The 61,196-nt window shown below is 40.1% G+C and overlaps 6 protein-coding genes across 7 annotated transcripts in view; 3 read left to right on the top strand and 3 right to left on the bottom strand.

Annotated features, from left to right (window-relative positions):
- Nucleotides 1–603: 603 nt before the first annotated feature.
- On the bottom strand, nucleotides 604–2,904 carry eif1ad (eukaryotic translation initiation factor 1A domain containing). Its single transcript, XM_086018206.1, has 5 exons — nucleotides 2,408–2,904; nucleotides 1,830–1,941; nucleotides 1,339–1,447; nucleotides 1,132–1,240; nucleotides 604–1,039 (listed from the first exon to the last, which is right to left on the bottom strand). Exons 2-5 carry the CDS (start codon nucleotides 1,914–1,916, stop codon nucleotides 829–831), a joined length of 516 nt encoding a protein of 171 aa, XP_085874332.1. The 5' UTR covers nucleotides 1,917–1,941; nucleotides 2,408–2,904; the 3' UTR covers nucleotides 604–828.
- A 938-nt stretch (nucleotides 2,905–3,842) lies between these two features.
- On the bottom strand, nucleotides 3,843–10,569 carry ctsf (cathepsin F). Its single transcript, XM_086018177.1, has 14 exons — nucleotides 10,179–10,569; nucleotides 8,850–8,960; nucleotides 8,518–8,599; nucleotides 7,738–7,793; nucleotides 7,523–7,595; nucleotides 6,940–7,053; nucleotides 6,657–6,805; nucleotides 6,425–6,521; nucleotides 6,233–6,313; nucleotides 6,026–6,145; nucleotides 5,224–5,288; nucleotides 5,050–5,140; nucleotides 4,453–4,511; nucleotides 3,843–4,336 (listed from the first exon to the last, which is right to left on the bottom strand). The coding sequence occupies exons 1-14, from the start codon at nucleotides 10,416–10,418 to the stop codon at nucleotides 4,262–4,264; spliced, it is 1,413 nt and encodes a 470-aa protein (XP_085874303.1). The 5' UTR covers nucleotides 10,419–10,569; the 3' UTR covers nucleotides 3,843–4,261.
- Nucleotides 10,570–11,254: 685 nt separating this feature from the next.
- On the top strand, nucleotides 11,255–17,264 carry aup1 (AUP1 lipid droplet regulating VLDL assembly factor). The gene is made up of 12 exons (XM_086018191.1): nucleotides 11,255–11,606; nucleotides 12,053–12,190; nucleotides 12,464–12,614; nucleotides 12,965–13,152; nucleotides 13,538–13,610; nucleotides 13,980–14,053; nucleotides 14,453–14,519; nucleotides 14,685–14,787; nucleotides 14,872–15,009; nucleotides 15,973–16,112; nucleotides 16,265–16,353; nucleotides 16,915–17,264. The coding sequence occupies exons 1-12, from the start codon at nucleotides 11,566–11,568 to the stop codon at nucleotides 16,958–16,960; spliced, it is 1,248 nt and encodes a 415-aa protein (XP_085874317.1). The 5' UTR covers nucleotides 11,255–11,565; the 3' UTR covers nucleotides 16,961–17,264.
- Nucleotides 17,265–17,696: 432 nt separating this feature from the next.
- fnta (farnesyltransferase, CAAX box, subunit alpha) lies at nucleotides 17,697–22,371 on the top strand. Its single transcript, XM_086024595.1, has 9 exons — nucleotides 17,697–17,936; nucleotides 18,117–18,202; nucleotides 18,562–18,676; nucleotides 18,962–19,066; nucleotides 19,248–19,374; nucleotides 20,097–20,245; nucleotides 20,403–20,465; nucleotides 20,701–20,890; nucleotides 21,324–22,371. The coding sequence occupies exons 1-9, from the start codon at nucleotides 17,815–17,817 to the stop codon at nucleotides 21,471–21,473; spliced, it is 1,107 nt and encodes a 368-aa protein (XP_085880721.1). The 5' UTR covers nucleotides 17,697–17,814; the 3' UTR covers nucleotides 21,474–22,371.
- A 5,336-nt stretch (nucleotides 22,372–27,707) lies between these two features.
- Nucleotides 27,708–29,333, top strand: tmem271 (transmembrane protein 271). The gene has a single exon (XM_086023459.1). It carries the CDS (start codon nucleotides 27,970–27,972, stop codon nucleotides 28,759–28,761), a length of 792 nt encoding a protein of 263 aa, XP_085879585.1. The 5' UTR covers nucleotides 27,708–27,969; the 3' UTR covers nucleotides 28,762–29,333.
- Nucleotides 29,334–36,444: 7,111 nt separating this feature from the next.
- pigg (phosphatidylinositol glycan anchor biosynthesis class G (EMM blood group)) overlaps nucleotides 36,445–61,196 on the bottom strand; it is a 41,351-nt gene continuing 16,599 nt past the window's right edge. The window contains exons 9-13 of one of the 2 annotated variants that reach the window (XM_086013242.1): nucleotides 60,666–61,057; nucleotides 58,329–58,520; nucleotides 47,482–47,791; nucleotides 43,925–44,088; nucleotides 36,445–40,156 (exon numbers count right to left, since the gene is read on the bottom strand). In XM_086013242.1, the coding sequence (XP_085869368.1) occupies nucleotides 39,934–40,156; nucleotides 43,925–44,088; nucleotides 47,482–47,791; nucleotides 58,329–58,520; nucleotides 60,666–61,057 (1,281 nt within the window). In that variant the 3' untranslated portion in view covers nucleotides 36,445–39,933. Of the gene's footprint in view, nucleotides 40,157–40,184; nucleotides 43,756–43,924; nucleotides 44,089–47,481; nucleotides 47,792–58,328; nucleotides 58,521–60,665; nucleotides 61,058–61,196 lie in introns of those variants that run through there. The other variant, XM_086013252.1, reaches the window with a different exon arrangement.

Here is a 61,196-nt window from a genome sequence, read left to right as displayed (position 1 = left end):
ATAATGTTTACATACATCATGCATGTCATTTCAGTGACATGCAATTATGTTCATGTTAACCCTTGTCACACATTTCTAAGAATGTTAAGTTGAAGGGAAGTCAACCCAAACATTTTTTTTCAAGAATATGTTTTATGCAGGCCCACTAGTTGACACAAGGCATTCTGATAAATATTGCGTTTGTGGAATAAGAGTATTTTAATCCACCCGTTTTTATGGCGGCGGCCATTTTGTCACTTCTGTCGACTGAAAATGACATCACAACTACTCAGGGCTCAGGTAACGGCCAATCACAGCTGACCTGTTTTTTGAAGCTGAGCCGTGATTGGTCATTACCTCAGCCCTGAGCAGCTGTGATGTCATTTTCAGTCAACAAAAGTGACAAAATGGCCACCCTCGAGGCAGCAAAAACTGTTGGATTTTGCTGCTTAACTCATATGCCACAAACGCAATATTAATCAGAATGCCGTGTTTCAACAAGTGGGTTCTTCTGGGAACATTCTTGAAAGAAATGTGTTTGGGTTGATTTCCACTTTAAAATGTGTTTTTATGAAATACTGAAACAGTCCAAACTGGACTAGAAAGAATAATCTTGACACAACGTAGGGTCAAAATATAAACTTTAAAAGCACAAAAAAAAATAACATACAATCATATGATTTGTCAATAATTTCAGCAAGACGTAAAACAAAAACAAAAAAAGTTTAATGAGATTCAAATGTGGGCGCCCCTGCACCGCCAATTACATGCAAGAATGAGCCCAGCCGTTAAAGCGTCCAGCTGGAAAGCTGGAGAATTGTCCCAACATGAGTCTCAGCGCTCCCGCTATCACTTTGTGTCCTCTTTATCCTGAGCATCACTGTCCTCGTCATCTTCACTCTCACTGTACTGGTAAGTACAGCGGTTGGTGTTCACAAACAAATCATCCTCATTGTCGTCAGAGTCGCTAGCGCTGGCCTCCTCTTGGTCATTATCATCGGCGTCGATTCCCTCCTCTTTCTGTTGGTTGGTCTTGTTTTCATTCACAAAACCTTCGGGCCTGGGAAGAAACAATTGGGACACATTCATTAAGCCACTCCGAGGCGAATAGAAACACCAATGAGTGTGTGTTGCGGTTGACTTGCTACACACCAGAGATGATGTTCTTGTAGGTACACGATGTGATCTTTGTAAAGAATGGAGCTGATTTCCGCTTTTACCTTCTCTCCCTCCTCAATGGGATCCACAATCACGTAGTCACCTTAATGTGAAGAAACAAATACAAATGACTACTTTTTACCACTTGGAATGTGTCACACATGTTGCGCAGGACCGCTAACTGCCTGTCCCCCAACTCACCTCTTTTGATCCAAATGTTCTTGCGGAACTTCGTGGGCATGCTCACCAGGAACATCTCGCCCTGAGCTGTGATGGTTTCATGCAGGTTGTTACCACGGCTACCAGTCACCTGAAAGAGACAGAGAGGGGGGACATTTGAGACAGAAAATGACTTCCTGTCTAATATGACAACATTTATGCATGGGCCAATATCAGAATCTGACAGTATGATAACTAACCATGATTAAAAATACTGTGGTTTCTCAGTATCCCAGTATTTCAATTATAGTTCTAAAATGATTTTGTTTGTTTGGGTATAAAAAAAATAACTTTTTTTTTTCATTGAATTTATCGCAGGTACAGTAGCTCAGTACAGTAAAAACAAATTAAAATCAAAATGCAATATAACAGTTAAAGTATTTCTCAGAAAACTACTCGCTGCTCCGCTGCTTTGTTAAGTAACCTCAGAGCAGAAAAGAATTTATGTTCGCCATGTAATATATCTTGCAAACCTTCACAATCTGCTGGTTCTCCTTTGGCACTACAAAGTCTCCAAGAACCTCCTTCACAACGTGTTTGCGTTTGGTGGCCTGTGACATTATCGGTGTTCACTTTTCGAGCCAGCTGAGAAGAAAAAAAACAAACACAACACTTACAGGTAATGTGATGAGGTATTTTTAAAAAATCGCTTTTAACTGACCGTTGTAAGAAAAAAAACAAAAAAAACACGCGCCTTTTAAGTAATTTCCGTATTTCCCCAAAACATCAGTTTCCAGTAACAATTACTTGAGACGATGTGAAGCTATTTAAAGTTTAGCCTAATCATTATTTGATATTTTAATGTGAATTGTGTAAACTTTGATTATATCGACCACGAAAGAAATTGAACAGTCAGCAATAACACACTCAGCAATTAAACATCAAATTATGCCTCATAAATAGGTAAACATCTCAACATGTAGGAATTATAAAATCATCGATAAGCAAAATCAGTAATCATATTGATGACAAATTAAAACCACAGTTTAGCTGACGTTAGCCGTCTCCACCACCAAGCTTGGCCGAGTTACCGATAAAGTTACAAAAGTACCTTGAGATAATGGCAGTCTTTTCGGTAGCCAATGTGTGCCCCTTATCTTGCCAGGGCCCAAAATGAAACTTAAAAACAATGCAAAAGCTGTTTTATTGAAAGTTAAAATGAACCACATGCGTTCCTGTAACCAGTCCTCTTCACTTCCGGGACAACACTCGAGGCTCGAGGTCTTTCTAGGCCCAATCCGAATACCCACACTTGCACTCTACGGTCTTCGGATAAGTGCACACGTAGTCTAAATACTGCACGACGGTTCGAGGACAAGTATTACAAGTGTACAAATATTGAAGAATTGGGACACTGTTTGTGACGTAATCGATTTATGCCCATGCGAGCATGGCGGCGCCGGTTGTTGTTTTAGCAATTTTGCTGTTTAAAATTATATTAAAACTTAAGTAAAGTAGTAGTAAAATAAAACGCGGGCTCGGCCTTCCAGTCGATGGGAGGTATGGCCATATTATTTGGACTATTTACGGCTCCGGCACGATATCCGGCGCATGCGCAGAAGGTTGCTAAGTACGGCAGCTAAACTAGAACAAAATACGTAGGTAAATGGTAGTGGGTAAATGGTGACCCAAAAACAGCGATTGAAATTAAACCTATGCAAATGATAACCTTTGTAATAATCAGATATTTACATTTGAAGAGGATTTTTTTTCGGCGCAGGTACAGGAATTCCACCGAATGGCGCCAGTTTCCCGCTATTGTGATCAAATCCGCAATGAATTGTGGCTAAATATCATATGCTTCGGATTAGGGCAATGGATGCGTGGGGTCATACGAAGCGTGGAAGAAATGCGCAAAGGGGGAAGGGCGCCAGAGCACTGAGCAGAATTTGGACACCCCACACACTCGTACCCTCGGTGGGAACGTGCAAGTGTGTGCACAGTATTGGGATTGGGCCTTCATCGTTGTGGTATTCTTCTTCGGTTTTATGATAGTGGACAACTAACGATAAGGTGCATTACCGCCACCTACCACGTTGGAGTTTAACCACAGGTCTATATTTATTTTAAAGGAAAAATAAACGAAATCATTTTTTGATGACTTTTTACTTTTACTACCTACAATTATATTGCTTTGTCAAAGTAACTTAACTTCTTTCAACCACCGCAGATGATGACACCACATCAGGGAAGGCGCTACACTGAGGCTAGCAGTGGGTCTGGTGGGTTGGGCAGGGGGCTACATAACCCCGTCAGAAATATTTGTAGCTCCAGTTAAGCCCCTCCAGCATTTTATTCGATTTTCTAAACTACATTTACCAATTGTTTTCTTAGCCTCATCCCCCCTACCCCGTGTATCGGTCACGTCCCCCTTTAGCACTGGGATAGAAAAAAAAATTGCTGGAGCTGTCCCTGCACTGCATAAACACGTTCTATTTACTTGGTTAAAACAAATAAAGAGAGGTTAAATAAAGGGGATCCATTCATTTGTATTCCACTTCAATTTATTTCTTACCAGTTTCCAACAAATAACAAACCACCCAGTTCAAAGTTAACATTAACTCAGCCAATGGTAACACAATAGAGGGTAAAATTTACAGCACACCCATGACAATTGCCTCACATGGAAATTTATTGTGAGACAAGATGACTCAAAACCTATCCTTGACATGAAAGAAATGAAAAGTGCACATAAAATCTACCATAAAATTTCAAATTTCAATCTATTATTTTTAAGTTAGAAACAGTAGCTCTGGCATGCATTTTAAGGAACACTAGTCTGGTTAACAGTAACATCATGACCATGTGAGTGTGGGAATGTTGTGCAGTCTAGCTCAAATGTGTGTGATCACATTTTGGCATTATCTGTGGGCAGGAGAGAGCAAGCAAATGCAATTTTATTTATTTAGTGGACAACAGCAGATGAAGCCATCCTGTTGATTCCGCACTCATTGGAGCCCCTGTATAGGTAGTAGTAACCCTGTGTGAGAGAAAAGCATTATCAGACAACACATCAAATTTGATTGTGCTCAATTGTCATTTTATCACCCAGAAAGACTAAAAGACTTTTCCCCTCTGCCTCGGCTTTGTCTTTACCTGCTCGCCGTAGTCTTCCCCCCAGCTGTTTTTGATGGCCCAGAATGGAATTCCCTTACCTGAAAAGAAACAACACTCAATTAGTTGAGTTCAATACTGTTTACTGAGAACATAATAAGAATACAATTTGGACAGTGCCAATTTCCTTCCAGAATTCCTCACATCACTGTGAGATTTTTGTGCTGTTGTGAATGTGATACCTTATTTCTTTTTTATGAGGGATACTTGTACATTACAACTGAGGCCACTCAATCGTGTTCATGTAGATAAGATGCGTGTAAATATAGGACACATCATTCAACACCCTTTCATGTAGATTAATAATGTAACCATTTTGTGCATCGCATTAGATTGTACTCGTGTACCTAATGTCGTGCCCAGTGAATGTATAATATATCATTATTTTAACAAAGGGCATTCAAACTTAACACATGACTGATGTGCGTATTATTATTCTCTTATGTTGACAACTCCCTAAAAAACGTCAAGACTTCTTTCTATGTCACTTACCCTGTTAAAGTTGTAGTCAGTCGTTTGAACAACTAAACGACCATTGGCCAAAAAGAGAATTCGAGAAGTGAGTAGAAAATCACTTACGGTCTCCATATCCCACCAGAAGCACCGCATGGTCAATCATCCAAGGGTTACAGAAGATCTTAAAAGGGTGGGACACACCTTTCTTGTAAAACTGCACAAGAGGTCAAATGAAAGGAATTAGACATCCTAATCATGTCTTCTTCTCAGTGAAGTAAAAACTAATGGTTACTTTACCTGCATGGCAAAAGCATTCAGAGCTACAGAGATGGGGCCATTCTCAGCCAACCAAGCTGCAATTTCTGAGAGGAAACAAATTGGAATGAATCCAACACACATAACATTTGCTTTTCTAACATATATTCAAATTCCTAAGCCCTTACAACCATGATGCTGCCTTCTTACAATCTTACATGGTCAGGTGACACCTTTGTTTATATATTGTTTATTTATATTTCTTGATGAATTACAAACCTCAATATAAGTTTTCCATGACAAGCGGGAGGAAATGGGAAAAAATACCAGAAAAAAGGGAAAAATCCAAATTATGAAAAAATATTCCACCAAAATTGTGTGAATACGCGAATCCGTCAGTGCCGAACTGCAAATATGTTGGAGTCGACAGCAGTTTTAAATTGTAATATCACAAATCGTCACTAGATGGCACACATGTCCTAGTTGCGCTCATACTGGGTCTTATCCTGCCCTATACCACAACGTGATTAGGCTTAATATTTATTTGTGGATTTGAAATGCTATGCAGGACATAGTACCTCTATAATATTAAAATTCCGAGTGAGTTTTTTTGTGAAAAAAATGCACAAAATGCATTCTTGCACTTAATGTTGGTTTCTTGTGCTGCTGTTTTGTGCTTTCCTTGAATGGTCATTTTTATGCTAGAGAGCCCTTTGCCCTATTTTGTCCATATTTAAAATAGCATTTTTGTCAGACATCTGGTTAGGAAATGCGTGGTTCTATGCGGCCCCGTGTAACTTCAGACTTTTGTCATTTTGTTTACTCGTTCCTCTTGTGACCTCACCATTCTCATCTTTGGACAGCTCCACAGAGCTGTTGATGTAGGCGGCCACCTTCCTGCTGGTGAAGTCGCACCTCTGCTTATGGCCGGTATAGGAATAGTCGCTCTCCAACTCCAGACCGCCTTAGCCACACATGCAGGAGGACCACAATCAGATACACTTGCAACAAGATGCATTGTTCCAGCACAAAGCTCAGCTACGGGAATTACCAAGATTCTCAATTGCTTCGTAAGCATTTGATGGCAACCCGCCACTGCACGCCTGGTCCAGCCCATCGCAGTCAACCAGCTCTAAAACACCAAAGTAAAAAAAACAATCCAACAACAATTTTTTTTTTTTTAATGATCAACTCATGCTTATAATTAATTTAAAGTAAACACCTTTCAGTGGCTGAATATTACCTTGTTCAGACAAAGACTGCAAAGTTCCGTTCCTCAGAAACCACTGCCCCTCAATGTTACCTGTGACAGAAAATGCCCAGCAAGATCCACACATACCCTAGAAGACAAACACACACACACACACACACACACACATCAACAGAAAGTATGGAACGTATGTTTTGATACTAGTGAACAACAGTTTATTTATTTGACATGCTCTTTAGTGCAGCTCCTTCAACTGCGGTGGTACCTGGTTCTTAACAGGACTAACAGCGCCATGTTCCCTCCAATCCCAGCTGGCAGGGGCGGGGCTTCTTGCAGAGCGGGCCAATTTCATTGGTCGCTGAAGAGTCCACTGGCTCAGCAGCGGGTTCAGGTAGGTGGAGCGAAACTCTTCCTCTGCGAGCAAAGAGAAAGAAAGCAGTTCCCCGATGACTATCTTTTGAAGGACAGACTAGATCAACAAACAAAACCTGAGATTATTTGGTGCCAACAAACAATGAGGAAGTGTGCACCAACGTATGTATACACACCAGTTAGGTCACTGAACTTGGTGATGCCATACTCTGCAGATCCTTGATCCAAAGACTGGATTTTTGCCGCGGTCTTAACATTCTCATGAAAGATCTGCAAGCGGCGGTGGGCCTCTACAGAGACAAATAAATAATACAAATATGATAAGCGCGTTGCGTATAGTTAAAAAAAAAAAAACGGAATTAGTTACATGAAATCCCAATGAGTACACGGGCAAATGAAGTTGACTTTGTTTTACTTGTACAGTATGTATAAAATAAATAAATAAAAAAATAAAAATAAAAAAATCACAAGATACTCTCTAGAAAAAAAATGTTAAAAGTGAAATGCAAATTTACTGTGTTTGTTGATCGTCTGGATTGTCATGTCCACTAGAAGCTCACGTGACAATTTATAAACACGATTTTACATTTTCGTTATTGCATATCATCTGACTGATGGTATCATTATTATTACTCAACGCTGCAGGAAAAACAGATGCAAAGCAGCATTTTAAGCCGAGGTCTGTTTTTGTTCCCCCTTCACCACATTCCTTCATATACAACGTAAGACATGTGGAATGTACAGGCTCGACACACTCACCCTCCTGGGTGCTGTAGGCTTTATTGTATTTAACCATGAAGTCTTTGAAAAGGCCCAGCAGCTCCATAGACTCCTGGTAAATAAAGAAGAGGCCAACACACACACACTCAACAAAGCAAATCTTAACCTGAGGTTCAACTTGATTGGTACTATTTACTTAGCAACCACGCGGTTAGACTGTCAACTAATTTCAGCATGACATTTTTTTTTTTTACCTCCAGAGGCTGGTCAGGGGAAGCATCCTCAACAGCGGTTTTTTCTTCCGGTAAAGCTGGTGAGAAAGAATTTAAAAGTAAATAATTGTTAATATACAGTACTTTACAAAATTATTTGGCCATGATTGGATTTGTTGTTTTAGTAATATTCTGTAGGCAACTAAAAATCATAGTGTACTCAAGGCTGAACTGTTAATTTTGAGGATAGGCACATTGATGCCAAAGTGACTCGAACTGTGAACATTTATTTTTCAAATGTTTTTTTCCTTGATCGTTTGTTTTTCTGTATTTAGTGTGTCCGACTACTTACCACGTGAAAACGGCTGTGGGGTTATTAAAACACACAAAAAGGGTCGATAGTGGCCTTACACTTTTGCACAGTAGACTATAGTACTGGACATACAGTAAAACCTGGTTTAGACAAATACCAGATATCTGTTAATAAATAATCCAGAATAGAAGAAAATGCAGGCATAAACATCACACGGCACATGCCTTGCTTGTGTAAAACTTAACTCTATGTTGCCTTGACATAACGTTGAAGGGCTTTGGAAACACTAACATTATGTAATGAAAGGTTATGGAAAGTCATACTTCATTTTGTGACATCTGCTTCAAGCTACGCTGCAAATGATCAAAAAAATGAAAGGAAAATAATGTCCTTCTTCTCCTGAGACAAACTGAAATGACCATTGTTGCCCATATGGAAACATCAACATTATATATTTCAAAATTACGTTCACGGCAGCTTTGGCAATATTTGCTACAGATTTGACTTACCCTTTGGTTGGCACTTTTGTTTGACCATATGCGAGGTTGACTGCCAGGGTATGTCCCAGATTTCAAACACACAAACCTCGGTCTATCATAAAAAAAAAAAACAACAAAAAAAACAAAAACAACAACACATAGTATGAAATTGTGTCCTTGAGATAGTGACTGGTGGAATGCCAACATTTACATGAGGCTATTTTCTCTGAGCAGAGATGTGGAAACAATGAAAGACTGAAAATAGAATAGCTGAGTGTGCGTGTCTGTGGTGTCATGCGATCTGATGACCAGAAACAACTCTAAAGATTTTTTTTTTTTTATACAAAAACAAGACAGCCTACCTTGAGCTGTTGTAACTCGGGATAGAAGTCACAAGTACGGAGCATGGTGGATTTCTTACACTGAGTGTTACTCATCTCCACTGTGATAGTGTAGCGGATACCCTTAACCAGCTGGAAAACAAAAAGACAGTGTTTATTTTGATTAACAAAACATCTCTGAATAAGTTCTACAGGTGTTCTGATACATGCTTGTACAAAACAATATTAGGGCCACACTGAAAAACAACAAGATCATTTGTAATCTTTTAAGAAAAAAAAAGTATATTTGCTAGAAAAAAAAATGCAATATTTTTTCAATAAATTGTGTATTACCGCTAATAAAGTTGTAGTATTACGAGAATAAACTTTATTTTCTCCAAAAATATGTAAAAGATTCATTGTTAATTTCATTGTAAAACTTTTTATCTTTAAAATATCGAACTTGTTTCCCTCAAAAATATACACACAAAACAAACAAAATTATGACTTCAACCTAAAATGCAACTTCAGTCTCATAAAATTATGACTAATTTCAAAATTAAGACTTTTTATGTAACAAATGTTTGCATTTATGATCATGGAGTTACAACTTCATTGTACAACTTTGTCTTGAAAATATTCAACAATTCTCATCAAAGTTAAATTTCAGGATTGTATGACTTTTTATCAGACAAATATAAAAAATATTTGTCTGATAAAAAGTCATACAATAAAAAAATATAGTCACAGAAACACTATATACAAAATCTGATTTGAATGAAAATGAAAATGTACAACTGTATTGTAGAAAAGTATTTAATCTTGAAAACGTGTGACATTTTTTGAAATCTAGAAAATATGAGGATTTATTCTCAGAAGATATCGATTTTAATCTTTGAGTGTAATTTTTGTTTCATTTCAGGTTGGCACTGATTCCTTTCACGTCTTTGCGTGTAGTATTCCTGTTGGACTGCTACAGCTGGAGGCTTCTTTCTGTTGTTGTTGTTGAACTTGATGATCTCTCACATGTGGTCCCAGCACGACAGAATGGAATCGTTTGGAAACCGACAATACATAGTCATTTCCGGACGTGCAATAAAGAAACACTGAATCGCAAACGCTTAGGGTGTCATGAATCCGATGGAGCTGGCATTGTTATTGTAGATAAATATTTTTCCTCTTAATTGCATTCAGGTGAATGATCGGCGTACGCAAAGTAGTCTATTTGTGCTGTCATTTTAAAAGGACAGCGACATTAAGCCTATTACAAGACGTACGCAGTTTTAAATCCCCAACTACAGATACATATTGGAATCATATCAAGACGTAGATGTTTACTGATACCCGTCGTCCTTTTCAACTACTGTATACCTGTTTGGTGGCGGAGATGAGTCGGCTGACTTTGCGGAGGTGCATTGCGTTGGAGCCCAAGTTGTAGCGCTCCTGAGCGAACTTCAGCGCCTTCTTCAAGCCTGCGTCGGTCTCCGTCACTCTGATGGCCGACCCCGGAGGACCGAACAGAGGCCGGTCCATGTCCTCACCGAGTCCCAGCACGGCACCGAGTACAGCGGCCAAGGCCACACAGACAAAGGCTTTGGAGCCCATCGCCATGTCGTTCTAAGAAGAAAGAGGCTGTGCTTGCAGTTCGTTCGGCTATAAAGCTGCTGATTGACTTCCTGCCAAAATAAATGATCTTTTTTGTTGCCAAACAAATCCCGGGTCGAGTCTGTGCAGTCTGTGGGAGGAGCTAGTGGTCTCAGCATCAGCGGTTCGTTCAAGAACATCCACGCGCAGAACTGTTGACACTTCGTACACGTGCACAAATTTAGCAACGTAGCGTTTAACCGCAGTAATTACTGAATTATTTAAATATATACATACTTTAACGTGTGCATAATATTAGGGGGGGAAATAAGTAAATTAGTGTTCGCCTTTAACGGACTGATTGTGTTTATGAATAAACACACTTGCCCTGGCAAAAAACATGCTTAGCATCGTAGCTTCATATGACCAATGATAAATCACATAAAATAACTCCAACAAAATTATTGTATGTCAACACGTCAACTACCCCGCCCCCCCCAAAAAACCCTATTATTTAATTTGAAATTTCAAAATAAAACGATTGATGGTCTATTAAATGTACATTACTAAACTACCAACTAAAGTCGATGACACTTTTGTATTCTAATGTTAATTGGCCCAAACAAACCGTATTGAGATCATTCATTTAAGTGATTTATGTTCGACTGTTGGAGGATTGATTGTTGCGTGTTGATTCAAACTGCAATGTGTTGTGGTTGTGGCGTGTGGCAAGTTAATCGCCATAAACAATACTGATTAACTTCGTTGGATAATGAAATTTAGTCATTGTTCAATTGTGTAAATATATCTTCAAGAATCCACAGTGATTCTATAAACGTTATATTTTTTGTTCAATCATTTATTTTGCAGAATTTGACCCGGAAGTGATTCGGGCTAAGGTCATTATCGGAGCGAATATTCACTAGCATTGCTAACAGAACCGAATTTTCAGCTAACTCGTAAACTTGCACTTTGGGTTTTATAAAAAGGTTTCAGTCCACATTTCGTCACATCCTTGAGAAACATTAACTTTCACAGAGGTTTGCTTGCTGCGTGCCCTTAGAATGACACGTTTGTGGCTCTGAACGTGATGACCGATTTATTTTTAGGGAGAAGGATCTGGTCGTTGTTTTCATAGCAGTGTCCTCTTGAGTTAAGATTTGACGTGTCAGACATGGAGACTCCGGTTATTGAAGACATGATCGACTTTCGCCGGTAAGTGACTGAAGGTATCGATCTTATGCAACGCTCGCTGCCACATTACGCCCCAAATATTTGTAATTGGCCAAAGTATCGGCACCTAATTACCTTTGCGGTGAGATCATCTTTGCTCAATAGAAACCAAATCTATTAACAAGATCAAATTTCAACGTGAGCTAATGCTTTGATACGAATTGTTATTATCCAACTTGTTGGAAGTATTACGCTTGCGAAACACTTGCACGTATTACTACGTGTCGAAAGTAAAGGCTGCTTAATGGTTGAAGTGACAGGACAACTCATTACGTAGTACTCGTTCTGTAAGAGTTCAAATAAATTAAATCAACAGTAGATGATTTCTGCTCAACTAAAGTCTTCTCAGCAATCCCGTTAGTGAACATTCTATGCCATTTCTCATTTCTCATGTTGTCTTCCTTGTTATTCCCATTTATTTTGCACAGGTTACCCAGAGACACACTTGTCTTCCTGCTGTTGGTGATTTACTTTCCAGTTGGTGTTTGTTTGATGTTATTACGGATTTTTATTGGTGTTCATGTATTTTTGGTCAGCTGTGCACTACCCGAAAGTTTTCTAAGAAGGTAGGTAACTATAAATGTACTTTCTCGCATGTTGGCACTGATTATCGGCTATTATACCCAAATTACATGTAACCACACCAAGTTGCTGTGAGATTATTAGCTGCTGTTTGTCTGCAATGTTTTGTTTTGTGTGCACTACACACCCCATGCAGTTAATGACCTGGATTTTTGCTGCCAAGCCAAAGGGCATGCATGATCTTGTCGAACAAAACTTTTAAATCTGTATCATTTATGTTTTTGAAAAGTCTCCTTTTCTTTTTTCTTTCCAAACAGATTCATTGTGAGGGTTATGTGCTCAGTCTTGGGAATGCATGTGAGGCAGCAAAATCCTCGATCCCGAGATAAAAATACCAAACTTTACATATGCAATCATGTGACAGAGTTCGACCACAACATAATCAACCTCCTGACCCCCTGCTGCACTGTAAGTCAGTCCGTCTTTCTTTGCATGTACTCGATATATTTACTGAATGTACAATGGAATCTTTGGCGTGGAACCTAATGCTCAAAAGTACTGTATCATTTCCTGTTTGATTAAGTTTTGTGCAACTGAGGCATGAATTTAATCAGTCAAATGAAAAACAATTAGTACAGCGGTAACAAAGTGTGCCTTTTTATGCCATGTGACAGTGTACTTTTATGCTGCAGTGACTAATCTCGAAACCCTGTAATTCTTAACTGTAAACCGAGGACTCCCTGCACTTTATTCACTGCTGAAAATGTATGAATTTTGAAAAACTGTTAATTGAGCAATTTGTGTCATTTGCTCATCAGCCCCAGTTTGAGGGCTCCACAGGTTTTGTTTGTTGGGCCAGAGGCTTCATGGAAGTACACTCTGCGCTTGGTAGGGGAGCGATTGGAGAGTCACTGCAGAGGTACTGCTCCACCGAAGGTGCCTCACCATTGCTGCTTCTGCCTGAAGAGGAAACCACAAATGGACGTGCTGGCCTGCTAAAGTTCAGGTCAGTGTAGCTACTTGAAGGCTCTTTGTCCTCAGATCTGATCAACGTGCGATGTGTAGGAATATTACCGTTCCTTCAAAATTGACACATAATATTGACACATGGGCCACAATTTGGAAATTTTCACAAAGGGGCGTACTCGCTTTTGTTGCAAGTGGTTTTGACATTATGGCTGTGTGTTGATGAACTTACATTGTTACACAAGCTGTATAATGACGACTTGCAATGTGTCATTTCCTTAGTGTTGTCCCATGAAAAGATGTAATAAAATAGTTACAAAAATGTGAGCTTGCCCGAGCACACTCACATTCACATTTATTGTGTTATACTTTACGGGGGCAACATGCACACTCTTAACTAATCCATCTGTATTTTTCCTTCTCAGTTCTTGGCCCTTTTCTCTGACAGACTCCATTCAACCTGTGGCCTTGAGGGTTGCAAGACCTCTGATTGCTTTGGTATAACATAATTTTTTGGGACATTTTATAGGGTTAAGTGTCCAGAAATATTACATAACCTCACCTCCCTAAAACAATGGCCTTGGTGATTTTCTTCAGTTTTTTTTTCCTGAAAACACAAAAAAAATAAAGAAATACTGAATATATTATATTAAGTAATAATTTCATTTCAGGGGTAGAATTGAATGGTCTGTTTAACTCAAGATGTAGCCAATTTTAGCAGCAAAATATCAAATGTCAAAATATGACTTGGCTATTATTTTAACTCAACTGAAATGTATTTTTAGATTTCCATTGTTTGTTAAAAAGTTACTGCTAAACTACTTTGTAATTCAACAAAATAATAATTGTTGTTGTTGTTGTCTGCAGAGCACACCTGAGACCAGTTGGTTGACAGAGCTGTTATGGACATTTTTTTCTCCATTTACAGTGTATCATGTAAGGTACTAAATATCTTGTATCATTATCTCTTGCATCTTGGTTAAATCGACAAAACGTGTACAGTACGTATTTTTCTTTATGCTGAATTTGATTCATTTGTGTAACGCTTTTCTACTTTCAAGGCACTCATTAAAGCACTCTGACACTTTCACCTTATTCACTCAGTCAAAATGATTACCGCTAGTTCAATATATTGTCATGATAGGTAAGTCACAAGTCATTCAGGCACCAAGAGCTACTTTTGCTTCTCTCTTGTTTTTTTTTTTTTTAAATACATTTTAAGCTTGTAAAGAGGGAAAGTGTCCCATACAACCCAATTGATCAACCAATTGATGTGTGTGTTTGGGGGGGGGGGCTAATTATTGTCCAAACGTCCTAACTTTTCCCCCTTCTGTCTTCAGTTGGTTGCCACCAGTTTCGCGAGAGGATGGAGAGTCCTCACAGGAGTTCGCCAACAAAGTCCAGGAGGTAAAATGAAGAAATTTGAAGAGAAATTTGCTAACTTGGAAATGCCACGTTTTTGCCATGCGTAGTCTAGCTAAGGTGTTTGTAAGTGCAGAAAGGGAATCGCTCACTGGTCTATGGTTGCACGCCAACTTAAGTGTGATTACTGTGGGGTTTTTGTCCTTGCAGTTGCTCGCCGGCGAACTTGGCTTGGTCTCAACAAAGATCACTAAATCTGACAAAGCTGAGCACATCAAAAGGAAACGACATGCTCTCCCACAAACATCTACAAGTAAGCAAATACATCAAATAAACGCCGACAAACTTCACCCACCGCACTGTGTTTGTATTTTGACGGATATATTTCTCACTTTAGGCTCAAGAGCTGGCTCTATTGGCCTGGGTTTCATGGTGCAGGGTTTGGGAACAGATGAGCATAGGATAACTCAAATGGCCCAGCAAGTGAAGGATGTATTGCCTCACATCCCCCTGAATGTCATCACAAAGGACTTGGGTATGACACAGTTGGCACACTTTGACTTCCGACATCCTCCTTGTGCTGTCCTCTGCAAAAATCAAATCTTGTTTCAAAAGTAATTGCAGATCCAACATCATATACCAGATTGGCAAAAGATAAGCATTCGGTTTTGTCCGGTTCGATATGTCAGTCTCCTGCAATAATTTGTCAGTAGAACACAAATGAACATGTCCTCCATCAAATTGTATGGCCACAAACTAAAATTGTACATTTTAGAATTGTTCATTAAAACAAAGTTAAGTTGTTGTTTCTCCAAACAAAAAGATTGAGAGATACACTGGAGTGTGAGAGCGACCATATTCCTAAACATTGTTGGCCTCCGACCGCCCCCCAAAAAAAAGAAAACATGCAGGAGGGATGCTAACGGAAGAGGTTTATTTAAAGACATTTAGCTGGCTAACTTACTATTCAAACCCGCTGTGGACACGCTTCAAACACACCACTTACTCACGTTTGCGAGCCCTGGGGTTGGTTTTGTCGTATTGTATAATTATTTGGGTCCAACAGACGACAAGTCTGCAAGCATTCAACAAGTTACTTATTTTCCACACTTCCCCTCCTTCACACTTCCTGGCCTTCAAAATAAAAGCATGCCAGCAAACCACTACACAGCAGTTTTGCTTTTCCGGAAGTAGGAAAGTGCATGATGTGCCTTACTTTAAGTGTGTAGGGGGTGGGGGGGAGAAAGCTATGAAAAAAAACATCTGTTTATTAAAGATGTTCACTTATCGAAGTTGGGCCTGGAACATAGCCCTCGTGATAAACAAGGGGTTTACTTTCAACCTAAACATTAGGAAGTGTGTAGCAATCAACAAAGTGGGCAGGTAACAGCGACCATGACAGCCAAGTTGTCCTGCGATTATAAAATGTCGAGTATGACCTCTGTTTCCTCGTCTTGTATGCTGTGAGTCTGAAAGTTGCCTTTTGATTATCTTACAGCAAAAACCAATTGTGTTAACGTCACCATAACAAACTTGCTGGAAAATGAGGAGGAATCTTCAGCGGAAGATACCGAGGCTTCGCCGTTTGGGGCTTCAGTGAACAGCACTTATTCCTCCAGTTCTGCTCACACTATAAAGGTTTTTATCTTGGATTCCATTCTAAAGTGTGACATTCGGAGAACAATTTGTGTTAGGAATTTCAATAAAGCTACTAGAGTTGTCTCATATTTTATTTTTTGTGAATAATTAATCTCTCAATGCAGTCTAATTCCATGTTGTTTTCTCCACAGCCTCCTGCAAAATCTTTTGGGAAATCACCTGCTGACAGGCATTTGTCCCTTCAAGAGAGGAAAGAAGCGCTGTATAATTTTGCAAGAAGGTTTGATGTTCTTGTCCTCCGCAATATTGTGTCATACGCATTATGTATTAGGACGAAAGAGAATTTTCAATTACAGTAGTTGCTTGAGAGATGCTCGTCAACATCCTGACGTCTGTGGAGCTGCCCTTGAGCAAGGCACTGAATCCACCCCTGAAACTCATCTCAGGCAGAGGCACTGTTACTCTGACTTCACACCTTTACGTGGCTGTTAGGCATTTGTGTGGTGTGCAACCAAAAATATGCAGCGGTGTCCTATACATTATCAAACGAGGGATTGTAATTAATACACAAAATATGAATTATAGTAGTAAATTTTAGTAGTAATATGCATTAGTTATTAAATTTTGGTTTAAGGAGCACTTAGCTGCTTATCAGTGGACACTTTTTTCATCTAACAGACATTTACCTATAAAGCAGCACTAATTGGAAAATACAAGCAGTGATCATTTCTTCCAGCTGAACCACAACATCACTTGAAGCAGCTGAATATAAGTATGTCAGTAACCATTTTAACCCATATTAAAGTGTGTGTGTTTTTTTTCCCCTACTTTTTTTTTCCAGACGTTATATAGAAAAATATGGATTGGATCAAGAAGATGGTCACTGAACACTTTGGGTCACGTCAGCGTTCCCAACAAGAAAGAATCATTCAATCTGTCTAAGATGATTTTTATATTCAATCAGCTGGTGGTGGTGTTGGAAAACCGACTTGCTAGACTGGTCAAGGAATGTTCTCACCATATACAATATAAGTTGGTGGAAGGGTGCATAATGCATGTGTTCAATTCTTCAGTCTTGCTGATGCATAATTTTGATAACACTTTGTATTATGATCCACTGACTGTGAATCATCTATTTATTTTTATAATGTCCAGAGTCATCGATTACAAATAAAGTTCAGTTTGACCTTGCCTTTGGTGGAATTATTTCACGACACTTGCACCAGCAACCAGACTATCCGGATGGCCCAACGCAGATCATCTGAATGTGAGGCAACGCCACGTGATATGCTTAGTTTTAATATTTTGTACAACAAACGGCTATTTTACAACAAGCTATTAAATATACTGCTTGGTTATATAATTATAGTCTGCATTTTGTCCTAAATGTGTGCCATTTAAACTTGGGATCAGTGTTAATTGTAATATCATACCAGAATAGAATTGCATAATCTGGCGTATTCAACACTTGTGTGTGCAAATAGAATAGTCTACATTTTAAAAGAAATTTATTTTCATATTAGGACAGAACTGCATCGTCAGTGAGGTGTTCAATTTCTGTACGTACACGTATAATTATATCGATAATGAAATACTGTAACGGGTTAACCGTATGTTGGCGTGTTTTGCTTTTGTTCCGAAATGTCCCATTGAACGTGAATGCATCTCGCAGTCAAACCGGAAATTGCGTTGTTGCCGTTCCTTCCCGTAGCAGTGTGATTGACAAGCTACCAAGTTAGCAATGTCGGGAATAGAGGATATTTCCAACGATCCTGTGACATTTAAAGAAGATAACGAGTTTAATGTAGAAGCGGGAGACCACGTCGACGATGACTTTGTCATTCATCGATATATGTTTTACAGGTATTGTGTTACACAAACGTAGTTGTGTCTTAACTACCTAATTGAACTAAATGAACCATCCATTGAGTCTACTTCTGAGTGTGAATGGAAAGCTGTTAAATTCGAGTCCAAGACTCATCTTGAAGCAGATTTTTTTTTTTAATTCATGTCATCTGTCAAGGTTCGTGTTGTGTGTTTCAGAGACAGAAAGGAGTGGGCTGACTTGGAGCCTGTTCCTCAAGATGATGGACCAAACCCCGTTGTCAAGATTGCTTATTCAGAAAAGTGTACGTTTGGTATAGATGACCCTTCCAGTAGCTGACATAGACACGCACTTTTGTTCTGTTATTTGAATGCCGTTTGCAGCATGGCACTGTGAAGTTACCAAACATTTACAGTGCAGCGAAAAAGTATGCTACGTATAAAAGTGTGCCCGCTTTCCTTCCTGTCCTATTTTTACACGTACTTATCACACTTAAATGTTTGGGATAATAAAGCCAATTTTATTAACTTTCAGAATACTGTACATGTAAAATATAGTTTCTAAATGAATTTTATTAATCAAATGAAAAACAATTTAAACCTATCACCGCCACTTTGTCTCCAGTGTGTGTCTAATATTTTAAGCCATTTGTGTTTTCCACAGTCGCTGATGTTTTTGACTATTTCCGTGCCCTGCTGAAGAATGATGAAAAGAGCGAACGAGCTTTTGCCTTGACTGCAGATGCTATTGAGCTGAATGCTGCAAATTACACAGTGTGGTGAGATCAGTTATGTTTTATTTAAAAATGATGGTATGGATGTGAATTGAAAGTGATTTCTTTTAAGGTAGCCTCAATTTTTAAAGAGCATTGTTTTTTGTAAGGCCATTACTTCACTTAATAGTTTCAGTTGTTATCTTTGGGGTGGCCATCTTTGGCTCCCTGTGATTTTTTTTTTCCAGAGGGTTGTACATTTCTTAACAGTAACACTTTCCAAAGGACATCGATTTGTAAATTACTGTAGGAATGATAATAATGGTGGTGTCTTTATGCGCGGATACGCAGGCACTACAGGCGAGTATTACTACAAGCGTTGTCAAAGGACCTGAGGGAAGAAATGAGGTACATTACAGCCATCATTGAAGATCAACCTAAAAACTACCAAGTCTGGTGAGTGCATGTAAAGAAGTGGCTGACGAATTAAGACTTCAATGGAACATTTGTTTTTACTAATTAATATATCAGTAATCAGTTGAAGTTACAGTGCTTAAAGATTCAGATGTTGTGGTTTTATGGTATTTCTGATACCGTTTATGTTAAAAGAGTGAACATATATCACTGTGTCCTCCAGGCATCACAGACGCATAGTGGTGGAGTGGTTGAATGATCCCTCAGAGGAGCTGGAGTTCATTGCAGACATCCTCAGCCAAGACGCAAAGAACTACCATGCCTGGCAGCACAGACAGTGGGTCATCCAGGTTGGTGGTGCAACTACTTGACAGAGGCTTATGTCCACAGTGCACGACTACCCCTGCCCGAAATATTGATGGCTTCATTTAGGACTTGATTTTAAAATTTCAATGTAGGGTAGTTTATGCCAAAATTGAATCAATACCAAGGCATTTACATAGGTAATTAAGAAATAACACTTCTTCATGTGAAATTTAATAAGACACGAGGAAACAAATGTAATGACATAGATTGCAGACCATGGCTTGGCTTGTGCTGAAAATAAAGGGGGGAAAAAAATACAAGAACAGCTGAACTTTATTTGAGTTCAATCAGAGGCACTTTAAACGGTGACAGTTGTGTGCTGACATTTAACGTGAGTTTGAATGTTATTGGTTTATTTTGAATTTATAACAGGGCGCTCACACTTGCACAACCAGATTGTCTCAGTTGACTGTTACTATTTCCCCTCGCGAATAGTGGTTGGTTTTTTTTTTTTTTTTTTTTTTTCAATTGAGTTATATCGATTATGGATCGCATTAATGTTGGAAATAGTTTTTTTTATTATTATTTATTTGTCGTGGTCTCACCTGGCATTTGAACTGGGGTGTGCAGACTTTTTAGTCTTTTTAGAGTCCTGTTTCCGATCCAATGAGCATGTAACCATGAAGTGTAAACCCAGCCTGAAGTACCAAAGTACTCCACTCTTGCTCTAACTTTTTATTCTTTGTACCGCTCATCAAACTATAAGGAGTACAAACTGTGGGACAACGAGCTGGAGTTTGTTGAGAATCTCTTGGATGAAGACGTGAGGAACAATTCTGCCTGGAACCAGAGACATTTTGTCATCACGCACACGACAGGCTTCTCGGATCAAGCCATACTTGGGAGAGAGATTGAGTAAGTCTGGCAGATTTTCAGGAAGCTTCTTCACGTCACATGTTTACTATTAACTGGGCTGCCTACCAACAATCATCACACGTGAATGATTGCATACTAAATTTGTTATTTACGCACCAGCATGTCCAACTGACTTTTATTTGTATTTTCATGTAAGATACTGTCTGACCCAGATCAGAAAGGCCCCCCACAATGAAAGCGTGTGGAACTATTTGAAAGGGTAAGACATTTTCCAGCAACTGTATATATTATGTATAAAAAAAGAAAACAACAACTCAAGACTGCTTCGTGAATCAAGATTTGAATCCATGTGACTGATTCACAATTTGTCTGAGTGTGCCTAAAGGAAATATTGTATTGTGTGCTGTAAATATAAATGGATAATTGATGCACATAATAGTTAAACCTCTATTTCTTACTGATACTTCCTACAACTATTTTTTTTCCTCACCCAGGATGCTTCAGGACAGAGGTTTGTCGTCTCAGCCCGGTCTGCTGGAGAAAGTCCTGGAGCTAAAGGAGACGCGTTGTTCCTCTTACCTTCTCGCGTTTCTCTTTGATTGTTACGAGGACGCTTTGGAGAGCAGCGGTCAAACAGGAAAATCAGAGGAAGAACGTGTGGAAACTTTAAAAAGAGCTCTGGAAGTAAGTGATTCAACTTGTCTAGTATTACTTTTCAGTTGCCGGACTTTTGGCTGTCTTTTACAGTGGTCGCTTGGAACTCGAAGCTTTCAGTGTTCAGAAATCAACCAATCACATTTTCTTCTCCACTTCCCCCCCGCCTCAGAATGTCCCCCGAAGTGGGTTTATCAGAGAAAATGTACTTACTATTCCCCAGTCCTCAGCAGAGCTCAATCGTGTACTTTTTTCTGAATATCAGTCTGTCGCTAATGTTCTTCCTGGAGAGAAGTTACAAAGTTTTAAAATTAAAATCCAACAGCCTCCTGGATTAGTTTGTGAGAACCACCACTGAATTCATTGAGTTGTTGCCAAAAATATCACTGCTGATCAGCAAAAAATGTTGTAAATGATTAAAAAAAAACTGAGACATTCTCTGTATTTGCTTTTCTCTTCCAAGATTTGTGAACTTTTAGCCGAGGAGAAGGATAGCATCCGCAAGGAGTATTGGCTGTTTTTGGGACGTTCATTAAAGAACAAATATGGATCGAGTGAGCCAGTTGACACTGAACCTCCAACCCCGACGGCCAAGCAGCAGGAGGTGAACTAGATGCAGAAGTCCCACTACACTCCCGCTTGTTTTTTTTTTTTTTTTTGTTGGTACTGTACTTTGCTATAACGTGTATTACATTTTTTTTTTTTTAAATATCTGCTACAGTTAGTCAACGAGGGCAAGGAATGAGAAATATGGCTCAGATACAAAGCAGATATGTTCAGCATATGTATCATTTATTTGTTCATTTGGCTGTTGGCACACTTCCAAGTATCTTTTAAAACACATTCAGTCTGTTCAAGTGACTTGTCATTTTAATCCTTCATCGTCTCACTCCTCTCCGTTCTTTGAAGGTTCAGTAATAATAAAGTAAGGCAGTTTTATCTGAACACTGTTCGACTTGGTCCTCTAAGTTGTGCTCAGTTGGCAAAAACAGCCCTAACAAACACACACATTAGCACTCAGCAACATGCCTCGCACACTGGGAGATCGTAAATCGATTCACATCACTTCATCCAGCTGTTTGCTTCATTACATGTGGCCTCCCTCTGGTTTTGAACCAAATACAGCAGACTGCGTGGTAGCTTCCTATTAGAATAGGACTCCTGGTTCTCAGCCCGTTTGTACACATGGTCAGCATTTACATAGTGTTACCAGATGGAGTGTTGGTGTGCCATAAATCAGTTTCTCATGACAAACAACAGAATTGCTGCTTACTTAAAAGTATTTGGTGTAAAATAAAGAAGTCAGAAAAAAAAAAATCGTCTTTGTGTCAGGAGGAAATGAAGCGTCAGTGTAAGCAAATGCTTACAGTGCTCCCTGGTGGTTGAGTCTAGAAGAGTTGCTCTATAATTGAAATGCTGTACAAATTAAAATAAACGAGTGTAGAAACCTAGAACACCTTACCTTTTGTGGGTGAGGTGAATGTATCAAAATAAAGGTGAATGAGACCATAGTGTGATTGTCCTTTTTTTTTTTTTTTTCCTTACGGCTAATTTTCTAAATCAAAATAACATCTTCAAAATCTTTGTAAAATCAAGCGTTCATTGGCAACGCCGATCAGAACATCTGCTTTTCTATGATGTTTGTGATTTATAGCCATGGTTTATAACTGGTAGCCATGCACATGCTCCCTCAACACTTTAGATGAGTCAATAACTTGAAAAACTAACAGACCCCCGTCTGGACTGACCAGTAGTATCGATTTATATGTATAAATGAATAAATTAAACACATTTTAATTTACACACACACACACATCATCAGTTTTTGCAGAATGTTGTAGTAGTTTAACCTTGATGAATGTACATTACACAACTTTGTAAAGTTTGGGAAATGAAGTATATAGAGAAGCTGGGGGCACAGAACATAACCCAGAGGTACTCCTATAAGAGCATTTGCAATTGGCTTTATGTTACAGTCTAGAGTTACAATTTTGTTCACGTCCGTACCATTTTGCAGTGCCATGGTGCCCTTGAGCAAGGCAAGAAAACACTGATGTGTGATGCGCGAGAGTATGTCATGTGCAGTCTATTTCCCTAAATAAAGTCGTAACGGTTATTATAATGAACCTGATCCCCATGCTCCTAGTCTGGCGTGTCCTATAATTAAATAGGTAGGGTTTTAAACTCGTACACTCCATCATCATCACTTGCACATCTGCTCTCACTTTACTAATGAGCCGCCCCAAAACTCTCTGATGATCATTATCATAACTATCATCGGCACCATCATCATTGTCTACCTATAGAGTTGCTCTGAAATGCACTGCGAAACATCATATTAGAAACTTTGTGAAAAACCATTAAGCACTGACATCTATTCATCCTCTTAAAGGCGTAGCTGAACAATTGCTGTGATGGCACTGGATGGGGAGAAATGCACTTTCGATATTAATCTTGTTTCTGCATCGTCTCCTTCCTCAGACTAGCCTGTCAACGCTCATAATTGGCTTCAATATTTCTCAGTATAATTGAATGAAATGGTAGTGATGTCAAGTGACCCAACACTGCCCAAGCCTGAAATCTTTTTGATTCAAGTCTCCTTGAATGAGTAAAAAAAAATGTCACCTCTATTTTACTTTACTTTGGTTTTGCGAGCAAGTTGGACCGAAGTTCTTTTACCTTTAGTCACTCACAAAGGGCCAAATCAGTAAAAGTTATCACCGGCTAATGATGTTGACTTGTGGTTAGCATAACCCCCAGTGTTGGTATGTGGGCCTTTAAGAGGCGTGGACGAGTGAGTGGCGAGTTAGTCTGAGCATCCGGACCCGAGTTAAGGCCGAGTTCAGCTTTTAGTGTGTATTCACATCTTATATTTGTGTCGATAAAAGTGCATCAATGACTTGTAGGTTACGGCACTGTTGTATGATTAAGACTTCAGATTGTGATGTGATTACTGTTTAAATAATTAAAATATTTCCCCACTATACAGAAACTAATCATTGAATGAGTCTGGCCTTCATCTTGTTGTCAATAGGGCTGGGACATGCAGGTCTTCCTACGTCCCAATGTTATGTGCTGGCGTCGTCAGTGATGCAACCAAAGACAATTATGCTTGTTGTTCTTAAATCCTGAAATCAACATAATGTAGCCCCGGTGCACAGAATGACCTTCAAAAGAAGATTTGAGTTCATCCAATGGATTTACAGAGGCGAAGTCCCGGTCATAACGACGCGAGTGACTTTCCTCGTCACGGCCTGTTGCCGCTTTGTGAACCATGCAGCACAATCATCCGTCTTATGAGTGTGAATGGGCCTCATACTGACATACTGTAGAAGACATACGGTTTGCTGTACTCATCCAATTTATCACACGATTGAGTACAGCCGTTTTCTCGAAATTAAAATAATCGCTCTCTGCAGGTGACTGTTCGTTCTTTTACTGAAGCTATTTTCAGAGTCTTGTCAGTTCCAAGTTTATTTGAAGAGCTCTTAACCACGATGACATGGAACAACAAAAACACACACGGAAAGAAATCCAGTACAGTAGAACCGCTACGGTTAAACGCCAACTTTCAGAAGATACTGTACGACAGTAAGATGCAAAGACATGCCTTGCACGATTCATATTTAATATTTAATAAGGCACAAAAATGAAGCACTGTAACAATAAAAACAATTAAAAAAAAAACCACTGGCACCTGCTCGACGGCACGGTGGTCGACTAGTTAGCCCGTCCGCCTCACAGTTCAGAGGTCGTGGGTTCGATCCCGGCTCCGGCCTCCCTGTGTGGAGTTTGCATGTTCTCCCCGCGTCTGCGTGTGTTTTCTCCGGGTACTCTATGTGAAGCCACTGCTAGCTAATTTAACATAAGAGAGCAGTTACGTTATGTAAACCGATATATTTTCAACTAGGCCAGATAAAAGAATTGCTTGACTAATAAATGTAACTCTTGATGGTTGAGAAGGCCCTAATAGACTCAAATATCTGTCTACAAGAATTAAAAAAACACATTTTCCATAATATGACCCCTTTAAGGCTGGGAACTAATGGGATTAAATAGGATACATTACCAGCTGTGCAATCTGTCTTGGCAGGGTGTCCCCAGCCTCTAAGTGGGATAGGCCCCTACTCTGGATTGATTTGAAAAAAAAAACAAAAACTTTTATCTGTAACTTCCAGTGGAAAACACACCCACAGTTTTTTACTGACACGCATATTAAGACTTAAGGCTGCAGCATCATCTCTTTCTCGCAGCAATGTGATGACTCATACACACATCTCTCTGCATTGATCTGGACTAAGTCGAAATCCTCCTGCCAATAACCTATCTCGTAATAACACGAGAATCCTCCCCACTTACATCTGTTCCACAGAGCGACGCTTTCTCCTACACACGCAAATGGTTTTAATAAGGCCAATGATGGATAATTTGGATGGGTAGAAGTCGAGTGGGCCAAGTTTTGATTCAGGCAATGCACTCCAGCTCCGCGGACAGTGCTTTTGTAGCTGCACTCCGAAAATCCATCTGACAAAGAACTTAGACCGTTATGGACGTATAACGCACAAGTGCAGGAACAAAAACACATTTCATGTCTTATACACTTTACAACTAGGTTACCACCAGTAGCATAAAACAGCGTCAAGCCTCTTTTTGAAAGATTCGTTCACTATGCCACATGCCGCTTGTTGGGAAGTGAACTAAGTTGAGTTCACTGCCACTGACTTTCTCCATTTTAATATTTGATGCATATACTTATTTGACACATTGACCCACTTTCATTGACTGAGAAAAATATAATTACAGTGGTACCTCTACTTACGAAATTAATTGGTTCTGGAAGAAATTTCTTAAGTAGAAAATGTTGTAAGTAGAGACGCGTTTTCCATGTAAATGCCCTAATCCGTTCCAAGCCCCCCCAATATTCAGACATAAATGTTTTATAACGCATAAAAATGCATCAAAACATGTTACAAATACATGTTACAATTAGATTATTGCACAATAAATGAGAGTTGTGCATAATGTAAAAAAAACAAAGAATAGAGTAAAGAATAAAAGTGATGGTCGTTTACCTTTTAATTGCTGTCCTCATCGCTTTTTGCCCTCTTTGGTTCATGTTGTCTCTCAGAAGTGTTTTTTGCCTGGCGTTTTGTAAAGAACTGATTTAATAACGTGGCGACTGTCGATACATTACGGTCATATTCTTTGGCGAGATCAACCAAACGCATCCCCTTTTCATACTTTTCTATTATCTCTTGCTTTGTTTGTATGGACAAAAAAACGATTTTCTCCTTTTTTTCCTTTTCCTCATTTCTTATTCACGTAAAACTATCGGAACACCCCATGGCCCGAGGGGCGAATGACGAGGTCGCTGCATAGACATATCTATCGCATACAGTATCTATCTATCTACCTGTCTATCTGCACACATAGACACATACGGTAGAGGTCCCTCTTAGCCAATGGGATGCCAGGAAGATGCTAGGCTAGCCAATGGCAGAGCAGCTATGAGTATGTTGCGTTCAGGAATCTCCGGAGCTGCGAGTGGCAGCCCAGACTGTATTTTTACCTTTCGTATCTTGAAATTCCTTTCGTAACAAGAGGCAATATTTTCCTGTTGAGGAGTTTCGTAACTTGAAAATTTCGTATGAAGAGACGTTCGTAAGTAGAGGTACCACTGTATCATTATATATTATTATCAAGTGAAACAATGAGATATATTTTTCATGCTGAATGCAATACTGGCACCAGAGAGCTTTTAATTACGTATTGTATGTGTGTTATACAGTTGCGAACTTCATAGTGTCATGCTTATTAACAGATTATTTTGTACTTAAATTCATTTTGAAGACTAAATCTCAGGGGCGTTGTCAGTTTTATTTTCTACTTTGATTAATTTATTACATATGAATCTTAAATGTATAGTAAATTGTTTTAAGTTAGCATTTTAGAGGAAGCTAGTAGGTTAGGGGCGGGGCTTTTATTTTGGTGTTAAATTGTTTATTGCAGAATGACTGTACTTTTGTCAGAACTAACGAAAGGTCTTCAAAATTATCTGTCATTGCTTTATTCAAAAATGTAATTATTAAAAGTATTAGGGTATCGCTTACTTGGTATCTGTATCTGTGAGTACTCAACAGTTAACTACTCGTACTGGTATCGGTATGGAAAATAAGTGGTGTCGAACATCCCTAGTAAATGATGGTAATAATATAATAAGTAATCTAATCATATACAGTAGTAATATTTATGAATTAAGGGACCTGTTCAGCAACAGGTGGATTTTTTTCCCCCGAGATGCCATAGAATATATAAATTACACCCCCGCTATAAATTACAACGCATGATAAAATCCGTATTGCGCAAGCTTTAATGGGACAAATGTAAAAGCCAAAAAATGAAAATATCCCCAAGACTTCCATGTGCTAGAAAAGAAAAAGTAGCCTTTTTTTAATCGGCGTCACAAATACATTACATACATAAAGACATATCACACCGACCTATACCTACCATGACAATTCAAGTGAGTACAAATACAATATGTGAATTTTATAACATCGTACATTAAATCTTTGGTAAATAAAATATAGGGGTCTTAAAAACGCCCGGCCTTTGCCTTCTATTTATCGCCAGTTCGCCACACAAACAAGATCTTAACTGAGACATTATAACACCAGACCGTGTAAATAATGTGGAGTCCACAGGACCTGTGGCATATAGGTTTACAAAATGGATACACGCACACACTCAAACGCGCATACTCACGCGCGCACACACCGCACCCCCGCAGCCAGACGGCTCTCTGATGAGAAAGCAAAGGGTCCTAACTTTGCGGGGCTAAACGCAATCTCTCCGATGGATTATCGACGGGGCGGTAGGTGCAAAACAGGGCATGCCTTCCTGGCATGAAGTAACATTTCAACCGTTCCCGTAAAGCGTGTGGAATGCAGAGAGACGTCACAGCGGCGCGGACCGCCGCCTCCGAACCGGCCGAGGAGAAGAACCGGCCGACGATGACCGCCGGCGACCGGGGCGCTCCCGGGCCAGACGGAGGATGAAGACGACTGCCAGCGGAGAGGGATCGAGAGCGGCAGCAGAGGTGGAATATAATGAAGTTGAGTGGGAAAGGACTGTGCGCCGTCCTGTCCAGCACCCTCCTCTTCGCGTGCGCCCTCAGCGAACTCGTGCTCGGATTAAGATGCGTCTCGCTGGGTTCCAGCGTCAGAGAACACTTTCACCTCGGCGCCGCGGCCGGAGCGTTCTACTCCGGGTTGCTCCTCGGAAGCGGCCAGGTCCTCCTGGGCGTCGCGCTGCTCTGCTGCACCGGGAAGCCGCGCAGCCGGAATTTGGTCCTCCTGGGGGTTGTGGTCTTCCTGCTGGGGGTCCTCACCGCCTTCTCCGGAGCCGTGGTGGACGGGGACACCGCTTCCCTGGTGGAGAGGAAGTACTCTCACTACTGTGTCCACTCGGGCCAGGTGAGCCGCGCCTGTGAGGAGCTGCGGGAGTACCAGAGGAGTTTGGTCATCTCCACGGTGCTCAGCACGCTCGAGTGCCTCCTGGGGCTCGTCAACCTGGTGCTCATCCAAAGGTACAAAGCGGCCGAGTTCTCCAGGAGTAGGCAGGTTCAGAGGCACAGCTCTGGGCCCATCATCTTCAGCGAAGAGCGGGACTGCTCCTCGGCGGACTTCCAGCCGGTGTCGTACATTAATTTAGCCGTTTTGAACGTGTTGGACGAGAGTGGCGCGGAAGCCCAGCGCGGGGGGCACCCGTCCATCGAGCTGCCGGGATACTCCCCCGCAGACCCGGAGCTCAACCACTGCTTCCCCTTTTCCTACCCGCTCCCCAGTGAACTGCCGCCGGCTTATGAGGACATCTTCCCCGCCGAGGCACGCAACACATAGCCGACCGCTGTGGGACGATCACCGAAACCCGAAAGTGACATTTTCTTCTAGCTGCCTGCCACACTTTGCATTAATATCACCGTCACACTATTGAGGGGCAACAGGCTGAAATAAGGCAGTGCAGGCACATTACAGTATAAGGCCAGCCGCTTGCAGTAAAACTCAAGTTTGTGTTGGAATATTTGCTGTTCAGATTTATACTTGTGAATAAAAATTCTATTTAACCTCACATCTTGCACACTGAGCTTTACCAAACACATTCTTGGGATTTTTGTTGTTGTTAATTTCTTGAGATTTAGCCGTGGCCAAATCGTCTTCTTCATTGTTCTGCAGCGGTGGCATTTAAGAAGATGTAGAGAATCTTTGCAAAAAGGACTGGTAAGGGAAAAAGTACGGATTCAACTCCGTAACTTAAAAGTACACAAGTAACAAATGAGATTTTTTTTTAAATTGCATACAATACCCATATTCATTACTTTGTACAATGAAAATGTTGTTGTTTAAAGGGAAACCAAGCCCAAGATGTCAAAACCTTGTTTTATTTTAAGTGTGCATATTGTTGGTGTCAGGAAGTATCCTTGTACCCCCAAAACCATTCGTTTTCAGGAGAAAATTGCTATTTTATACTGCTGGCACCAACACTGTCCTGAAATCATGTTCAATCACGAGTTTAATAATCTTAAATCAGGGGCGGAGCCAGAACGTAGCTAATGGGTGGGCCTGGAGAAATCAGTGTGGGCCTGAATATTTCTCTCACCGAGCACAATCCTCCTGTCCCGACACGTCATATATTCAAATAAAACGACAAACTGAATAATATGGAGTTCGGATATTCCTTAGACAACCACTATTATGCCATTTTTAATAATCAATAACATGAAAAAAACACAACAAAACATTAATTCAAAAATAATTCCATAATAATTTACTGACCATTTAAAAGTATTTTTTTTTTCATCTGCCTGTCTGTCTGTCCATATGGGTGGGCCTGTGCCCACCCAGGCACACCCATGGCTGCTCCCCTGGCTTAAACAAAAAATAAATGAATTACGCTTTTCTTCATTAGCTAGAACTGAGGCCTTTGTCAAGGTGGACTTATGAACATTTCCCAATACCAGTCAATGTTAGCACAACAACATCAGGCTTCTGCCCAACAACAAAAAACAAAAAAACGCCTAATAGACGCCTGAGCATCTGAACTTTCTTTAATTACATCACAAAAACAGGGGTATGTAGACTTTCCGTAACTACTGTATAAGTTCAACACAAAGGCTTGTTATGTTTTCACAAGTCCTCATATTAAGAATTCTTTTGGTGCTTTGACAGGGAATTTAAAGAAGTCGTTAGTTGGCACGGAGGCATAATACTCGTCCTTTGTGCTCCTAAGTGTGCAATGATGCGCTCCCTATTTGGCAATTCGCCTGACAGATGAATGCTGGATACAACAAAGAAAAGAAAGAAACATCTGTTCTTCTTATTATAAAAAAATACAGTTCCACCTCAGGAATTGTCTTAACAACTCATCAGATGAGAAAAGGGCTCCTTGGGGAGATAATCCAAGGGAAGCACGCCGGAAGATGCTGATAATGTCGAAAAGACAGTGTGTGTTTAGGCCCTTTCGCAACAAATGACTCACAAATGAGCAGCTGTCAGCAGGAACTTTTCACTTGGGATGTCTGTGTTCACTTTTTGTCTATTGATCCATCATTGAAGATGGGAGGGTTGCGTAAAAAATCTCAAAAGATTCTCAGATGCTAACCCTAACCCTAATTGTGATGGAATCTACCAGGAAGAAAACGTCAAAGTGACGGAAAAGATGGAGTTCAGTATAACGATGGCAAAAATGATAGGCGGTAATCCCCCCCCCCCATCGGGCGTGTAGGCATAAAAAGCAGGATTAATGAGGATTTCACATTCAGTCAACTTCAGCAAAAACATAAGCTGATCTTGAAATACTTCATTTTACTCTTCTTCTTTCAAATTTAGACAGTCTCAGACTAGTGTGCTACCATCTATTGGTCAACAGTGGAATTACACCCAATATTCATTAAAGCCATTATTATCTATTGTTTTAAAAAAAAATCCCCGAAATAGCGCGGACTTCAAAACTGAAACCTGCGGTGGAGAGAGGTTTACTGTGTTATTTATTTTTCTTGTAGTATGTCTGTATGAATGTTCTGAACTCCTGTTTCTAGTGTCCGAATGAGCAGATTAAAGCAGAATGGAGAAGTTGACCCATAATGCAGGCTTCCTCAACCCACCAGGCTGTGATCATTTGGTTTGATTTGATCCAGAGAAATATATATATAAATAAAAAATAAAAAAAAAATATATATATATATATATATATATATATATATATATATATATATATATATATATATATATTTTTTTTTTTTTTTTTTCGTTTACATGCTGTGGATCCAGCCATTATTTTGTTTGGAAAAACGGCCACCTCCAATCAAGTGTTCTTCTGGAACTTCCTCACTTTTTTTTTTTCATTCTACGGAGAAGAAAACTGACTTTCAACAAAAAAGTCCCTAAAAACAAAAATCTGTGCTTCCTACTCGCCTGCGAATATTGTCATTCATCCAGGTTATTTCATTCTCAGGGCACTGAATCGATGGCAACTTGACTCTTCTTGTTGTCTTGGGAAACATGTCATGTCATGTCATCTTCCAAACCGCTTATCCTATACAGGGTCGCGGGGAGTTGCTGGAGCCTATCCCAGCCGTCAACGGGCGAAGGCAGACTACACCCCGAACTGGTCGCCAGCCAGTCGCAGGGCATCTTGGGAAACATTTCACCTCTCATCTGAACAGACTTCATCAGTACATGCGGCACAGGGGCAGAGGCAGAACGTGGCTCATGGGTGGGCCTGGAAAAATCAGTGTGGGCCTGAGTAGTTCTCTCACTGAGCACAGTCCTCCTGTCCTGACATATCGTATATTCAAATAAAATGACAAACTGAACAATATGAAGTTCAGATCTTCCTTAGACAACCACAATTATGTCATTTTTAACATTCAGTAAAATAAAAAAAACAAAACACAACGAAACACAAATTAAAAAATAATTTAATACTAATTTACAAAAAATTCAAAAGTATGTATTTTTTCATGAATCTCACTGTGCCCACCCAGGCCCAACCATGGCTCCGCCCCGATGCAACAAGGCTTGGGACTTATAGAAAATCCAACTTTTGATGCTCTAAATTGGAGGCACATAACGACCCCCCAAGCCCCCAACCGCGAAAGGTATCATGACTAGCCCCATCTTTTGCATTGCGTAACTACTTTTAAATGTGTCTGATGTACAGACAAAGGCCTGTTATCCCAGTTTCTAAGATTTATCAGCGACTGCAACAATGTTTGCTGTTGTTTTTGATTGGCTACATCATGATGGCCCATCAATTTGCGTTAAAATATTCATGTGATCCAATTCTGCTGCCAAAATACAATATACTGCATTCATTTATTTGAATTCACAGCACGTAATTATGACAACTGTGTGCTATAGATTAACTGCTAGCCAGCGCCAATGTGATTTCATTGGAAGCCTTAGAGCGTAGACGGGAATATTGAGTGTACTCGATCAACCCGTTTATTATTTCCTGCTCCAAGAGTGAGCATGCTTTATTGTGAAGTCAAATTTGGTGTCACAAAGCCGGAGCACACAAAGTATGTGTTGAGCGTAGTTACACCCCCTCGGGGCACAAATTGATAAAGCATGAGATTGATAAAAGTGAATTTGTCATTACTTAGCTGAGTAGGTGCTGAGATTTTGTCGCTAATTTCATTGTAAAAGTCTGCACGCGCACACATACATACACGCGGTCTATTATCATAAAATCAGTGTTCTCCGGGCCCAAGAGGCTACTCTCCGCGTGAGGGATCTTTAGTTGGATTGTGTAGCTGCATTAGTGTAATGAGCCTCTAGCTCTGGTCACACAAGGTAGCAAATCGCTGATTTGCAACTCCCGACGTCCTCACTCGGAGGTGTCTGAGGAGCGTCTCCGCACAAGTGATGGCGCTGCAGAATTGTGGAAGAATGATGAATGTTGAAAAGTTGCAGTGGAGGACTTAGAAAGTGACATCAAAAGTGTCTTTGGCGATCCGGGAGCCACTTTGTGCATCAGCGTGTGAGCGTGTAATCATGTCGCCGTAGCGCTTGCACGCATGCTGAACAGCGTAATGGCAGTGCGAAGACAGGATTATCTTTTTCAGAGGTATACATTTAATTTGATGTTAATTATTGAGAAGGAATTTTCTTTGCATGATTCGGGGAAGCCAAAAACTGGTACTTAATAACTCAAACTTGAGTGAACAGCAACATTTCTGATGCAACACTTGTAATGGATCTTAGACGAGCACATAGACCAATATTTTGAGTGTCTATCAAAGGGGGGGAAAACGGCTGTCTATACTTATGGAAACAAAATCAATATCCCTAAAAGCCTTTTAGTAGACATGCATCCATTTGTCTGCGTGCCCTCCTGCTGCAACGTAAAGAGAGCTTTAGTGGTTTTTAAAAGCCAAACAATGGGGCCCTTGCTGACCAAAATGGGTTTTATTGCTGACATACACGCTTCAACCTGCAAATCTCTATTAGTGAGCATTTATTGGGGGAACACTGACAATTTGTATTTGGAAGTTCCTTTTAGTGCAATGTTTACTGTATTGTAAATGAGCAACGCTGTTGGGTTCAAAATCATTTTTCAGTAAGGCTATGTGTTGAATCAATAAATGGGGAACACAGCAGATAATTGGGCAACTTTTGGCCAGTTTCCCTCCCTCGCAGTCAAAGTTGGCCCAGGCCCAAAGATCAGATATCTCCAAGGCCCAGTAGTTCAAAACATTTATTTTGGTTGAGACTGGTCTGGATAGGATCAAATCTCAAAATGGAGTAGTCGCGGGCGTTATGTTTCAGGACACCACTACAATAGGGAAAATCTAGGAAATAGAAATACCTTCTACGTCAATTAACTGTCCTGTGAAATTTAAGTTGCATGTTGTTGACATGAAACCGTGAGTGTGACCTGTGAGGAACGTTGACATCCCTGTTAGTTCTGTTGAACTCTTCCGTATTGAAACAGTCTCCGTTAACTTGAATGACTCTAAAATGCCACAAAATCAATCGTCAGCGTTGTAATGTTTTCGCCGTGGGGTACTTTATCACACTTGGCTTCATCACATGTACGGACAGGAACACTTTCAAAACACGTCCGAGCTCCGCCGTCAATCTGCTCCTCTTTTTGCGAACGCCCTCTGCTGTCCGGAGGTACATACAGCATTCATATAAACCAGTGATGTTAAGCAAATACAGCTATGTGTTTTGCTGTTATCATTCCAAGCATCTCTATGTTCTTCTTCTCAAGATAAATCGGTGATGGTAGTTTAACGTTATGGCAACTTCAAAACCAATCAAGTGTGGTAGAAGCGTTTTTATAACGTAGCCTCTCCCTGACCGAGACAGTATCTTTTGTATTTCCTTGCAAACAGTACAAATTGTAAGGGTCTCAAAATGTACAATATCCTGTTTAAGGCGTAACCTTGTGGGTCACATGCAGGACCAAATTAAATTTGAACCCATAATCACATCATTACATTGTAAATGAACATACTGTAGTAAATGTATGCAATAGGCACTAAGTTTGCCAGCGGATAATATCCACTTTCTTGAAACCAGAGATGCAGTGCAGGGAGGGAGAAGGGAAGCACTGGCACAGTCTGCGGACCCACCGGTGAATCGGGCGTTCATCAGCAGCGTGTGCAGTGGAGCCAGCTGGAAACTTGTAATAACCTCTTTGGCTTAGCGCCATCCGCCATTTAGCAGACGACTCCTGGAGCATCAGAGTGCGGCTGAGGTAAGGTCGTTCTCAGAGGTAAAAACTCCAACTCACATGCACAACTTCACTTCCCGACACATGCTCAGTGAACTGGTCCACGTTTCACGTTAATTCAGGAAATTTATGAGTAAATGGAGACAAGATAATTGTTTCAATATTCTATACGTTTTGTGCGATTTTGCTCATGTAAAATCATGAAAGGTTTGGAAACATTGTGCGATGTACGGTACAGAACTGTTTTCATGCAGCACTGCTTGCATAAACGCATGATTACTTTTATGGAAATGCAGTTTCTTGCCCTGCTCGTTCACAACCAGTGGGCTAATGCGGCTTGTTTCTAGCTCACGTCCAGTGATTACGTAGCAGGTTTGAGTTCATCCCGTGGAAAAAAGAAGCCGAGGGTTCATCTGTTAGTAGCAAAGGGAAAACCCCGGAAGCTCCTCGGAGAGCCTGAGTGATTATTCTGGTCTTTGTGAGGTCATTAAACTTCATTATCTGCTGGCAGGCCAACACCTACGCAGACAGCCCGGTCAAAGAGGTACTGCATTTTGTTTTCCTTAAACAGTTTTATCATCTTGGAAAGTGACTCTGAAAAGGAAGGGAAGCATGATAGAAAGATCACAATGTGGATGTTACAAATATTGTGACATATATTACATAAACGATGTCTCAATGTTGACATACTGAAAAAGATGTGTAAAGTGTTAAGTTTAACACCTTAAGTTGACATCAGATATAAAACCTAGGGTTAAAAATTATAGATGATAAAGCTGTTCAATATTTCCAACGCCAATCTTTAGCTGTCTGTGTTCATAATCGTTCACTTATTTCGTGCATGACCACTGGTCTGAAAATACAGAATACACATAGTGTATTCGCAAATAGGTTTTATGGGAAACCCTGCCCTCGTTCGTTAATGAAAATATCCCCTATTGACTGTTGTGGTCTCAGGCCGGGCGGCACGGTGGTCGACTGGTTAGCACGTCCGCCTCACAGTTCAGAGGTCGCGGGTTCGATCCCGGCTCCGGCCTCCCTGTGTGGAGTTTGCATGTTCTCCCCGTGCCTGCGTGGGTTTTCTCCGGGCACTCCGGTTTCCTCCCACATTCCAAAAACATGCATGGTAAGTTGATTGGACTGTCTAAATTGCCCCTAGGTGTGATTGTGAGTGCGGATGTTTGTCTCTGTGTGCCCTGCGATTGGCTGGCAACCAGTTCAGGGTGTCCCCCGCCTACTGCCCAAAGACAGCTGGGATAGGCTCCAGCACGCCCCGCGACCCTTGTGAGGAGAAGCGGTACAGATAATGGATGGATGGATGGATGGTCTCAGGCCGAAGCCATGTCTAAAACAAAAGTATTGTTTTGGTGCCATCTTGGGGCCAAGGAATTATTAAAGTGAGGGGAGGAGCTTCATTTAGTCTGGCCATACCCTTGGCAAATAGGGAAAAATGCTTTGCCACCATCTTGTGGGATCTACAGAGAACAGGGCTCCGTCCCCATCCCCTACGAATTTCGGTGGAAATTAGTCAAATGAAAAACAGTTTCCATTCCGGTGTTGGTCATCTCGACTTCGACTTCTCTTGTCATGCGTTGAGTCCCTCATTGTTTTAAAAATTGGTTAAGATGTTAAAAATCCGTGGGTCTGTACCCTGTTTAAAAGTGGACAAGAAGTTGATTAGCCAGGAAGAAGGTTTGTGAGCTTTTTTGCAGCAGGTGGCCTCCAGTCACCATAATTTCCTGGGCTACTAATCACTGTCAAGAGACATCGAAGAAAATGTACGTTCCATTTTTTTAAAAGCTCTGTCTTGAAAGTTGCCAGGAACAGTCACACAACCTTGATTTATGGAAGGTCATTTATTCTATGATCAAGAACAAAAATAATGCATCAATTGTTTACAAAAAAATCCATAAATATCCACCTGCCACTTTTCATCAAACAGATTCAGAACTTTACAGAAAACAGAAACACTTCGAATTTAGCGGGATCACCAAAGCTAACATACAAATGAACACAAAAGGTTGCATAGTTCCTACAAAATACATTAACAAGCCACAACATTAGGACAATTTGTTTAAAACAAGAAATGAATGCTCTTAAAAAGATATTACTCAGTGTAAAAATAGGAGAAGGACTTGCACTTTGTATGTATGATGCAGTAATTTTATACTGCAGAAAACTACAACCAATAATAGTAAATACAATAATAATAATAATAATAATAATAATAATAAACATTTAAAATGAATTCCCTTCCCTCTTTTTGAGATCAGTGAAATTCAATTTTCAGGGACAATAGATGCTATAAAGGAGAGGGAAAACTCGGAATTTACAACCAGCGTTGGCTCCATGCATGATTCCCCCCCCCCCCCCCCAGCACCAGTGGCGACTTGGGAGATGTCAGTAATCTTGGCCTCAGGTTAGAAAGTGTCACGCAAGGCAGCCAAACTCATCTAGCTGAGTGACAAGTTTGGAGGCGGCACATGCGGTTCATCGTTGTCCCCAGAGGTGTCAAGTTGCACTTGGGTCGATTCTGCCAACCAAATAGCTCACCCCATTTTGTCGCAATCAATATCAGTGAGTATAAACATGTAACGACCAGCATGGATATGTTTGCAAATAGCAACAAATGTTGGTGACTCATAAGAACTGGTCTCACCTATGAAAACAAACAAAACAATTACGTCATACTTTTTTTTTTTAATGGTCAGAACTGACTGGTTCAATAACAGAATCCACTCGTGGCTAGGGCTGAATGTCTAGTTATGATTTTTATCCTCGAAATTGAGAGTGATTTAATATGTGATTGTTTTTACATTATTTTTTATCAAGGTCCTCTTCTCAGGTACTTGAAACGAAAAACGAATGCATTATTTTGAGAAATTTATACCGTTTTTATTACAGAACTTTACTCATCAGCATTTTCTTTTGCTGCCTTGCTCATGAGGAATGGGAATATGAACGCTTTGCCTCTTCAAGTGTAATATATGTGCCATTTTGACTGACAAAAACAAAGAGGTATTAACAGAACGATATATGTGTAGAACGGCATGGCATCATAGTAAAAGCCATTTCTAATTTTTTGGTACGAAAAAAATCAGAGTATATCTACAAAGATCTTAATATGATTACACAGAGGTGGGCATTCTTCTGTCTGACCGATCCATCTATGATGGACGCCCATTTTGCAGGGAATAAACGGGGAACTTTGTAAAAAAAAAAAAAAAAAAAACCCAAAACAACGTACTAAGTATCAGCGCGAGTGGATTTTTGCCCGTCTATGTAATCGTCTATAACCTAGCATTGATGAATATTTTTTCGTTTGATACAAGTAAGTTTGCCGCTTGGTTCGTGTATTTTACATCATGCATGGTTTTGGTCAGCTAATGGGTCTTAATAGCATGTCGTGCGAGTGCTATTTCTAGACCGCGTGACAAGGTGAAGCCTTTCACCTTCATATGTGGTAAACATTTCATTGGGGGCTATATAGTCCCACAGATGACAATCCCGATCCCTTGCCGGCCACTGCCTGCATCGACGAAGGAAGCCATTTCGATCGTAACCTTTCTTTTTTGCTTGCCCTTTGGCCCTGCTACTTTTGCCTGATGACAATGAATGATGAGGAAAAATGTAAAGCTAGACTGTTTTCTACTACAGGGGTGGAGTTGGTCGACGGAAGCGCGTTTAAAATGATAGACGATTACTATTTGATCCCGCTTGAGAAAAAGGCGGATAGGAAGTCGTAAACGCGACCCGGACTGCATTTGCTCTATATGTACAGCAGGTGGCGGTATACACCATAGAGAGAAACATTAGTTCCTTTGGCCAAGTTCCATAATAAGTTGCTTTGAATACAAATACAGTTTTACACAGATGTTCTTGTGAGTTAAGTTTAACATTTCTATTGTCATTTTTGGAAAGAGCGGGGTTAGGAGGTTGTGAAATGGTATTTTGCCACGCCCCTACACTCCATTTCACCCCACACTCCATTTCAGGGGGTGGCAGTAATGCACCAAAAGTTGTTTGCCAACTGCTAAAAGACAGAAGAAGACTATGATGATGATGATGATGATGATAATGATGAAGAAAAAACAAGTTGAATTCAAAGAAAGACATTTCATTCTAATGGGTAATTTATTTCAGTTTCAAAAGGACTCGGAAGCATTTTAACCCACCAGGAGTGTAGCTTTGACAACAATATGACACGGGATTCTGGTTAAGGTAAGTAAAACTTCAAAGTAAAAGTTGTAAGTGAAAGAGCTGTGTGAGCAGCAAGACCACACATTATGATGTACATAGTGCACTCCATTTACTATTTTAAACAAATCGGTTCAGATAATAGACGGATGGATTTTTTTTATCTGTTGGACCTTTTTATTTCCCGGACAGACGGTAGTCGGACTGGCGGACCTTTGATGTTAACTGATGAAAGCGCGGTTAAAATAACATGACAGACTGACCGACAAGACGATTACGGTTTGCTTCGGCTTGAATAGACGGATGACGGAGGGGTACCCGGTCTGCTGACGGATGACGAACCGGCAAACTGTAGTAAAATGCCCATCTCTGCCAGTACAGTTCTACACCACTGCAAATGAGAAACAATAATTTATGTACAAGTATTGTTAAATACTCTGACAGTTTCAATCAAATCAAAGAGTATTATTCTAATCGTTCATTGGATTGTGCATGTAGTGATAATGCTGTGACTGGTCCATGTATTTATTAGTTAAGCCCTCAGAAGTAAAGAAATTCATATAAGGAACTAAAAAGATGAAAGATGTTGTATTAAGGGATAAAAAAAAAAAGGAAAAAGAATCACAATTTTCATCATCATTATTATTATTATTTTTACAGTTTGAAAAACTGTTCTAAGTCCAACATGCTTCATAGCCTTTCTCCATACAGGCATATCAAATGTTACAAATGTATATTTGATTAGAACTTTGAACTTTTTAGATTTTGCTAGTTAACAGATTCCTTTCAACGTGTGCACTTCCTCAAAACTGTCCAATAAGTTCAAAGATATGATTAATGATAACATTTATTCATAATAATGATAATAAAGTGTGTAAAACAAAAAAGGAGCCATCATGTTGTATAATAACTTAATATAGGTACTGTATTTTTTTTTTCCTCATATTCTTCAAGTATATCGGCCAACTTCTTTTGAATTTCCTTTGGGTCCGATGGCGCCAAACATCAGTTTAGCAGCCTTCTTAGGAGTCCCTGAGAGCTTACAATCGTCAAAAAGCATTTTCACATAATTGGACTTTCTCCATTCTCTCCACAAAGTCAACGCAAACCCTCTCACTTGCCACGAAGCTGCCTTAATCTGTGGCGGAGGTGCGACTTTGCTCCACGGTGTTGAAGATGAGACAAACGCCGGCTGTGAGCAGCAGGTGCATGGCCTCGTATAGTAATTTGGGAGAGAAGACGCTCCATATGAAGAGATGGTAGCGCAGGACGGTCACCAAAACAATGTAGGCTGCCGCCGGCACCGACCTGAGCAGAGCCAAACAGTAAGAACCGTGGCCCATTGCGACAGGACTCCTGCGGAGCAAAACGCATCGTCAGATGAGGGAACGCTGAAGTCGACAGGAAGAAAATGGCAACGTCACCACAAGTTACTGTTCTGGAAATTTACCATTTGTCTCTAAAGACTTGGCATGTGGCCCCTTGCCCAAGGTTACCAGTTTTCATTTTTTATTTTTAATAAATCATTATGATCCCTCAAGGGGATATTCAAAGTCAGCAATGGAACCCACAATAATAAACAAAATGTTAAATTAGCACCTACCTGACAGTGCAAATTGTTATTTAACTTTTTAAGGGAAGAACATTTAACACAGCTCTACAACATTGGATATCGATTATACTGTGCGAGTGGTGATAATGTTGCTTGTCGGTGTACACGTTATGTATAATTCATGGGGTAATGGCATATAAAAGCACCTCTTCTTGGTACTCTCTCCGCTTCTTCCGTCTGCATTCTATCTCGCCTTCTTAATGCAGTCTTTTTCTACTCTGGTATAGATCCTCTCTTGACTGACTAAGGCCTGCCTCACTGTCATCAGGAATTGCAAGCATGGCTGGGATAAAAGAAAAGGGGGCTGAAAAAAAAAAAAAAAAAGACACTCACCTACAGCATAATTATTTTCTTTTTTTTTTTACACTTAGCCTACTTCAGATAAGAGCAAATGGAATTATTTCAGTCCGTGTAGATTCTCAATCTTTTAATATTGTGACTAGCTGCTCAAGATGACAAAACAAAAACTGCCACATATCACCAGGCATAGTATACGATAGCCTACTTAACATTGTTTCTTGGGGGGGGGGGGGAATGCTGTGATTCTACAATAGACACAGCACTGCAAACTTTTATTTTCACAATAACAAAGATCTTGGACCAAAAGCGGTTGTGCAGCTTATCAATCTGCCAACCAAGAGGAAGAACGCAGAGAAAAGAGTGACAAAAAAGGCGATTAATCAATTTTCTTGCTTGAGAAAACGTGCGCTGGTGTGTAAATGAGGAGATTTGACCAGGCAAAAGTCCCAGGTGAGGGGGAGCCGGTTGAGCAGGTTCCAAAGAGGGGGAGAGAAGAAATGCAGATGAAGTAGGAGACATGGGAAGGAGTCCAGTTTGGAGGGAGGAATTCAACCGGGATGCCAGTTAAAATGTGTTACGGTTCTGTCATCTGCCGTGAGTATTTCTGAAATGTGGTCTCGTCGACTACAAAGGGCAGTCGTCCACTTGCATGAATGCAAAGCACTCCAGATTTGACTTTTGGACTTGGTCCTGTGTGTTTACTGCGTAGCTATATATTATTTTCCCTTTAGACATAGACTATAAAGCACACTTTTTTTTCCCCGCCCATAGTTTAACTGGTCCTGCGTTTGATACTTAGGTGTGACTTGTATATATTCAAATTAGAGCTTGGCCTGGCACCCAAAATCCCCGTTCCCCAGTGCTGACTTTCTTTTCTTTGTTTGCTGCCGTCAACATGGGGTGTGTTGGGAAATTCACTCTGATGTGTCAAGAGAGGCAGAGCGCACTTCCCTCCCATATATTTCCGAACGTAGCCTATGTTTTAAACCAATCAGCAGCTTGTGATTACACTGTTTCCATCTGTGCTGCCTGACCTCTGGCACTCCTTATTTTTTGGGACACTCAGAATAACCCAACGGCATATTTGAACAACGCTCTGAATTTCCGAATGGTCAGTGAATTTCATTTTGCATTAAAATGCATACTAAACCGATTTTCCTTGATTACTTTTATTTAAAAAATACAACAGGAGATGGATTGACAAAGTCACCAAGCTTTTGGAAACCAATTCAGTTACAGGCTCGGACATTTTTTTTTTTTTTACAAAGTAAAAGCAGATGTTTGCAAATGTCTTATTTGGATTCATTGAATGAACAAAACAATCAGCCTGCTTTCATGAAGGACTTAAAAAAAATCTGAGAATAATTCATGTTGAGAAGCTGAAATCAAAGGATTTGGACAATGTCAAGCTAAACAATGGCTCAAAGCCACTGGTGTCAAACTCAAGGCCCGGTGGCCAGATCGGGCCGCCACATCATTTTATGTGTCCCGAGAAAGCATATCAAACATGTCAACTTCCATGAAGTTTGCTAAAATCTGTACCAAAATTTAAAATTGTCTTAATGATAATGTAGGGATATTGCAAACATTTTCTTATATTATCACAGTAACTTGAACAATCCTTGAACTATTTTTCTTGATTTCTGATTTCAAAAGCAGTTATCCATCAATTTGTTTTGTACTGTATATGTAATAGTATGAGGAGGATTAAACATTTATATGGTTTTACAGTCGTAACGGCCCACCGAGTGAAACTAACTACAATGTGGCCAGTGACAAATCAGTTTTATAACCTGTCCAAGAAATTACAAGATTATTAAAATAGTTGTCGATTAATGTAATAGTCGATTAGTTGTTGATTAATCGATTAATTGACACCTCAAACTTAAATGTTCTTGATTTCGGTTTGTAAAATTTCCCTTAAAAAAAAAAAAAAGTGACCTATACTCCGGAGGAACACATGTTTTTTGATTCTTCATGATGGATGATGTTTTTTGACTGGTGCCACTAATACTCCGGAGTGACTTATAGTCCAAAATAATACGGTATTATTTACGTATTCATTGGCTGTTCATAGCAGGTTACTTGTCGGTGAAGTGTATTTTACACCCAAGCATTAATTCCGTTTTTTTCGTGCCTATATGTCTCATGATATTTTAGTGCTTAGCATGGCTTCTCTGTCTTCTTCCCGGTAATTACTCCTCATTCTTATTTTGCGATGACAATACTTGTCAGAAGTTGTATCTTATTCACCCACATGGAGGTGATTATTAGTGACTTAGACGAGCAGCTACAAAACGTCAGTCATAGCTAAAGCTAACTGGAGCCGTGCATGCCAAGCATTCCCAAACAGCACTTGGACAACAAATTTTGCCACGGGCGTTGTGATTCCTTAAAAATAACATTAGATGGACAAGATGGGGCCAGAGTAGGCAGCTTTATTTCCAAAGATCATTTCACCACTACACTACTGTCACGTCTGACTGACTGGAATGAATTTCTGTACAGAGAAAGCTGGACATTTATATGCCTTGACATTCTAACAAGGACGGATGATTTCCTGCATTGAGAACAGTTTAACGAGCTACATTGAAAGTCATCTCTAGCTGCAAGCGGCATTGCGAAACAAGGCATACAGCGGGTGCAGCATTCATTAGAGGCCAAAACATGAAAGCGTTGGGCGACCAAACAACATCCTTACGACTCACGAGGGAGAGCCACAAAGAGTGTGGCGAGGACGCTTTGACACAGCCGCTTGGTAAATCAATTGTGCTGTTAGACTAAATGTAATTTAGGCTCCGCTTGCCTGGTTATACAGACGTTCAGTGAAACAGATCAATGTGAGAGCACTGCGTTTGAATTTATTTAATCATGCCTTGTGAGATTCTCTTGTGCTTTCCCAAATTAATTAGTAAAAGCAGGGGTAGGCTGATGTGCGCAAGTGGCTTTAATCCCCGATTTAACGTTTTGGTTGCTGGCAATAGATACATGGTCATGATGTGGCAATAGATGTGGTCGGTGACTCACTATCCAGGCTCTCCCCCTTCAGTGCAAAAAAGATAACATGACACACTACACCACAGAAGCTTATGAGGTTTTGAACATAAAGTAGCAGAAAGCCCCATCGAAATACATTTTTTATGACGCCACACTACACAATCCCAACAGAGCGGCCCTACAGTTTCTAGCGTACATAAGTAGTTAGCACTCACCTGTTTCTCTCTGAGCTGAGGTAACAGACAAGGTGGCAAGCCCAAAGCAGTGGCCCGGCATACGTACTGAGGGCTGTTAAAAAGATGGCCGGAGCTTCTACGTAGTTGTCTAGCCCAACAAACCAGACTGAGATGTCCACAGTTGAAATGCTGTTGGAATTACCCTGCAAGAGCATGCCACAATTTATTTTAGCATTACAAAAAAAAGCTACATTTGCCAAATAGGGAAAAAAAATCTATGGGGGTGCTTTGCTGTAAGTTCATGCGAGAGTCCAATAGGCTTGTGTGTGTCCTCTGAAACATCACAAAAGCTGCTTTAAAACAAGCGCTCAAGATCAAATGAAAACGACTGGAGACTGTCAGTTTTAATTCACGGGGCAAGTAATTACATCCATTTTTAATCTTCGTAATTCATTCCCAACGCTGAAAAAAATTCAACTTTGAGTTGACCGGCAATTGAAGTTGGTGTTAAGGTGCCCTCTGAAATCCATCCATGAGCCCTCAAGATGGGGAGGAAGCAGGTTGAAAGGAGCACGAATCAACGTGTTTTCTTTTCTAGAAATGAACAATCACACAGTGAGCTGTGAAATTTGACTTTTCACATGGCAACATTCGCCAGTCATGACACACTCTCGATGGCCTCGAGAGAAGTTCTTCTGGCTGAATTGTGTTGTGTGTACCCAAAAAATCGTGACTTGAGATTTTATCATGAGTCACTGTTGAAAGAGACTCAAGTTTGGCCTTCACCTTGCACAATAGTGCGGTGATTCATATTTTTCTACAGACGGTTGCTCCGTTGTCAGCGGAATAGGTCCCTACTCAACATTTGTACAATCTGGCTCATTCCTCAAAACGCTTTTTTTTTTTGGGGGGGGGGGGGGGGGGGGGGACCAAAACTCTAAATGTTCAATCTAAAAGATCAAGTGAGCCAAACATTTCCCCAGGGAGTTTAAGTCCTTATATGACCAAAGTGTGTAATGATACTTGTGATGTTGGCAAGTGCGGCTATTAGGAATATTTCCTACATTTCCCTCATGTTTTTGTGTTTGGATAGGAAAAGCATAAGTGAGGTTAGAAATAAAACCCAAGAAGCTTTCCGAGGTGCACTTTTAAAATGTGGATGTTCAAACATTAAATACGGGTATTGTGGGTCTCTGGAGGCCTGTTATTGTTAAGGCACCGGTTTTTTTTTTGTGTTGATGGCAAACTTTGTAGGACAGAAATTGAATGTACTGATATTTAGTTGAGTTGCTTTACCTCAGCTAAATTCCCAGTTGTACCTGACAAAACACACGCCAACGCATGTGACCGCTACAAGTTCACTGTGGGTATGCTGTTGTTTTGGAGATGTACAGTTTTGAATTTGCATTAAACACCCTTTGGAATGAAGCCCCCACAAAGTTCAACTAAGGCTAGGTTCACACAAATCAACTCAAACCTATTTTTTTCAAGAATATGTTCCCAGCAGTCCCACTAGTTGACACACGGCATTCTGATTAATATCGCGTTTGTGGAATAGGAGTTAGGCAGCAAAATCCAGCCATCTTTAACCATCTCAGGGGGCGGCCATTTTGTCATTTCTGTCGACTGAAAATGACATCACAACCACTCAGGGCTCAGGTAACGGTCAATCATGGATTTTTTGGAAAAAAATCTGATTATTTTTTTGTGTGTAAGCATTCATATTACATTACAAATGCGACCTTGGTCTTGTCTGCTGTATGAACGCATGCGTCGCCAAAGTGACCCACATGCACAGAAGAAGAGACTACGTCACTCATGACGTATTGTTTTTGGAAGTAAATGTGGTCCAGCATGTCGGGGCATTTATACAGTGAAGCGATTAGGTAGGAGGTAGAAATAAATCCGGTATTTTAGCGGAAATGATGAGGCGAGGCTTTTCTATCTCATTTCATGGAGACATCACTAACGATGATGTCACGTCATAACCGAGCGTAAAAAAATGAATCGATCTGAACCGTGGTTGAATTACTACTATCACCATAAGTGTCCACTTTAGGCTTCATGTTTCAAGTGGGATTAAATTAAAGACAAATATAAAGTCAATACTGTTACTCAAAACAACTTTGCAGATGTGATCCCCCTGCTGTCAGCACTTCCCCTCAGCCTGTGCGCAGCAGCGCATTTTGGGCTCCGGATGACGTCAATGTTGGATAGATACCACGGTCGCATTGTAAAAAAAAATCGGATACTTATCCGATTAAGGACCACATATGAAAGCGACCCATGTCCGATTAGAAAAAACCCTGAATTGAGCCGTTCAGACTGTCATAAAAAAATCCGATACAGGTCGCATATGGGCAAAAATATCCGATCTGGGTCGCATTTGCCTGTGATGTGAACCTAGCCTTAAGACTTTCTTTAAAACAGAACACATTTTCCCACACACTTGAGTCACTGAGTTGTTCAGTAGTTGCTGAACACTGACAATTGAAAAGATGTAGTAGCCAGAAACTGACCCATGGTCTTAACTTGGATGGAGTGTTTAGGTGTAAGACACACAATGACTAAGATTGTAGATTTTTTTTTTTTTTGATTAGGAAAGTGTTTACCAAGGATAAAGTGGATGGCAATGTAATTGGTGCAGCTCAAGGCAGGGGAGGCGTTATCATTCATTTCCATTCGGCATCAGGACGAAGGCCAACTGCACAGGTTGTTTATTTGACATATGTTATGGTGTGAGCCTTGAATTCTCCTCAAACACCAAAATAATACCTGACATTGAGTTAACACTCACTCAGGGCCAATATTTGTCAGAAACCATGCATCACCCTTAGGTCAAACATTGATTAAAATGTCTGTTAGCAGTTTGCTTAATTTCAAAGGTTTAATTGACTAGGTTGTGCCCGAGCTCAACATAGGCGGAAAAAACTGAACAAGGTGGATGGAGAACCCCAAAACAACTGTACAGTATTTAACATCCAAATGTAAGCCAAGTCATAATTAACATGAGTAGAGAGGTCTAAGTATAAATGAGGGGAAACTGAACGATTAAACCAATAGCGAACCAATAGTGATTTTTTTTTTTGGGGAGGCTAAAACTAGCATTAGTTTAAAAGAGAAGTCAAAAATGTTCTTTACAATAATATGTTTTATGTGCCTCCACTAGTCAAAACACGGCATTGTGATTTATATTGCGTTTGTGGAATACGAGTCAAGAAGTAAAATCCACTCGATTTGCTCATCTCAGGGGGCGGCCATTTTGACACTTGCCGTTCAGAAAACAGGTGAGCCATGATTGGTTGTTACCTGAGCAACTGTGATGTCACTTTCTGCTGACAGAAGTCACAAAATGGCCGCCCCCTGAGATGGCTAAATGCGGGTGGATTCACTGTTATTCCACAAGCACAATATTAATCAAAATATCAAGTTTGAACTACCGGTAGTGAGGCTGCGTAGAACATATTGCAAATACATTTTTGGGGTTGACTTCCCTTTTAAATCACAGATACACTGACAAATATCGGACATGATGAAATACTGCTGTTAAACCACAAAAGACATTTCCAAATAATGTTTCTGTTTGACTTGCTTACCTGAAAATAAAAGAAGGCCTGACCAAACCAGTAGTGCATGATTGTGGTCTGGGCTGCATCATAGTGGAGCTTCTTCCAGATGAACTGGGCCAGGAGAGTTTGGATGAGCAGACAGGAGCACAAAACGGGCAGGTTGTGGGGACGAAACAGCAGCGACACCAACAAGACCAGGCCACTGTAAATCTCCCATAGGCCCCTGTACTTCAATTTGGCATCAGCTGTGATGATTTGCGATCGCAGCAGGTCCTTTGTACCCGTGAAGAGGATGCCCAAAACAAACACGTATACGAAGCGTGCTTCCACGGTGCCCCTGAAGGAGACAGTGGCAGACGGGGTCATCCTAAAGACATGTATACAATTCATTCCACTTCTGTTTACCATCTAAAATAATGTGATGATGTGGTCATCAAAAATTGGGCATGCTTAGCAATGAAGGCAATTTGGCTGAATATTACAACCGTCGTGCCTGAGAAAAGAACAAACACATTGATCTGACCACGTCTCCCCCACAACATCCGAGGCAAATATTCTTTGTAAAAGTTATAACCCTTAAATGGGAAGCCAGACCCAGAATTTTCTTTACAAGAATATGTTCTATGCAGGCCAACTGGTCAAAACACAGCATTCTGGTTCATATTGCGTTTGTGGAATATTGAGTTAAAGCAGTAAAATCTACCCCGTTTTTGCCCATCTCAGGGGGCGGCCATTTTGCCACTTGCTGCCGACTGGAAATGACATCACAGTTGCTCGGGGCTCAGGTAACAATCAATCATGGCTCACCTCTCTTCTGAAGCCATGATTGGTTGTCACCTGAGCCCAATGATGTCATTTTCAGTCGATATAAGTGACAAAATGGCCGCCACCAGAGAAACGGGTGGATTTTGCTGTTTTCCACAAACAAGCAATATCAATCAGAATGCCATATTTAGATTAGTGAAGGACATAGAACTTATTTTCACAAAGAATTTTTAAGGGTCTACTTCCCCTTTAAATATAAAGAATCAGACCACTGAAAACTAAAAGTATGCAATGATTTCACCCGCATCTTACTTGCGATAGCTATATTTCCCCCCGCCCCCAAATAAAAAAATAAAAATATTATATATATATATATATATATATATATATATATATATATATATATATATATATAAAACGATTTTGATATACTGGGACTGCAACATATTCCAGGCGCAAGTGAAACTTAACCTGCTGAACTTCATGAGTACATTTTAATATGTCTGAAGAGAAGACGACAATTGTGCTTCCTGCATATTTCATAATCTTTGTTCTAACATCCTTGGTTAAATAATACTTATAATTATGTTGTGACAATCGATTTTCATCACAATTTTACGCCATGTCATATTATAGTCACTTATTATGCAGAAGGCGTGTTTCTGTTCCATCTTTTCAGTCAGTACACACCGAGCCAAGGTAATATCAATAATTTAAAGTATGAGACTAGAAGACAGAATCAATCGAAACAGACTCTTTGTCAATGTGCTGTACTCTTGTGGGGATTTCATTTAAAAACAACAGCAAAAAAAAAAAAAAAAAAACTATCAACAGCTATCTACTTTTAGAATAAAAATATCTTTCAATTGTAGAGTATAATATGTTGTTGTAGCTAGAGGGGAAGCAACTTACAATTTCCATCAACCAGTAAATCAAAAATGAAAAGTTGTCACAATTGAAGGACATGCAATTCGTCATCTGTTGAAAGCTCATATAAGGTGTAAAAAAAAACAAAACAAAAGAACGTGTTCCAAATGTGAAAAATCTCAGTGGTTGATGAAAGGCTAAAACTTAAGTGATGGTAAAAAAATAATTGGAATGTACAGTACATGTCTACAAAGAGTATTTACAAAAAGATGGATCATTTGCACACCAGCCAGGTTATTCTCAAATGCCCGCTTCCAGTCATAAGCTTTCCAACCATCACTGACCAACAGGACGCTGTCAAAGCTGCAAAAGTACTACGGAATAATGGCAGACCCGAAAGGAGCTGAGGAAGCAACGGAAATGTATTATTAATAACGGAGTTTTATGGAACCTGTTACACAGAAAAGGGGCAGAGCAATACACTTCATACAGTTCTCTCTTTATTATTCATAACTCTCCCAACAATATGGCAGATATTGCACTTATCATTAATTAATGCAGAGCAAAAGTAGTGAATTTGCGAGGTGAGTGACAGATTTCAGCTGGTGGAGTTACTCAACAACAATGCTGAATGGCAGAGAAACTTAATGACAAGCAAGTCATCTTAAACGAAAATTAACATGGATCTAGATAAGATTAATAACAATAAATGCTCGAACTGTTCTCTCGATTACACTGAAGCCCGGCAGTTCCAGTCATCCATTTTTATACCGCACTGGAGCCTATCCCATCTGATTTTGGAGTGAGAGGCATGATATAATCTGGAATGGATGCCAGCAATTTGCAATGTCTGCAGTTATGAAGTGTCATTTGCTTTCAAAGCACTGTGGTTAAAAAGTCATTACGAGTAGTCCAACGTGCATTTTGTTCACCAGCTGACTTAGGTGTAGCTAGACATGAGGATTTGCCCTCCAGAGAATAGATATTACTTATCATGTGAGAGGGGTCCAGGCTGGTCCACCAAAAGAACTCAGTGCTTAGGCACGCTATATCTCCCTTGTGGCCATGGCAGTCCCAGTGGATCTGGAGGAAGCAGTATGCGCTTATGTTATCTGTTGCCACACGGGCTGAGAGTGGTGACGATGCTCCGGTCATGCAAGGATCACTGCGTCCATGTCTCCATGTGAGAGTGCCACATTTATAGGAAATGAGAGAAGCCGCTTTGATTGGCAGCGAATGGAGTCGGCTGAGTTCATGCCCACAACGGTGCAAACTGCCCTTTTTAATAACTCATTCAGCACCAGACCTTTTCCAGACCATTTTGTGAAATTACATAAATATGTCATTTGGATAGAATGAGTTAAAGTCCTGGTCTAACATGACTTAGTGGAAACTTAAACCATGCCGGATTTGTGGCAACCCAAACATTTTTTTCAAGAATATGCTCCCAGCAGGCCCACTAGTTGAAACATGGCATTCTGATTAATAGTGCAATATGAGTCAAGCAGCAAAATCCACCAGTTTTTAGCCATCTCTGCGGGCGGCCATTATGTCTTCTGTCGACTGAAAATGACATCGCAACTGCTCACGACCAATCATGGCTGACTTGTTTTCTAAATCCGAGCCGTGAGTGGTCGTTGTGAGCAGTTGTGATGTCAATTTCAGTCGACAGAAGACAAAATGGCCGCCCCAAGAGATGGCTAAAAATGAGTGGATTAACACTTATTCCACAAACGCAATATTTAGCAGAATGCCCTGTTTCAACTAGTGGGCTTGCATAGAACAAATTCTTGAAAAAAATATGATTGCGTTGACTTCCTCTTTAACAGCCTAAAGCAGGCCAGTTCTCCTTACTAGACAACTCAGTATATTAACAAAATAATTGTCAAGCTGTTTAAGAATATTTTCATTGTTGTTGCCAGACTACAGCACTAATCTATACTAGACCAAATAAGGCTTAAGGGGAGTCAAAGTGCATGCGTGTCTCTCAATTGGTGAAGGTTATTTGCTATTTATGTCATCATACTAAACCACTACTTTCCAAAACGGCTGCAGTTGTTTTTTTTTTTTGTTTTTTTTAACTTTTTCACACTTGAAGGTAGACATATTTGTACTTTTTGTTCTAGGGCTTGGTTAGGAGCTCACTGTATCTCATTCGTTTGAAAAGCTTTACTTAGTTTACCCACTGGTGTGACTGCTGTGACTAATTAAATGACCACTCATGTTCATAGTGAATTATTAGATTTCAAAGTTCACGTGACCATATTGTCATGCCAAAAACATCATGGCAACTTCAGATGTGATCAGTGTGTTCAGTGTCTTAAAACACACGTCCCAAATCACGTACCACGTTTAATGGGTCTCGTATATAATTTGTAGTTTTCTCACTATGGTTGATGCGTGCAGGGCTTGGTTGGAAAATGATGATTTCCCAGGGGATATGTATCTTTACCTTTTTCCTTGTATACTGCCCTGACCACATTAGTCACAATTTATAGTGTGCTTACGTGGAGGTTCCAACATCTGACGGAGGAGAATACACATTTCAAACTCAGGATAAAAATCGCAATGAGACGAGGTTTGAGCACTGAGGAAAAGCAGGTTTGACATTGCACAATGGCTACCACATTTTCCAATTTTCTTCTACTCCTCATGCCAGTTAATTGTATCAAATAAATTGCCTTCCTACCCAGGAACATTTCAAATGTCTGATATTTTCAAGGTAATTAAAGTCAGCACTACATGGCAAGGTGAATCAATCTGAACTAGTATGGCTTTAATAGTAGCAACAGAGGACAGAGAAAGTATCTTAAGGTAAGGAGCAGAGAGGCCGTCAGGATTTTATGTTACCTTGGAAACAGGCACTGGTGTGGTTAAGAAAGCTAAGACTGTGGCCAATCCCCTCATGTTTTAAATGCCCTCTTCATAAATCACCTGCATGAAACTAACACATTCAGTAAATCAGCCCAACATCCAATTCATGGCTAAAGGAAAACATTAAAGAAGAGAGTGGAAACACGGCATTCTTGATAGAGTTAAAAAAAAAATAAAATAAAAAAAATTGATTGGCAATATTTTGAGCCGCTCTTTTCAAGGTCAATTCCTTTTTTCATGCTGGGCATTCTGGCGGGCCGAGGGCATTTTCTTTTACGCCTCCCCGGCGGATTTGACAATTTGGTGACAAAAAGTAGACTAGACTTTAGACCAGGTGAAACCGGGTCTAAGTTGTGGCGCGGGTTCATTCATAAATACGACAACAGCATGCTTCGGATCCTCTGAATCAATACATTGAATACATCGTTATAACCATCATCTTTATGATATTTATTAAAACGCCCACCTGGGCCGCACACAGATATGTCACACACGGACACGAACAATCGGAGTGAAAGGCGGTCTACAAGTTCCCAAGTCACAGCAGTGATCTGGCCAACTTTACATCAACCACAAGTGGAGGTCTGTTTGCAGGTCCTTATAAACGTACTTTGCGCGCTTCGATCTTCTGTATGGACTCTAGCGAATCTGTTTATGCTTGCGCCATGTAGATTGTACGTTGAATTTAAAGGGAGTGAGTGGAACAGCTTTCATTGGCCAGGAAGTAAGTTGGCTGTTTTCACTCCCACAATAGCGCGAAGGCCCCTTTCCACCTGGGCCCCCTAGGAAAATACCAAAAGAAAGAAAACTTCAACCAACCTTATGCTAGACTTGCACTGGGCACGAAAACAGGGCCCTTCATCTCTGAAGTACACCGCAAGAAAGCGGCAACGTTATCTATCCGCCCTCAGAAGTAAATAAACCGCAATCGTAAGCGCACACATTTGAATGTGCAACCCGATTTGCGATTTCTCATGCATTTCATTTCATTTTGTAACACATGGCATGAATTTGAAAATGAATCATATGTAAAATATTGCTTCGGACATAACAGTTCAAGATGGTTTCTGAAACATGATCTTTGACCTTTCTGTGGTCTGGTTTGGCTATGTGGGACTGCACACAAGAGATAGACCGATTATCGTCCGTGCCGATTATCGGGGCCGATATTTGGCATTTTGGCGATTATCGGCATCGGCCTTTCTTTTATTTTAAGGCCAATAAATTAAAAGCTGTTTTATTGCAACTTGCTGCGGCGTGTTTTTTTCTCTGTGCTGCGCAACTGGCCCTGCCTCCAAAGCAGATTGGTCCGCCCATCTGATTGTTTCCTTGTGCAATGGGTAACAGCCAATCAGCGTGAAGCTTCCTGTGTCTCTCTCTCTCGCAGCACAGCACAGGAGAAATGCAAGGTATTAAAACAGACTGAGGAAATGTTAATAAATGTCAGTCTACTATAGCTGACAACCACTTGTAACATTACTATGAGCCCTTCTATGTCTTGTAAACACAAGGGGCAGTTCTGCTTGCCACAGTAATATGTCTTGCCTTGAAGCTAACCGCTCCGTCATTGTCACAATGCAGAGGTGAATGCTTTGTGTGAACGACATGGCTCCGGAGAGCAGTGAAGTTGCTGGTAGGGAAATGTTGATAAAAGTAAGAAGTGAGTGAGTGCCTGTCTGTGTGTAACCCACGTGTCATGAAAAGCTAAACTCGACTTATAGAGAACTTTAAAACAACCACCGCTCCATATAAAGTAGTGCTGTACATGGTGCAAAAATTGACAGCAGAGTACTGTATGTGAAAGTCCGGTCACATGCATTTAGAGCAAAAAGTGTGACTTTTTCTGCTTCCACAGAAAGTCAGAACACCCACAAAAAGCAATGGAGAGAAAAGACAGCAGTGTTGATGAGATGATTTTTCTGGATAGTAGCTGCGTTGAGGATGCACTTTTCTGTTTTTGAACTTTAAAACAAAGATGTGTGAAAGACAAACATTTCAGTTAGAAAAGTATTTACTGCAGTAAACTTTAAAGGAGATGTTTGTTTTCATTGAACTATAAGATATGCATCTGAGCCTGGGAGCTCCCGGCACTTTTTGTTAGACTTGCAAAACAAAGTTGTCTATTTTCCAAGATCTAAAAAAGATTTAAAATGTTGTAAATCACAAAAGTTTTTTAATATACAGTTGCTTAAAGGCATTTAAACTAAGTCAAGTGCTGGAGTTTTTAATTTTTCAAAAATTTGACACCATTTTCACCCTTTTTTCGACAAATGAATATCGGCCTCCTTGATCACTAATAATCGGCATCGGTATCGGCCCTGAAAAAAGCATATCGGTCTATCTCTACTGCATACCATATTAATCAAGGGTAAAAGACGATGAGGATGAAGGACAAAATCAGGGCCATATTGGCCAACTTCCCTCAGCCTCTACGATGAGCTGTGACAGATGGGAAGCTCGTTTAGTCAGCGCATCATTCCACCCAGGAGCAGAGCTGAGCGCCTTCAGGCGCTCCTTTGTGCCCACTGCCATCACACTGCACAACAGCAGTGTGGGCCACAACTCGTCACTACATTCCCCTACCCACCAATATCAATCAATAGACTCGTCATAGAAGCAATGCCAGTTGTACATTGTAAAGTCATGGTATTAAACAGTTTCTTTTTAGTTTGTATTTTATTTATGTATTTATTGTTATTTTTTTTAAGCTATCAACAGTATGGGGATGGGGATCATTAAAAAATGACCTTAAAGACTGAATGGCTGTTGGGGACTGTTAAATATTACCTTTAGGGACAGGAAAATGTTCAATACCAACAACAGATCCTAGGCAGGTCAGCAAGAGCGACTGTGTGTGTGTGTGTGTGTGTGTGTGTGTGTGTGTGTGTGTGTGTGTGTGTGTGTGTGTGTTTCTATGTGTACACGGGGTTCACAGGTGTCTCAAGATGGGTTTGAATATATTTCCATTTTTAAGCGTGATCTGTATGCATGAATACATTTGAACTGGAAACAAGCACAACCATCCTGTACAAGATGAAAAGGTTCATGTGCTGTGCAGGTCTGAAGTACAAACACACATTCAGTACACAGATGAAATAGACACTGAAAAGGGTTTTGTCTTTATAAGCTCAAATGTAAACTGATAGTGTTGATCCTCAAACCATTGCTTTCATGGTGGGCTACTTACAATGGAGAAATTTCTTGCGTTTTTGTTACCTTTTTTTTTTATAATTATTTTTTGTTGTTGTTTCCATAGTTTTCAATGATTCCTTGCAAACTGTGCCAATTTTACCAATAATATCACACTAAATAATATAAATAAAATACAAATTTCTAGTGATCTAACGGATGTAATTGCAGCCTTGTCAGAGGTGAAAATGTCTGTTTAGATTCATTGATGGAGGGAGGATCTTAATTGGAAGTGGTATTTGTCTCATCAGAGTTGTTGAAGCACTCCACACAAACAGGTTAACCTTAAACAAGTTATAGTTTTCTGACTACTTAATGCTATTTCTAATGGGGTCATTCTCTAGAGCCTTTTCACTTTGTAAATATGTGTGTGCTTCACTGCTAAAGTCAACAAAAGGACATTATACCTTGGTCTCAGGAAAACTTGCCATTGGGAGTGCAACTTACTTGCTGTATCTCCAAATGAGAGTCAAAAAAGCCTGCTGACTTCTCTGGGGCAGATGTAAACAGTCACAAATCTCACAAATCTTTCCAAGAAAATCATGGGCACTATATCCAAAAGTATGGTCAGTCCGGAACTTTGTTTTCAGAGGTGTGGCTGGACAAACAGGATTCTATCGCAATAACTACATTGACTACTTTGGCAATGATAATATACTAACTGTAACATAAAAATCATTCACTCTTTTTTTTTTTTTTTTAATAAAAAAGTGATAACAGACAGTTACTTTTTAAAAGACATTTTTGCTGAAATTAATGAACACAAGTATAGAAATGTGAACATTAAATATTCTGTTTTTACACTCAAAGGTCGGGAAGAAATATAATGTACTGAGAAAAGCTCACTACTAATGCTGGTTGAGGTCTGACAAAAAAGCTAGGGGACGTGTCAGCTGTCAACATGTCAATCATACAGTTTGTTAAAAGGGTCTTGGGTTCCTGCATTGCCTCATTCATGTGCCCTTTGTATGGATAGGGGTGAGAGGTTGAGCTTTTAATTAGGTGAGCAAGTAGAAGAGACTGCCAAGGAGGACAGGAAAGGTTATGAGAGGCCAAGCAACTGCATGGTAATAGACCTGGTAAACAGAGGAACTGAATTGCACATTCGTTATTCTAAAAAGCATCTAGGTAGCTAATCTACTAAATTATATCTATGGTATCATCTCCCTATTGCACAGAACTAAATACAAACTAAAATAAGACAAGGCATTTTCGAAATCTAAAAACTAGGGCTGGGCGATATGACTGAAAAATACATCATGATAGAAGTGTTTCATATTGGTCGATATCGGTATATGTGGAATTTTCCCCCCTTTTTTTCAACTATGGAAAATAATGATCTGGAGGAAAAAAAATGAATTTACTGTATTTTCCGGACTATAAGCCACGACTTTTTCCCTAGATTTTGAGCGATGCGGCCTATAGTGTGGTGCGGCTATTCTGTGGATTTTTCTTCCACCGGTCGGGGCGCTCTAACCGGAATGACAGTACAAGTCAATACAATACATTTCCCATTAACTGGATGCGACTGCAGGTGGAGGAGTTCAACAGAAGAGGGCGCCATAGACTAGGTTATTGCATTAGGTGCTGTAATGCTTTGATTTTATGTTTTCCAAGAGGTGCCTGAAGTGCACATGAATGCGATTGGCTGATGTTACGTCTGTTCTGTTGTTTCAATGTGAAATGCTATAGTTGATTTAGCACTTGGTGTGTTAGATTGGCTGACTTTATTAACATAAAACAAGACATGTGCATATGTAGAATGTAGTAGAACAATAAATCGCGGAGTCTGGTGGACATTAGCTGACAAACTGAAGCTGCAGTCGGCAGTGAAATGAAGATAAGTACTGTTTATTTTCTGTTATTTCTCTTCTGTTTTAATCAGCAACGTTGCTGCAGTGTGAAAAGCCACTGTTAAGAAAGAATGTGCTCAGGTACATACATGTACATTTACAGTTCATAATCGTTCTGTAAATGCAGTAAATATAAAAGTTTTCAACATAGATAGGTGCGGCTTATTTAAGGTTTTCCCCTAAATATTCTGAAAATAGAGTGGGTGCGCCTTATATAGCCCGGAATTAAGGTAGGTTGTTTTAATTTAACATAATACTTAATCTTTAATAAGAGGTCAACGTAACTATGAAAGAGTGAAAAACTGGTGAATATAAAGATTAAATAAACTCTGTTTTCAACATAATATGCTTAGTAGGGCTGGGCGATATGTCTGAAAAACTGTCACAATTTAACGCTTTCACACACAAATTATGATTTGATGATATGATTTACAATCTAACGATTTGTTTAAGATTAATTAATATAGGCGAAAGCAACATTTAAATAGCTGTCCACTGCGGTGACCACTGTTATTGAAAGGGTTAAGTATTTTCACATCAGTCAACATTGATAATTAGTTTGTTTAAAACCCATAAAAAAAAAACAGTGAACTGTTTTTGTGTACATCATTATGTAGCGTAGTGTACAGTTTCTACTCCAACAGTGCATCATAAATGCTTATTTGCATTAGGTGCTACGCCAAAGCAATATTGTCGATGCACATATATTAGCATTCATTCAATGTTCATACAAGTGACCAACCGTCTTCGGACATTTTCTATGGATAGCGATCATGTGTCAACGTGATACATATTGATATTTAATTACTGATCCAGTCTTAATAAAAAGTAACATGCTTGCTCTAAAAACTAATTAAACCTAACTAAATTTTTAAAAAAGTCAAAATAAAATATAAATTACCTATAATGAAAAAAACTATTATAATCCCAAACTATTATAACTCACCAGTAAATATAGATTATAATTAATTATAATTTTGTTTATTATATTACTGTACTAAAAAAAAAAAAAAAAAAATCCATGACATGATTAGCGACTAGTCGATGTCAATTTAACTTTCATCACATTAGTGTTGCGTTTGTCAAAGTCGTTCAACCCTATTTGACACAAAAAGATGAATGTGAGCCAAAAGGACAGATTTAGTGTCATCTGTTTTAGTGCATTATTTGAATCAGCTTTTATGACAGCATTAAGGAACACGATCAGAAAACAGAGTAGGCTCAAGTGTGATGCAGCATGACCAAAATCCTTTCCTGGAAAAAGGATGGTAATTTTTGTTTCCGTCCTGAGCAATGGTCATGGTCAAGTGGGTCATAAAAACTTACTTGGACATATTCCGACCGGAGTGTTGCCAGGGAAACAAGACATTGCCGACAGCTGCCCGGTAGCTGTAGACCCCCAAAAGTCCAAGTGCGAGGGCAACCTTGGACACCAACGAGCATCGCCTTTGAATCAGGAAGTAGATGAAAACCAAACAGAGAGCAGACAGCAGGGACAGGACCACTTTGTGTTCAGAGCTACAAAAGAGAAAAAAATAAAGCAGACTCTTTAACAAGAACATTGTGTAGTCTCTACAAACTGGCGGACATTAGTGCAATTCTGCAGTCCTGCACCTGTGCTCATATCGTGCAACATTCCCCACTACTGTTAGTCTAGTTTTATTTTTATCCAATGCTGTTCCTTACATTTCACTATAGCACTGTCACTTACTTAGAGTATTTTTTCCTCTGTACTATGTACAGGCTAAAATGAGTGTTCCTCATACTTTTTACGTAGATGTATGTTGGTGTGTATGTTACTGCGTATATTTACATAGGTTTGATCCTGAATGTTTGCCGTCAATGTTATACATTAATGGCTACATTATGCCGCCGTCCCTGTGTGACCTATATCCTTGCTGCTGTAACACTGAAAATTTCCCCACTGTGGGATCAATAAAGCCTTCTTATCTTATCTTAACACATGCACTTTTGCAATTTCCAAATTAAGCTTTTATTTTCAGAAAACATTCAAAAAAAAAAACAATTATGCAAGCCACAATTTAGAAAGAAAGAAAAACACAATTGTCATGTAATCAAATTGTGTCACAAAGCTTTGAACTCGAAACAGAGATCATAAATGGTTGACGGAATTTAAGGAGATTTGAATGATGTTGCACTTAGATATATCTAGAAATGAGGCACAAAATAAGACGTAGTTGAAAAGAAGCCTTGTTTTTGTAGTTGATCATCTGGGACAGCAGAGGAGTTAAGTACGGTGAGGCAAAATGCAGGCGTACATCTCATTACGCAACAAGCACTGCAGGTAGGAGAGATGATAGATGGGGAAAAGGTCAGAATCCATATCTTAATTCCACAGTGACATGCATGTTAAAGAAGGGGTCACAATGCACTGAGCTGTTAAATGAATATTTATCAGTCTTTGGCTCTATTTCGAAAACAAGAACTTTTTAACTAAAAGGAATCTGAGACTTTGATCTGTTTTAATATCTGAAAAAAAAAACGGAGGGGGGGATGGAGACACAAAGATGGGCAGGCTGTCCCAGGCACAGAACAGTCCGGACGGAGGACGAGAAGTCTTTTAAAAAGGATGGACTAAACAAGGACAGAGGTGGGTTTTCGTCTGTCCCTCTAATCGTCCCTAAATGAGTCAAATATCAGCTAACGTGTTGCGTTGGGTTCTTTTAAAAAGAAAGACCACTGTTCTCTTCCGCGATACCACGGAGCAGGCAAGATTTGCCTGCATGTGCGTTCCCTCCCTGCAGTACTGTTCTCACAGGCATAGTCTGCCCACTAGTGGACGCCCATTTCACTGACGAGGAAGAAGGTGGAAAGAAATTTTGTTTCGTTAACTGTTAACATTGAGTACATAGCTTACCGTCCCTTTGCATGCAAAGTATCTCTTTGTCTGAGACATCTCTAGACTTTAAAAATCTGTTAAAACCTGATGCGTCATGTAAAAATATATCCAAATCTGACGGGTCATGCCAGCTCCGCCATACACTGAAAGTTATGAGCCGGAAGTGGAAGATGTACTTCGTACTCCTCCTAAAATAACATTGCATTATTTTGCAAAAATGAATTTTATTGCAAAATGCAATAAAAACTGAAAACGTCTTGCATTAAAACGCAAAGATTTTGCAATAAAACGCAATAATATTGCAATAAAACACAGTAATATTGCATTATTATGCAATAGTAAATATTCTCGTGATTTCCCCTGTCCCTGGGGTCAGAGGACGATGATTTTTGATGAATAAGGACGGAGGGACATGGACGGATGGGTACCCAGGTCACGGACGGGAGGACGGACCGGCAAAAAAGGGGTAAAGTGCCCATATCTTGGTACAAATACAAAATTGGGTTAAAGATGAAGTCAAGTCAAATATTGTCTCGACAATTATATGTTCTTATGCGGCCCAATTAGTCTAAACGCGGCAATCTGATTCATATTACGTTTGTGGAATATGAACTAAGCAGCAAAATCCACCTGTTTTTATCCAACTCAGGGGGGCTGCCATTTTGCCACAGGGCCCCTGAGCAACTGTGATGTCATTTTCAGTTGACAGTAAATGGCAAAATGCCTGCTCCCGGCGATTGAACATCAGAACACCGTGTTCAGACTAGTGGGGCATATTATATCGAAATATTGGTCAGTCGCACCTGTTCAGCCAATGGCCCAGATCAGGAAGATGAGCCCACTGCACACCTGTCTGGTTGAGGGAGCGCAGCAGTCGACAGCAGAGCAGAACAAAGGGTGGTGTGGCTAAAGCGAGCCACTTCTCGGAGTAGAACTCTTCCTTAACGTTGTCTTTATAAGGAAGGACAAACTCTTCTTCGTCACCTCCCGGGCCGCTCTTCTCTCGGAAGTACTTGCGACACACGTCCTGGAAGACTGCAAGGCAGAGGGTGCTGAGCAGGAAGTACCAGGTTTGATGCTCCTCCTCTACGAAGCTGCTGGCCGCCAAACTGAGAGTGTGACTGGCTGTGCCCGCCAGCAGCAAAACATCCAACTCTGATAGAGACCACTCACTGCTACTGATCTTCAATGCTGACTGTGAAAAGGAAGATGACAACTGTGCGTCAGTCTCAGAAACACAAACAACTTCATCGATATGCACGACCGTAAAGTTCTTTTCGCTGGATTTTCATGAGACTTTTTGCTGTATCAGTACCTTTGCAAGTTCGCAGTAA

The sequence above is a fragment of the Filicampus tigris genome, chromosome 2 (genome assembly GCF_054856515.1).
Source record: "Filicampus tigris isolate MCC_2025a chromosome 2, RoL_Ftig_1.0, whole genome shotgun sequence".
NCBI classification, from domain to species: Eukaryota; Metazoa; Chordata; class Actinopteri; order Syngnathiformes; family Syngnathidae; genus Filicampus; species Filicampus tigris.
Note: the sequence above shows the minus strand (reverse complement) of the source record. Positions and strands in the feature narration are given on the sequence as shown.

Coding starts and splice junctions, on each gene's coding strand:
- fnta (XM_086024595.1), top strand. CDS start 17,815: ATGTCGGGAATAGAGGATATTTCCAACGATCCTGTGACATTTAAAGAA. Junction 18,677..18,961: donor GCTGCAAATTACACAGTGTG/GTGAGATCAGTT, acceptor GCGGATACGCAG/GCACTACAGGCGAGTATTAC. Junction 20,466..20,700: donor GTGTGGAACTATTTGAAAGG/GTAAGACATTTT, acceptor TTCCTCACCCAG/GATGCTTCAGGACAGAGGTT.
- ctsf (XM_086018177.1), bottom strand. CDS start 10,418: ATGGCGATGGGCTCCAAAGCCTTTGTCTGTGTGGCCTTGGCCGCTGTA. Junction 7,054..7,522: donor AGCCTACAGCACCCAGGAGG/GTGAGTGTGTCG, acceptor TTGTCTCTGTAG/AGGCCCACCGCCGCTTGCAG. Junction 6,522..6,656: donor TTAGTCCTGTTAAGAACCAG/GTACCACCGCAG, acceptor TTTGTCTTCTAG/GGTATGTGTGGATCTTGCTG.
- tmem271 (XM_086023459.1), top strand. CDS start 27,970: ATGAAGTTGAGTGGGAAAGGACTGTGCGCCGTCCTGTCCAGCACCCTC.
- aup1 (XM_086018191.1), top strand. CDS start 11,566: ATGGAGACTCCGGTTATTGAAGACATGATCGACTTTCGCCG. Junction 12,615..12,964: donor TCCTGACCCCCTGCTGCACT/GTAAGTCAGTCC, acceptor TTTGCTCATCAG/CCCCAGTTTGAGGGCTCCAC. Junction 14,788..14,871: donor TCTCCCACAAACATCTACAA/GTAAGCAAATAC, acceptor TTCTCACTTTAG/GCTCAAGAGCTGGCTCTATT.
- eif1ad (XM_086018206.1), bottom strand. CDS start 1,916: ATGTCACAGGCCACCAAACGCAAACACGTTGTGAAGGAGGTTCTTGGA. Junction 1,241..1,338: donor GAACATTTGGATCAAAAGAG/GTGAGTTGGGGG, acceptor CTTCACATTAAG/GTGACTACGTGATTGTGGAT. Junction 1,040..1,131: donor CTACAAGAACATCATCTCTG/GTGTGTAGCAAG, acceptor GTTTCTTCCCAG/GCCCGAAGGTTTTGTGAATG.